The sequence below is a fragment of the Macrobrachium rosenbergii genome, chromosome 30, assembly GCF_040412425.1.
Source record: "Macrobrachium rosenbergii isolate ZJJX-2024 chromosome 30, ASM4041242v1, whole genome shotgun sequence".
Lineage (NCBI taxonomy): Eukaryota > Metazoa > Arthropoda > Malacostraca > Decapoda > Palaemonidae > Macrobrachium > Macrobrachium rosenbergii.
Window position 1 is genome coordinate 22,253,165 of NC_089770.1, and position 62,500 is coordinate 22,315,664.

The 62,500-nt window shown below is 37.5% G+C and overlaps 1 protein-coding gene and 1 long non-coding RNA gene across 2 annotated transcripts; both read right to left on the bottom strand.

Moving 5' to 3' along the window:
- Nucleotides 1–18,019: 18,019 nt before the first annotated feature.
- LOC136854837 (uncharacterized) lies at nt 18,020–21,276 on the bottom strand. Its single transcript, XM_067131372.1, has 3 exons — nt 21,201–21,276; nt 18,738–20,870; nt 18,020–18,252 (listed from the first exon to the last, which is right to left on the bottom strand). The coding sequence occupies exons 1-3, from the start codon at nt 21,274–21,276 to the stop codon at nt 18,020–18,022; spliced, it is 2,442 nt and encodes an 813-aa protein (XP_066987473.1).
- A 3,041-nt stretch (nt 21,277–24,317) lies between these two features.
- Nucleotides 24,318–25,261, bottom strand: LOC136854778 (uncharacterized). The gene is made up of 2 exons (XR_010857794.1): nt 24,660–25,261; nt 24,318–24,438 (listed from the first exon to the last, which is right to left on the bottom strand). It is a non-coding gene; the product is annotated as an uncharacterized lncRNA (long non-coding RNA).
- Between the last annotated feature and the right edge of the window lie 37,239 nt (nt 25,262–62,500).

Genomic DNA, 62,500 nt, shown 5'->3' on the forward strand with positions numbered 1-62,500 from the left:
CAACAATTGTTACCTGTCTGGGGGAAGCGGCGGTAAATCATGATAAAGCCTGAACGCCAACAGTGAAGGAGGAGTAGAATGTGAATATATATATAAAAAAAAATCGATTTCAGTGCCCAAAATTGTATGCAAACAAATTTCCCCAAACGCAATTATGCAACGCAATACAGGAATGTTGTTTTTTCCCTTCGTGCCGAAACATTTTGTTTGTTTTTACATACGAGTTGGTCTGAATCAAAACAACGCTAAATATCAAACGTTTTCGTGTATCGTCAGAAAGGGTGAAAATTGGAATCATATTCTATGACTGGATATGCCTGGAGAATTTTTATTGCAGTCAGAACAGAAATTATATATATAAATATATATATATATATATATATATATATATATATATATATATATATATATATATATGTTTGTATGTATGTATGTATGTATGTATGTATGTATGTATGTATGAGTGGAGTGGCATAGCCGTTGTAGACAACACGTATGCCGATGGACAATTAAGGTTCGCATTTCTTTTACATTTTATTCCCAACGTTTCAAATATAATTACATCTTCAAGTGTTCTAAAACAGATAAAACCAACACATAATTAGCATAAAACTCAAACATAAATTTATGACACTACAAATTGCCGCCAAAGGAAGCAACAATAAACACCTCTGTTATTAATACTCCCGTAAACAAAGAAACTCGTGATAAAGGACACGAAAGATGCATGTTTCATATCAGCTTTGTTCTTAGGAAACTCCTCGTGCATGGACTGTAGGCATTACTTAAGGTTCTATGCAGTGTCCCATCGGCCGCCAGCTGCAACCACTATCTTTCCTTTTCCTATACCTCCGTTGATATTCTCTTCCTTCCATCTTACTTCCCACCCTTTCCTAACCACTGTTTCATAGTACAACTGCGAAGTTTTCCTTCATTTACACCTTTAAACCCTTTTTGTGGCCATTTTCGTTTCAGCGATTAATGACCTCATAGGTCCCAGTGCTTGGCCTGTGGCTTAAATGTTATATTTCATTTGTGCTTTAAGAGAAATAGCGAACACTGACCATAAGTTAATGTAATAAGGAGGATTAACAGCATTCTTTTACAGGAAATGTATTTCAGTCAGAGAGAGAGAGAGAGAGAGAGAGAGAGAGAGAGAGAGAGAGAGAGAGAGAGAGAGAGAGAGAGAGAGAGAGAGAGAGAGAGAGTTTTTAAAGAACCAGTGTTATGGATTTACTCGTTCGCCTTTTTCTATCATAAGAATATTGTCCCCGCCAAAATGAATCTCAGCAAGACTTTAAAATAAATGTAAATTACAGAACCTAAAATCTTTATGGCCAAGTTTCATAAAGCACTGAAAAGTATTTTTTCATAAAGTTTCGTCAATATCGGTCCTTCAAGCTCAATGTTTTCTTACCTTAGCATACAGCAGATGCACTGAATCGTTCTCTCTCTCTCTCTCTCTCCATGACCAGTAAAGCTTCAAACAAATAATCAAACATAAGAAATCTTGCAATTGCAATGGTATGCAACTGGGGAATGGTAATGTCTCATTTAAGCAACATAACGATGCTATGAAGGGCGAAGTTTATGTGGCTAATCCGAGTCCAAATGGCCCAGAAAGAGCTTACGTTGGCAGTCTCTTCATTTCTTGCAATTGCCCTTCTTACTTCGCTTTGCAAACGGTGGGTGTTATTGGACAACGACTCCAGGAGAGGAAGGAGGAATTTTATTTTGCTTCTCCAGACACAGTGGGATCAAAGCGTTATTGCATGATGGGTTTTTAAGTAGGGAGGAGAAATGGATTTCGTAATGTTGAGGCTCATTTTCATTTTGATACCCTCTGTAGATACTGTAATGGACCTGGTTATGTAGAGTGATTCTTCATCATTTTTGGATTGAGGATGAACTTCCAGCAGGCTGGATTTTTCTTATTTTTTCTTATGGCGACAATTATTTTGCAAGTAAACTTCTCACACAGTAATATCCCCTTCCAGTCTCACTGTATAAGTTAAGGCCTCCCCTCTCTCTCTCTCTCTCTCTCTCTCCTTCTTCTTCTTCTTCTTCTTCCTTCTCTCATTTCCTCCCTCCCCGATTCTAATCCTCCTTCCCCATTCCTTCCTATAAAAACAGGAGAAAAATGACATCAGATCAATTCAAGACTTAACTGGAAAGCTCCAAAAGTTTAATCTTTCATCTTGAAAAAGGGCCTAATTTACGAAACCAGATGTTTGGTCCAAATCTAGGAGTTTACGAAAAATATATTCTCTCTCTCTCTCTCTCTCTCTCTCTGACGACAGGTTTGTCTACAGCCAGTTCAGTCTAAGGTTAGCTTGGACCATTAAATGTGTAAAACCAATCAACAGTTTTCCTTCGACAACTTGAAGAATTTCTTATCTGAGCTGGACCTGTGCTGTTAGTGGAAAAATAGTTTCAAATCATTCCCGCTTTGCAAATTCCATTAACGCTGTATGTGTCTCTTACTGTTGAATCCATGGATAACCTTTCTTCCCTGTAACTGACTTTGTAGTTTTCTTTTATTCATTGTTGTAGGATACTAATAGGGTTTCAAAGGAAGTTTAAATTATGCTTTGGTGAACAAGTTGCTACTTTAAAAATCCTTAATATAATTTTTGTCCATTTTACATCTTTCCATTGGTAGTGCCTTATGCAACAGTGTATCGCGATATATCTATCTATCTATCTATCTATTGATTTATATATATATATATATATATATATATATATATATATATATATATATATATATTAGTGAGCGTATGTGCGTGTTTCATACAAGTACGTACAGTCACATTCAAAATCATACCCCATAAATACGCATACAATATTACAACTTCAACCATTCACACATTTCCACTCAAAATACAGCGTACTTTTTAAATGTAATTTGCTCGTTTTACTGTAATTGCTCCTATAAGTCTGGCAGGTAGAAATTCTGCCACTGCTCCCTCGTAGTTATAAAACCCACTAGTAAAAATAATACTGATGCATTGCTATTTGCGTACTGAGAAATAAGACAGAATTGTCATGTTGCCTTTTCATACCTTGACTAATATATACATTTCATTCAATTTTTCTAGGTTTCTTGATATTAATTTTCGAATTTATTTGTTTTGTAGTTATTCCTGCGTAACGTTTATTGTTAAAAGATTTGTTTCATTTTTTTTATTCTAAATTCTTTTGTTGTTATTTAAATGACATATTTCCCTCACGATTGTACAAATTGCTTTCTTATTTATTTGCGCTTATTATTTGTGGTTCCCCTAATTTTAGAGTTGACATTCGTATTCGTTTCATTGATGAATCCGAAGTCTTTACTATTGGAAAGAAGTTTTCTCTTATCGTTTGTAGTGCAATTTCATTCTGTAAGTAGACAAAGCAACACATCGCTTGGAGTTAATCCTTACTCTTTTAATTTGTTTCTTTTTAATGGTCCTTGTAAATTTACTCAGAGTACAATACATAAAGCATAATGGAGCAACAGGAATTCATTCGGAAAAACAAGTAAGTTATACGACTGTCAGCGCATGTTTAATAATTTATGCGAAATAACCTGAATACGAGGACATTGTAATTTCGGGAAAATTTAGCGCCATTTTAATGAAATTCTTTTATAGTATTTAAGAGCAGACCATTTAGGATGCTTCCAAATTTCATTACGAGAATAAATTTCCGTCGCTCTATTTTCTCCAGATCCTTCTGGCACACTTTTTTTTCTCAAATATATAAAGACTTGGTTTGAATTCCGCTACCTAGCGATGTCGTGCATTAGTTCTGAAATGTTTTCCTATTACTCTATCTCTCTGTCATTCAATCTTATTCCATTACTCAGCCGTAACTTGCATATTTATTTCCTTGTTTGCTTTAATGTTTCTCTTTCGCTGTCAGTTTAATAAAATATAAGGTGTAACAAAACACTGTATATATATTTTTTGGTAATCTGACTTTTATTTATTTTTTATGCTCATCTTATTAAGAGTGATCCAAACTCCGTTTGATGCTTTCTGAAATTTTCCACTCCGTGTTCCGTAGGTGTTCCCTTGTTCCTTCTCTTAGGTGTCTGTGTGTGTGCTTCTTTGGGTGTTCACATATTCTTTTATCACAAAACCCACCAAGCCATGTTACTTTTCATTTTTGCAAGGCCTTACTCAAAAATGTTAGGGTACACAACGCGTTCCTCATTAATATCTCATATTTGTGCTAAAAATTAGTGTGAGAGAGAGAGAGAGAGAGAGAGAGAGAGAGAGAGAGAGAGAGAGAGAGAGAGAGAGAGAGAGAGAGAGAGAGAGATCAGGTTTCTTTACCAAATCTTTGTGTATATTAAGTACCAAAACATCCTCAGACCTAACTTGAGAACGCCTTAACTTGTAATTATTGAATGTCTTTTCATCATCCTCTTTTCATTTTGACTTTACAGCGTCCGCAACGTTAGTTCTCGGCTGCATATTATGATATAAATTTGAGAAGAATTAATCAAGTATCGTAAATTTTATTAAATAGTCTCTGCCAAATGCATTTGATATTCCCATGTTTCCTGTAGGTATGTCACCTTTATGGAGTGGAAATTGATTACCTAGTTTCTGGCATCAACCATTTATAATGAAGTTATGTAGGCAAGTTTTCAACCAGGAACCGTTCGGAAAATAAGTCTTTCGTCTTTTTTGTCGGTCGTAACGAATTATGAGACCTATAACAATAGCAGTCATTTTATAATCTATTAATAAATGCTGAAGTATTATCTCACAATGTTATCTTTTCTTTTTTTTCTGAATTTGAAAAGGAATGGAAAATTATATGGTCTTTTTGCTTAAGAAAGAGCGGCGATGGTAATTTACTTCGGTTAGATACTCAGCTCTGCTGCAACGGGTTGCCTTTGCCTTAAGGAAAGCCAAAATGGAAAAGGCAGTTGCGACAATTTTAATGCATTAAATGTCTTTTAAAACTTCTCAGGCACCACTTCTAAAAATAAACCCAATTATTTACTACATTTCAATTAGACAATTTAATCTGTTATTTTTATAAGGTATTTTTATTCTGAAAAAACGGTGAACGTTCCACTTCCTTTACAGCCATGTTCAAAGAACAGAATGTTCATATTGAACAGGGAAAAAATAAGGCTAAAACAAATATAAAAACAAAAAAATAAGTAAAAGCAATATTCAAAACCTAATAAATAAGGACAGAAGAATGAACAAGGAGCAACCGAGTTTAAGCTCTAGACAAGTCTGCTGAAATGAAAGTGATGAATTAACACGAAATAAGGAAATTAATGGCGGTCATAATATGTAAATACATTCTCATTATTTTCCAATCCATCATTATCAACAGCAAGAAAACGGAGCATTATGAAAAATTACTAATGAATTGGAAGAATAAGATACAATCATTTCATTTTCCCTCTGGTAATGAGTGGGATCAATAATCTTTTAAAAGTGCCTTGATTAAGATCTTTCCTAACAAACTTTAGTTTCCTGTAAAAAAAAAAAAAACTTTATTTCATTCAAGAAAAATAATTCCGACTAATGCATATATTGTTTTTTTATTTATCCCTAAACTGGAACTTCATCACTGGTTAATCCTCCCCTCTCGGACAGACTGAACGCGCTGAACTATCGGTTGCTCAAAAGTGTGAATATGGGGTTAATGGCAGTATCGAAGTGATTGACATTTTTGGTCAGTTCACTGGCCTCTGTTGACACCTGTAATGAGGCATTTTGATTTGCATGACGTTTTTATTGATGACCTTTAATTGAATATTCATATGAATCACCTTTTATAAACGTCGCTTTGAACTCGAAACCTTTTTGGCATTGCTCAGTATGGGGTCGAGATTTTTATTAAATAATTGATTGTTTTTATTAAATAACTGATTGTCTTTTCTAGAGCTTAATGTTGGCGTCGAAAGTGCCACTGTTAAAAATATTTCGTTGTTCAAAATAGTCTTACAAAAAAGATAAAATCTTCTATTACTAGCAGTGGTTCAGTACATGAGTGTCGTGCTCAAGAAACAAAAAATTAATCGTGGGGAAACGCCAAAATAAACTAGAGGGGAAAAATGGCTGAAGACACAATATACTTGCATGAAAATCATTTTAGTGGAAGCGATGTGAACACAAATTGCTCTGAAGAATGAATCAAGAGTAAGGAGAACAAAAGTGCTGTGAACACAGGTAATACAAGTAAAAGAAATTTTGCCTGTAGAGGAAGAGAAGAAACACCAGGAGATGATCAGCTTAGGCTGATACAGATTAAGCCGGCCTTATGCCAGCATTTTGGTCCTTGTGAAATGGTGAAGTGTATATATATATGTATATATATATATATATATATATATATATATATATATATATATATATATATATATATATATATATATATATATATATATATATATATATATATATATATATATATATATATATAAAAGATACATATAAAGACTCACATGAAGTTTAAAAGAAGAGAGATATATTTCGGAAACAAATGTTACACACTTCGAGCAGATAATGGATTCAGTTACAAATAGGTATATACAGTATATATATACATATATATATATATATATATATATATATATATATATATATATATATATATATATATATATATATATATATATATATATATATATATATATATATATATATAAAGTTCAACAAACTCTGGGGATTCTTCCAGAAAGTAGGCCAAAGAGTCGAAATTAGGTGATCACTGACCCAGGATTATTTATTTTAATCTATTTTCAATGTTTTTTGTAGAAATTTGTTGTCCATGGCGTCGTATTCCCACAATCCATGGGAAATATTGCTTGCGTTTGTTCGCGCAAGGCAGATTCTGTCCTTTGGCCTTTGAACCGACTGTTGCTCTTGAAAACAATCTGCCATTTCTGGTCGACATGACGGTTCGAATCATTTTTATGACTGAAGGTCCCCGAACTTTGTTGCTCAGAGCTGACTGAGCATTTGAGTTAATCTTTCTGGATCAGATTTACCAGTGAATCTCATATGAGATTTATCACAACCTAGACAGGGGATTTTATACACACCGACGTCTTTGAGATTTTGTTTTTGTTGGACATTAACTACAGCTTTATCGACAGAATTGAGGCAGATAAAAACAAAAGGATTGGCACGTCCTAAGTTTTGCCTTAACTTTTTAATGATGTCCAGGAAAGGGATTTTGATTTTATGACTGTCTCTGCTGGATTACAGAAATTTTTTTGGGATTTGTTGAACGAGGTCCGAGTATTTGAAAGGTGGACATTTTTACGAAACAATTTAAATTCTTGGTCTAACTATCCTGGAGCAAATCCCAAGAGTTTGTAAAAATAAATTACAAGCTAAACTTATTTTAACTGATAATTCATTGTAACTGAAAAAGTGAATGTTGGAAAATGCAAAAGTGCATTGTCCATAGGCACTAAATTTATATTCTGCCTTATTTTTTACGACTAATACATCTAGTAATTTCGTTGCCTGTCTCCCATTTTCATCCAAACCTTTTCTTTGAGTTTTATGAGTTTTATTATATGGCGTCAGTTTTCAACACAGAGACATTTCATTTTGGCAATGGCACTATTCGCTTTAAAGACATAACGCCGACGCACAAATTTACAGATTCACTCAGTTACATGTAAATACACACACACACATATATATATATATATATATATATATATATATATATATATAATATATATATACATATATATATATATATAATTGATGCCCACTATTATTATTATTATTATTATTATTATTATTATTATTATTGTTATTATTCCTGTCTGTTATAGTACAAGCCACATAAATCACGAACGGCCGCGTCACCTGGCACTCTCATGTGCCGCCATTAATGCCACATCTGCCACTAATCCAACCGACGGTCGATGTCTTTAGGATGATCACCATCTCAGTTGATCCCCAACGTGACCTTCTGACTGGTCAGCTGTGTCAACCTCGTAGCTATTGCATAAGTGCCTTTGTCTCTCTCTCCCATGTTCATTCATTCATGATGGCAGAGCTATGGTGATTAGGAACTCTGTAAAAAAGGCCCAAGGAAAAAGTATTCTTTCGATGATTTTACCCCGGCAGCTGTGATGGCATCCTGAAATATCCAAACCTGGTGCTTAGGTTCAATCACTGTCCGGAGCACTTGGTGTGGATTATTCCCAAAGTATATTGAAATCTACATCAGGTAATATCTGTGGCTTAATGTCTAAGTCGACCGTTTCCTATTGTATGTTCCAAAGTCAAGAATGGTTCAGCTGACAGTTTTCAGTATATCTTAAACAAAGGCCCGGGTCCCAACCTGTTCCTTTGGTTTAGATACAGGGAAAAACGGTCAACTTGACCACTAAACCTTTAAAATTTATGTAAGAGTGGGACGGTCGTTCGTCTCTTTAAATTTCGAATTGTTCAGATTAGATATCTATCATTGAAACTTCCTGTCGCAATTAGTGAGTATTGTTATAATCATGGGTTTCCTATAGATAAGATTTATGTACAAAGGATTATTAGAGATAATAAATAATACACACACACACACACACACACACACACATATATATATATATATATATATATATATATATATATATATATATATATATATATATATATATATATATATATATATATATATATAATCACTAAGTCCACGTCGGAAGGTGAGTGAAAACTTTCGTAGTTTATTCTACATTTTCAAGTTCACGCTGAATACAAAAGAAGTTGACAGAGGTTTTATATACAAAAACAGAAGGTGGGGGCGGGGTTACAGTTTGTTAATCTGGGCAGCATGTTCTTTAAACAAAAAAGACAGGGACAAAGGATCAAGAGATAATCCAGGGTGGAGATTAACATTCCTGGTGGAAGTAGCTTCGATGAAGACAGTCTCTAGCAGATTTCTTTTTCGATGGTCGTTGACCTTGTAGATGATCGTTGATTTATCCCAGTTCATCCCATGGCCTACCTTAAGCCAATGATCCACAATGCCATTATTTGATAAGCCTCTTGAAATGGCATATATGTGTTGGGAGCTTCTAACTTTTAGTCCTTTTGATGTTTGACCAATATAAATTTTATTACATTCTTTACAAGGAGTACTGTATACAATATTTGAATTGGGTGGGCTATTCTTAATTAGTTTATTTCTCATAATATTATTATATTTAAATACTAAGTTAATATCAATAGTTTTTAAACTGGGCACTGCAGGAATTAAATTAGGCTGAAATACTAAACAGAGAACATTCTTAAGTTCGTTGTTAACACTGGTTGGATTAAAATATGACTTTTTTGCTTTATTTCTACAAAGTTCTAAAAAATATGGAAGGTAACATACTGAATCTCCTGTTTTATCAATAAGTAATTGTTCCAAGTCCCGGTTTTCACCCACCGTCCGACGTGGACTAGTGATATTCTCAAGCACGCGTTCCTTCGTGCTGTATTGTATGAATATATATATATATATATATATATATATATATATATATATATATATATATATATATATATATATACATACATATATATATATATATATATATATATATATATATATATATATATATATATATATTGTATGTGTGTGTGTGTGTGGTTCGGTTCGGGGAGGGCCTCCGGATAACCACACTCCGTTTAAAGGCCACAGCCTAGCAACCTCATCAGAAAAAAAAAAAAAAGACAGAGAGCCAGAATTTTAAATAACTGATAAACAGACCAGGATGTAATTACCCCTATCAGAACGTTGCTTAAAAAATGTGGTTATGGTCAGATAAACGTTACGGTAATGATATATGAAACCCAAGCTAAAATAAATCCTCTATTTTGAGTCTGATAATTCCATCTCCATGCTAAAGGGGAAAAGCTTAAAGTGATATACATGTATATGTGTGTATATATATATATATTATACATACATACATATATATATGTATATGTGTGTCTGTATAAGTATACAATACATTTTAACAATGATCTTTTTCCCCTGTAGAGTCTATTCTTTTTCCTGCCTCCCCTTTTCTTTCTTTTTCTATTTTTTCTTGGCCCTGTGCCAGATAAGGGTATTTGGTTGCCAGTCCCAGCGGCTTTTGCTTTTGAAAGAAAATTTCAGATCACTTTTAACTAATGCCAGGCGACTGCGCCACAAAGTCTGATAATCAGTATTGCCGAAAGTTCCGTCATCAGAATTCCTGAAAGCCGAGTAATCTGTTGCGTCATTTGTTCACATTGATAGGAAGAGTCTTTTTTTATTCTTGTCCTCACAAACTTTGTAAGTAAGAGAGAGAGAGAGAGAGAGAGAGAGAGAGAGAGAGAGAGAGAGAGAGAGAGAGAGAGAGCGGAGGAGGAGGGGGGAATTGGGAAGGTTTATTTACTTGGTTTGTTTTAAGATTGACAGACGTAGATGTGGGTTCTAGGTTCACGGAGGGTGAACGATGCTCTCTCTCTCTCTCTCTCTCAACCCTTTCACTCAAGTAGGAAACCGAGAAATGAAAGAAATGGGCGGCGTTTTTTCTAGGTGTGAAAACCACCTAAATTGCAGGTGGCATTGGATTTACAGACTCATGCCCCTTACCCTTTTTAAAGAATAATTATAAATATTATTCTCTAGGGGCACTAGCGTTCAGTATAATAGCGGTTTCTGCGGCGTTAATTTGTATAGAATCTTCTCTATAGTACGTCTTACAACCTTCTTTTCATCAGTGTGTAGCTGGTATATTGGGTAGAAACAACAGTTATTGATGTTATTATCATTAATCACCTATTATTGATATTATCAGTAACGGAATAGGAGAGTCAAACAAAAAACACTGATTCACTATTCATGCAGGTCAGAAATTGCGTTGTTGTCAATAATTTCGACAAATTCATCGCAGTTTATAATCCGAGATAAAGGTCATGACGCCATTCGAGCGGAGCAGAGCAATATCAGGAATTATTTTCCCATCACCGGTTCCAATAACAAGGGGATCAGCGTCCGTATGGTTTTGCAAGCCAGAACACTTCTGAAAAATGGGCCTTTATTTTCAACTGAATTTATGTCGTTTATTCGACTCGTTTCCAGTTCATGTGACGGTAAATTTTATTATCTCTCGTTATGCCCGCCAACGAGGCTGAACGGATGCTATCCATTTTCCCACGTCTGTTTCTTTACTAATTATGTTTGTCTGGCCAGACCTCAAAATGTTGTGAAAGGATATCTGTCAAATTCTGTGTTTATTTCAGGTTAGATTCAGATCCTGGTCCGGATCAAGGATGTGGAGGTAATAGCTCTCTGGAAGCCTTGGAGTTTTACAATTACGGGTAATTTTTCCGCCATCGATGGCAGCTGTATTTGATCGCACTTGATATCGTAATGGAAATAAAGTTGAATTCCACAGCTAGTAACAGAAGGCATTCTGGAGCGACTGAAGAAAGGAGAATGCCTGAGGTACACCCAAAACTTTGAAGGAAAAATAACTTTCCGGAAAGTCTAGCCACCTTCTGAATTTTGGATCTTTTTGATGACTTGACTGGGATTGTACAAACAAGAGTAAAGTAGAGGGCTCTGGTGCGAGCGTCAACAGGCCACAGTGAGACCGGTGAGTCAATAATGTCAGTAAGCGTCCTGTGTTTTTTGCTTTTCTCAGTCTAGGATATCTACGAGATTATTCTGTATCTACCGTTGAAGTTGAACAGTACAGTGGCAACGTATTTAGGCGCAGAGGGAACAGGTTCATAGAGTTCCGTGATTCTGATTACAGCTCTAAATGCACGGCTGACGGCATCAGTCATCGCCTTTGACCTTACGCAGACCCAATGTAGCTCACCTCAGACTATCATGACCTGGTGAAAGTTTCCATTTAATTGTTCTTGAGACGATTTTGTTAACCCCATTCCCATAGGGAACAAGTAATTGTTTCTTGAAGCAGGCAAATAAGTACATTTATGCATACCACGACGACATTATCAAATCTCAAAACAATTTACTACTCCACGAGATCAGGCTTCTGTGAAGAGGCTACTTCACAAACTCTCAGTAGGAATTCACGCACTTATGGCGACCTCAAGTCCGCTTAACGAGAAGGTTGAACGCAGCCATTACAAAATGATTTCTCATATATACTTTTTATTGATTTTGCATGACCGATAATATCTATTTAGAGTTCACATCATGTCATCGGCGGCTTCTTCAATTTAATTAAACACACACACATATATATATACATACATATATATATATATATATATATATATATATATATATATATATATATATATATATATATCACTAAACTACGTTTCTCTCTTTAGAGATTGTGGGGTATTAGCCTTCTGGTCTTCTTCTTCTTCTTCTTCTTCTTCTTCTTCTTCTTCTTCTTCTTCTTCTTATTTAAATTTCTTCAGTGACATTTGTCAAGGAAATTGCAGCTAAAAATATTTTATAGAATAACAATAAAGGTTAGAGCTGGCATGATCCTTAAAGCCAGGCGTCTCTTTCAGTTAGTTTAATTCCATCTGTATGAACTATACTATATATAATATATATATATATATATATATATATATATATATATATATATATATATATATATATATATATATATATATATATATATATATATATATATATATATTATATATATATTCATCCTGCAACAGTCTTTTGATCATTCAAGTTACAAAATCGGTTAATGAAGGTTTCAATTGCAAGTATGTATCTATCAATCTATCTGCCAGTTATTTTATTCGGTAAATCCGGATCAACTTCCAATACAGGGAATGGTCCAGCGACAGTTTTTCCACAAGGAATTCCAGGAAGGAAAAGGAAGGATCTTTCTCCCGAGGAGAGGAGGACTCCATTGCGCCTTGAGTCAGCGTCATTAAGCAGACCCCGAAGACTTCGCCGGCTCTATCACGGGAGCGTCCCGGCACTAAATGTCTGTAGAGCTCCCAGAAGCAATAGAGTTATAGACGCTCTGTGTTCCAAAAGCTCCGTCCGTCCCCCACCCTCCCCACCTCTTCCCGACGTACAGGGTCACTGTGGTGCTGCTTTACTGAAATGAATACGCATATGGCCGAGAGCAATATCTGGGCTGAGCAAATACATGTTGCGGAATGTCCCGATACCCCCACCGGTATCTTACTGTATATCTGTCTGTCTGCCAATATTGAGCAAATTCATTTCTCTCTCTCTCTCTCTCTCTCTCTCTCTCTCTCTCTCTCTCTCTCTCTCTCTCTCTCTCTCTCTCAATTATGTTGTTTGCAATATCCATAAGTAAAACAGAATTTTCAAATAAAAGATGAAAGGTATATACGTTCTTGATTATGTGTATTTTTGGAAAATATGGGTATTGTTGTCATGGCAACGCTCATGAAGAGAATGGTGGTACTGATCATACTTCAGTGGTAAATATTAACTATGACTCTATATTTCTCTTTGTCTTTTCACAAATAACAATAGCAACAGTCGATGTCTAATAGTCTGATTTTTATATCAATTTTTTAACATAGAAAATTCTATCTCCACTATTGATATTATGAGGATCATTTCCTTGTTGGTTCCATTTAGAAACAACTACAGAAGAGAAATGATAAACATATTAAATTAGAGATGAAAATTCTATAAGTAAACAAAATGAAATAAAATTTCCCTTTGAACAAGAAGACATATACGAATTTTCTTTCAGAGTAAACCTGGATACCGCGTCACCAACCTCTTTATAATTTACCAAGGATTGTGAGAAACTTTGAAATTTCAAAATCCATCACAATATGTGCGAGAAGTTAAACTTTGAACGAAGCCCTTTAATAGACAACCAACCACTCGTCAAAGTTTGACTCGGTGCGACATGAAGTAAAAGTAATGTTTTCCTTTACTTTCCAATATTGTTCTAAGCATTTATATGATATCTGGATTTGGTGATATTTTTATTCGTTCTTTGTATTCTTTTGGTGCAGAACGTTGCTCTCGGGTTTATTTCCTTCTGAAACCAAAGTGTCTGTGCTGCTTGATGTTGTTCACATCAGCCTTAGATGCAGTGAACATTCAAGACATATATCTGGAGTTCTGCTCTGCCGCTGCCGTTTGTACTATTTCTCCTTAGAACCTCTGTTTTGGACATGTCTCTAAACATGAGCACAGAGTTGAAAAAATCAAGTATTTTATAACTAATTATGCCTAGGAATCAGGCATAACTAGAAATACCAAAAATGGACGAAATTTTTTAATGATAATGAAAATTAAGTCTGTTTTTAAGTTAATTTGGTCGTTTTAAATTCACATAATGACAGCCAAAAATAAACTACGTAAAAAATGAAAAATTAAAAAGCTTATGAAACTTTCCCAAATACGAAGTCGAAGGCCCGGAGATTCAGAGTCGGGTCCCATCGCCTGGGAGGGACAACATTCGCCCATCGGAAGCGATAAGAGAAACCTCGAGGTGAGAAAAGAAAGAAAACGGATCCGTGAAAGAATCTGTCTCCTGAAAAGTGGCTTGAAAGTAAAATTCCCTCAAGATAAATGAGAGAAGAGGAATCTCAAAGTTGACAAAGGTTCGACGGAAGCGTGGCTTTCCGTACAGTCGCTAGTAAGGAAGACATTGTCTAGGCATGTACACACACACACACACACACACATATAATATATGTATATATATATATGTGTGTATATATATGTATACCCTCACAATCCCTTCCTACTTCTAAATTTATCCTTTCAAGTGGACTGTGCCAGGGGAACCTTATGTCCTTATCTAGTATGGGTCATTTGGAAAGTAGGAAATGATAAAAGAAGGAGAGTAATGGTTGACCCCGAAGATTATATGAAGCAGGATTAGTAGTATTCCAAAGCTTAGTAGCAGAAAGAAGGAAAGTCACTCAACAGTCCAATGTGAGGATCACCAAATAGACTCGCTGAATGAGTCCCTATTATCTATGAAGACTCAGCGCATAAATATGGCCTCAGCAATGTGAATTTAGGGCTACAAATGATTTATAACGATAACCGCAACACTAGGTATATACAGCGATGATGTATTTAGAGGCGGAATGAACTCCAGCAACAAATTTCAGCGCTAGAAATAACAATGTATTTAGTTCTGCGTATCAATCATCATATGTAGTAAAACACTAAAACGAATAACGAAATACATCACAACAGTGAATGCAGCACTATAATTCAAACATGAGAATGAGTTTAGCAGCCGGAATGAATTATACGAAGCAAAGTAAAAGATTTTTGTCTCTATACCTTAAAAAAAAAAATATATATATATATATATGTATACATATATATACATATATATATATATATATATATATATATATATATATATATATATATATATATATATATAGTATATACATTTTACGTTTTTCCGTGGTTTTAGTTTGAAATATACTCTGTGAGACAGGTAGCAACAATTTAAGTTAAGTTAGCCTTGTGATTCTGACTTCGTGGGTACGGGAAAACGTAAAAAAGAGGAAAACAAAGGAGAATTTCATATGAGCATAGGGCTCTGGTTACTGAGGAAATATTACGTAAAACACGTGGGCACATTTAAAGTAGTGTATTTACATAAATGACATTAGTACGGGAAAGAGGAACTCAGTAGGTTGAATGAAACTGGGAATTCCAGCCACAGTCCGAGAAGCTTCCACGAAATAGCATCCCTCTGAAATGAGAGATATGCACATTATACGCCAGTAATGAAAATAGACAAAAGAATAATGAATTCGAGGCTGCACTGAGGGTGCCAAAGGAGTAATAAAGAATTAATACTGCCGATGCAAGAGGCGCACGGACATTAGACAAGGGAGATTTCTGGCTTTCTCTTTAAGAAAATATTACGAGACAAAAGCGTGACTGAAATGGGGCTCTTCCAGTGCACTTTACCTTAGCAGATTTTCCGAGGGCGTGTAGAAGGCGGTGCGTGGATGACTTGCAATTTCCGAGGGCGAGTTTCTTCCACGTGGTGAGATGCAAGGGCTTCCGTAAAGGGGCAAGGCGATGGGGACTCCTCGAAACTCCAAGCAATGGCGTGTGGGCTCGAGGAATACGGTCGAAGGACACGAGGAGAAGTATACTTTGAAAGGGCCACGTGGTTAGGATGCAAGGGCATCGATGGGGCCAGGTGTTGAGGACGTCTTCACAAGCTCACTCCATATCTTCCAGCCCGTGTGTGTGTGCTGAGACCTTGGGCTTTTGCCTTTTATCCCCTCCTATGGGACAGGGGTGCGCCCAACACAGATGCTTTGACTCATTGCACCTGCTGCCCGCAGGGGAGGTTTTGGCCTGTAGGAGAAACGCCCAAGCCAGATTACTTTTGCCTCGAAGGAAAGATCTTTATCAAAAATGGGAGCGCCTTTAATCTTTTAAACCCTTGGTTTTAAGTCGATAGACAGATGGTCTATCGATCGGCCGGCTGGCAGTAAATGAAACACAACAACAACAAAGGAGGGGAGGGGAGGCAATTTGCTAGCGAATTCTTGCTAATCATAATACCTCCCCATACAAGATGATGTACATACCTCCTTCGGGTGTGTACATCGATATTCAAGAATGAGCGGCAAATGCTTTACGTTACTCTACATTCTGCCTTGCAATGAACTTTACTCCTAAGGGTTTTATGAAGCTTGGTTACTTTTAATAACACATTGGGACAATTTTCGTTAACAGAACGCAAAGTGGTTTAAACACTTGCAAAAGAATAATTACTTTAGATTTGGTTACCCACTGTAACTTTATAAAGTGACTCGAACAATTGTGAATTAATTAAGATTATAGGACCACGCATATGAGGCTATGGCCAACAAATGAAAAGAAATGGTTATTGTTCAAGAATTAAAATACACGGTTACTTAATTTTAGATAAAATGCATGCGGTTAGTACAATCTGCCTTGAAGAGGCTGTGTAAATAGAAAACAGCGTTTATTTTTGTAAATGACATCCCCTTTTACGCGATACTGTAATGACTATACATATTCGCATTGATAACTTATCTTCGTTTTAATGTGCTTTGCCCAGCTATCGTTCAACGCGAGGTGAGGGACGACCCACACACCGGGAATTTGACAGTCGTGTGCGGGCGAGAGTATTCGCGAGGTTTTAATTCGCTAACCTTAAACTACGCTAATTTTATGCGTCTACTGCCTACTCAATGTTATGACGGGGCGAGCAGACAAAAGATGTGGGGTAGGAAAAACAGTAATCTTGGAAGGGATGGAAGGGGGAGAAGGGATAATAATAACAAAAGGAAAATTACCAAGACGTTACGAAGGAAACTTGACCGCATATGAAAGGCGGGACACGTCCCTCAGAGCTTACAAAAGGGGCATTTAAATCACAAGGGCAAGAGTTTATGACTCGCGATTCATTAAAATAAAGATAACTAAATGACTAAAAGAAAGTAAATGATATTGGCAGAAGAGCTAAGGGAAAAAGAGTGAGGGTTTTATTGTGTTAGGCGGGAATTTATCGTCCTTTGCCTATAAATTACGGCCCGGACTATCACTTCAGTCCCAGGGCGAGGAAAGTGCACCCGAAGGGCGCGACTCCTTCAGGAGGGGCTGACACGCGCGCCCGGTGCCAAGGTATGGGCGCAAGGGCGTGCCACTTCTCACTCTGTTATTCTTAATGATTTATACATTGTGTGGGGAATGGTATCCCGTATTTTAATTGCCTCTTGTGGGGGTAATTTAAGGGAAGATTAAATAGAAGGTGATAAGAGATAGAGGTTCCTTGAATTATAAGAAGGCAGGGAGGCTTGCCACCACCATCTGGCCGGCGGGCCACGCCCCTGGAGTAGAAGTATTGGTTCCGAACCGCTTGAGGTTGTCTTGCCCGCAGATGGAATTTTGGGCGCTAGTACTACCCTGGGTGTTACTCTGAATGCGGTCTAGATAAGACATCGGCTATTTTGTTATCCGTGCCTTTGATGTGCTCGATTTTCCAGTTATAGTCCTGGAGATCGAGGCACCACCTCGATTAAGCGTTTGTTTTGGTTCCTAAAGGTAGTCAAGTACCGTAGGGGTTATGATCCGTATAGACCGTCAGCGGGAAGGTGTGGTCAGCGTGGTATGACTCGAAGTGCTTCATCGCCAGCACCATTCCTAGCAATTCCTTCTCGATCGTACTATACCGCGTTTCAGCTGGCTTCAGTTTCTTTGCGTAATATGCCACTGGATGCCTAACTCCCTCCTTCTCTTGGAACATAACTGCTCCGATACCGATGTCGCTGGCATCTACGGCTGAGCAAAAAGGCCGTTAGGTGATCGGGGTGTGTAGGACCGGCTTGGTCATGAGTATGGCTTTTAAATTATCGTACGCCCTTTTGCAGTCTTCCGAGCACCTGAAGGGCTGCTTTCCCCGAAAGAGGTTTGTGATGGGGGCAGCCGCATCCGCGAAGTTTGGGATAAACCTGCGGAAGTACTGAACCATCCCGAGGAAGCGTTGGGCGTCCCGTTTTGTTCTCGGGTAAGCCATATTCATGATGGCTTCTATATTCGCCTCCTTTGGTGCTAGCCGGCCATTTCCTACCTGATGGCCCAAGTAGGTAATCTCCCGACACCGAATTGGCACTTTTTCAGATTTATTACCAAATTTGCTTCTCCCAGGGCAAAGAAAATTTGGTCTAGGATTGCTAGGTGCTCTTCCCAGGTGCTGGCGTATGTAACGATGTCATCCAGGTATACCACGCAGTTTTTTATGCCCGCCAGTACCTTGTTCATCAAACGTTGGAAGCAGCTGGGAGCATTTTTCAACCCGAATGGCATCACCTTGCACTGGTAAATCCGCTGGGAGTTATGAACGCTGTCCGGTAGCGACTCCTCGGACAGCGGGACCTGCCAATAGCCCTTCTCCAGATCAATTTTGCTTAGGTAGGGGGCACTCCCTAGGCTATCTAAGCAAGCCTCGATCCGGGGAAGGGGGTAAGGTTCCGACTCCGTTGCTTCATTCAACTTTCGGTAATCGACACAAAGTCGGTCTCCACCGCCCTCCTTAGGTACTAGTACTACTGGTGAGGCCCAGGGGCTATGGCTTTGTTCTATAAGGCCGAGGTCGAGCTGGAGTTGGACCTGTTCCTCGATCCTACGGGCCTTATCCGGGTTAACCCTGTAGTACCCCTGGGCTATGGGTTTCACACCCTCCTTGATACTTATGGAGTGCTGTATTGCGCCCGTGCACCCAAGGGTGTCTCGGACGACCCGCGAATTTCTGCTTAATAACCGGCGGATATCCTCCCTGTGGGCGGCGTCGAGACCTGGGGTTATAACTTCCAGACTCTCGAGGATCTCCGAGTTAGCGGTGGGCTGATACGCTAGGGCGGCAGCGCCAACTACTGCCTCGGAGTTAGAGGCACCATCTTCAGGTGTCTCCTCGCCACGGGTCCGATACGGCTTCAGAAGATTTATATGGAGCCACTTGGCCCTTCTTTTCCCACAATCCACTAGGTAGTTCAGGTCCCCGCGCCTTCCCAAGACTTTGTGGGGGCCGGAGAAGTGGGTTTCGAGGGGCCTCGTGGCGCCCGTTCGGAGCACTAGGACCTGGTCTCCCGTCTCGAAAGAGCGGGAACGGGCGGCCTTGTCAAATTTCATCTTCACCCGTTCTTGGGTGGCGGCTTCTGTGGCCTGGGCTACCGCCCAAGCTGCTCGAAGGTTTTTCTGGATGGTCGGCAATTCTGCCGCCAATCCCATTTGCGTGGGGTCCGCCCAGGCGTCATATAATATATCAAGTGGGGCCCGTGTAGAATGAGCGTATAATAGCTCGAAGGGGCTATACCCGGTGGTTTCGGAGGGAGCGTGGCGGGCGGCAAAAAGGGCGTACGGAAGGTTATCCTCCCACGAGCCACCTCCCTCGTGCTCCAACTTCGTTAGTGTCGTGGAGAGTGACTGGTGGAATCGCTCGATGATTCCTTGACTCTCGGGGTGATAGGGCGTGGAGTGGAAATGCCTAATTCCGTGGCTGGCCATGCCGTCACGAAATTCCTTCGACATAAAGTGTCGCCCCTGATCGGTTTGTATCGTGGCAGGGAACCCAAATCTGCAGAAGAATTTTACCAGGGCCTTTACAGCATTTTTTGAACTTTCGCTCCTGACCGGAATTGCCTCCGGGTATCGCGTGAAGCGGTCGATGATGGTGAGGCAGTGGGCGTTCCCCGATTTACTTTTCATCCGCCCCTGCGGAGTGAAATAGTCAATGACGACGTCCCTGAAGGGGACGCCGGCGGAGGGGATATTCCTAATGGGGGCCCGGGGAACCACCTCGTTAGGGTTGCCTGCCACCTGGCAGGTAGGGCAGGAGGCAACGAATTGCTTCACGCTCTTCCGGATACCCGGCCAGTAGAACTTGCTCTCGACGGCGCGTGCGGTGCGAGCGACACCGAAGTGCCCGCTAATGCCGTCATGGGCCAAACTTAGCACATCCCTCTGCAGAGTCTGGGGAACTACCACGAGTTTATGGCGCACCTGGGAAGGCTCGCTCGGCCCCCGAGTTACCTTGCACAAGAGATCGTCTTCCAGCAGGAAGGCGTCCCTCATCAAGTCAGGGAGGGCATCCTCGCTGGTGGCGGCCTCACTGCGGAGGCGGCTGGTTGAGGCATCTGCCTTTTGCTCCTCGATTAGCGTCTCCCTCGCGAGGGAGGGCAGGGCAGCGGCGGCTCCAGTAATGAGTAGAGTTGCGGGGGCCGGATCAGTTTCCGCTTCCTGGGGGGCAGGGAGCGACTCCTGGAGCCACGGGATCGAGCCTAGAGACACTCCAGGGGGAAGCAGATCCTCCTGCTGCCTTCGGGGGGGCAGTGGGGCGACCGGGGGCTCGGAAGGCTTGAGGCAGAGGAGGGGGACGCAGGGATCCCTCCATTGGATGAGATCTTGTCCCAGAAGGAGGGCTTCCCGTGGTGAGCATCTCTGCTACCCCGAAAATGTGGTCCCTCTCTCGAGTCATCGTGGGTGGTGACCCTTAAGCGGACCGTCGGGAGGTCCTTCCTATCCCCATTCACCCAGAGGATGGTCATCCGTTCGTCTTCCCGAATGACGGCTCCAGGGGGGACTTCTCTCCTCACAATTAGGCTGACCTCCGACCCCGTGTCTATTATGTTGTCGAGGTTCCGGGGAGGACTGGACCCGTCCGGAGGCGCGACCCTCACGGACTCAAGCCCAATCCACCCGGCGGGCCGTTTAGGGCAGGTTACGGTGCCTACTGCCTTCGGCTGGTTGTGCCGAGGGCAAAGCTTGTAGGTGGAAGAGAAATGTCCCCTTTTCCCGCAATCGCGGCATGTCTCATGGCGGAAGTCCCGCCGGGGGGCGGCGCCCGCTGCCGGCGGCGATCGGGGCGCAGTAGCAGGAGGCGGCTGTGATACCTTCGGGAACGGGTGAGAGGGAGCCTTGGGCCGACTTCGGCACTGTTCAGTTGAGTGCCCCGTCCTTTTGCAATAGTGGCACGTCAGGGGCTTGCCCGAGTTTCCAGCCTTAGGGGAATTTGTTCCTCCGAGGAGGGGCGGGGGATTTATTTTCCGCCCCATGGATCCTTCTTGAGGGTGGTGAGTTTCCCACATGTCTGCTATTCGGCAACACTCGGTGAGTGTTGGTGGGGCTTTTTCCACTATATGAGTGGCGAGGGCAGGAGGGGCGTAGCGCAGGAAATGCTCGAATTTAAACCGCTCGAGTACCTCGGCGGTGTTAGTGGCTCCTTCGGAATCGAGCCATTTTGTCAACGCCCGCTCCGAATGGTACGCCCAATCGGACCAAGTCTGGCCTGCTTCTCTGGGCTGCTCTCTCAACGTCTCCTCCACCGCTCGGGGGTAATCTCGTGCGCCTTCGTAACTGCTTGGCGTCACGGCTTCCCAGTTTCCCGATCGTCTGCGGGAAGGGCGTGGTAGGCAACGAGGGCCTTTCCGCCCAGGAATTTAGTGAGAACAAGGGAGAGTTCCGCGGGGAGAGATCGCAGCACTCCAGGACTCGTTCGGCCCTTTCAAGCCATACTTCAGGCTCGGACTCCGTCCATTTTGGCATGAACAGTGAGCTTGGCTGAGGGCACTCATTCCCGCGGCAGGGGCGGGGGTGGCGGGCTGTCGTTCTAGCATCTGGAGCTCGTGGGCGCTGTCGCTCTCGATCTTCCCATTCTCGTTCCTCCCTTTTCTCTTGGGCGATTCTGTCTCTCTCCTCTCGTTGTTCTTGGGCAATTCGTTCCCTCTCTTCTCGTTGTTCTTGGGCAATTCGTTCCCTCTCTCTCTCTGCACGTTCTTTATCCTTCTCCTGCTCTTGGGCAATTCTTGCCCTCTCTCTCTCCTCACGTTCTTTATCCTTCTCCTGCTCTTGGGCAATTCTTGCCCTCTCTCTCTCCTCACGTTCTCTCTCCCTCTCTTCACGTTCTCTTGCTCTCTCAGCCTTGGCATCGTCCACTCGCTCTTGAACCCATGCTCTCAGATCTTGCCCCGATAGTCCCATGTCCTTCCCAGCGGACATGTAGAATTTGAAATCCTCGTTTTGTTGGGCTCTGGTATTAGCCATTTTGAAATAATGGTTATATGATATGTCTGAAAAGACTCAGGTTGTCTGAAAAGACTCAATTGCAGGAATCTGAAACACTCAATGGTTCAGACTGCAGGAGAATGGATCTGTCTGAATAAGACAGGTGATTAGTAAGTCTGAGGAGACTTTTTGTTAAAATTTGATATGTCTTGGAAAGACGTGGTTGTTCTTGGCGAACGAATTTTAATATGTGTCTCGGAAGACGTAGTTGGATTTTGTCACGCTCGGACTTGGCCGGCTGTAGCGTGAAGTTAAGGAGTTGTTCTAACGAACTAGAATGATCAGTCCCGTAAGGGCTTAGATGTGTGTGAACTACACTATATAATGTCTCAAAAGGACTTAATTTTGGGTTCCCGCAGGAATGAGAAATTCTCGCCACGTGCGACGTAGAATTTTAGGAGTCTCTGAGGACTGGAATTTGGAGAAATTCTCGCCACGTGCGACGTAGAATTTTAGGAGTCTCTAAGGACTGGAATTTGGAGAAATTCTCGCCACGTGCGACGTAGAATTTTAGGAGTCTCTGAGGACTGGAATTTGGAGAAATTCTCGCCACGTGCGACGTAGAATTTTAGGAGTCTCTGAGGACTGGAATTTGGAGAAATTCTCGCCACGTGCGACGTAGAATTTTAGGAGTCACTTAGGACTTGGAATTTGTGGAATTTGGAGGAATTCTCGCCACGTGCGACGTAGAATTTTAGGAGTCACTTGGGACTTGAATTACGATTCGTCCCTTAGGACTTAGAAATTACTAACGGAAACCCAAAGAGAAATGAATGGGGGAAAAAAAAAAAAAAATGCTACACACGCGGCATGGGCGGGGGTGGGGGGTGCAGGTCGTTTGGCCAACACCGGAGGTATTTTTAGATTCTGGGTGAATGAACCCGTATATTTATATACCGTCTGGGATTCGGAGAATTTCCCAGTCGTCTGAGAGGATAACAGTACAACGGCCTAGTAATTTTCCCTATAAGCGGAGTTTAAATTTCGCTTTCTAACACCTAACTCGAATACTAACTACACTGAGAGAATTTTCAGCAATGCAAGCTGACTTCGTCGTGTCCCACGTGGGAATTTTATTCGCGCCTAAATAACAGTTCGCTAATTCGAAATGCGAAGTAAAATTTATCACAGAGGAATTTCTTTCGCACTATTCCTCAAGCAAGGATATGGCAAGATTTTAACACAGGAATTTTCGCACTATTCCTCGAAGCAAAAGATATGGCAAAGATTTTAACACAGAGGAATTTCGCACTATTCCTCGAAGCAAAGGATGGTTAGCACTGGTTATTTCCTAACTACCTATCCTGAAAGGCATGCATTAACGAATCTAATACGGCGGTTCTTTTCTCTCAGTGATTACATGCGTCCCTATTTCTAATTCCTAGGAACAGTCACGATTGTAAAAAGGTTTTGCTAAGATAAACACATTACTTACGTGGAATTTTCTGGATCTGTGTGCTGGTTTTACACAAAAGGTTCGTAATTGTCTCGTACCCAGCTTAGCTTTGCTAATAGCTGATCTGGCAAGTTGCAAATGCAATAAAGGAACACTAGGAGAACTGCAACTGCAAAACGAGATCTATGGCCAGGTCGCCATTTTTACGTTTTTCCGTGGTTTTAGTTTGAAATATACTCTGTGAGACAGGTAGCAACAATTTAAGTTAATTTAGCCTTGTGATTCTGACTTCGTGGGTACGGGAAAACGTAAAAAAGAGGAAAACAAAGGAGAATTTCATATGAGCATAGGGCTCTGGTTACTGAGGGAAATATTACGTAAAACACGTGGGCACATTTAAAGTAGTGTATTTACATAAATGACATTAGTACGGGAAAGAGGAACTCAGTAGGTTGAATGAAACTGGGGAATTCCAGCCACAGTCCGAGAAGCTTCCACGAAATAGCATCCCTCTGAAATGAGAGATATGCACATTATACGCCAGTAATGAAAATAGACAAAAGAATAATGAATTCGAGGCTGCACTGAGGGTGCCAAAGGAGTAATAAAGAATTAATACTGCCGATGCAAGAGGCGCACGGACATTAGACAAGGGAGATTTCTGGCTTTCTCTTTAAGAAAATATTACGAGACAAAAGCGTGACTGAAATGGGGCTCTTCCAGGGCACTTTACCTTAGCAGATTTTCCGAGGGCGCGTAGAAGGCGGTGCGTGGATGACTTGCAATTTCCGAGGGCGAGTTTCTTCCACGTGGTGAGATGCAAGGGCTTCCGTAAAGGGGCAAGGCGATGGGGACTCCTCGAAACTCCAAGCAATGGCGTGTGGGCTCGAGGAATACGGTCGAAGGGCACGAGGAGAAGTATACTTTGAAAAGGGCCACGTGGTTAGGATGCAAGGGCATCGATGGGGCCAGGTGTTGAGGACGTCTTCACAAGCTCACTCCATATCTTCCAGCCCGCGTGTGTGTGCTGAGACCTTGGGCTTTTGCCTTTATCCCCTCCTATGGGACAGGGGTGCGCCCAACACAGATGCTTTGACTCATTGCACCTGCTGCCCGCAGGGGAGGTTTTGGCCTGTAGGAGAAACGCCCAAGCCAGATTACTTTTGCCTCGAAGGAAAGATCTTTATCAAAAATGGGAGCGCCTTTAATCTTTTAAACCCTTGGTTTTAAGTCGATAGACAGATGGTCTATCGATCGGCCGGCTGGCAGTAAATGAAACACAACAACAACAAAGGAGGGGGGGAGGGGAGGCAATTTGCTAGCGAATTCTTGCTAATCATAATGACATATATATATATATACTGTATATATAAATGTGTGTGTATATATATTCTTTCTTTTCTTTTTCTTTTAACGTGCTTTTTTTTCCCATTTTTGTATGGGGTAAGCACGATGCCTTCTTTTGAAGGACTTTTTTTGATTTGGCTTTGGGGTAGACCTGTGGTCTCGATCGGCTGCCCTGCCTGACATCGCTAAGACCCCGGTAGCGTATGTTTCATGTATCATACCCGACCCAACGCCCTTTCTTCCCAGCAGCGAGAAGTTATTGCGCGGGTAGGACGAGAGTTCGAGACGTGTGAGATGTTTGTTATGTTTTTAGAAGGTGTTGTAGTGGCTTTGTTTTGTGTGTGTATTTAGTCTGTAACACCCATTTGCTTTTAAGCAAACCTATCCGTTGATTACATATATAATCCCGGGATGTCTACACGGATAGCAAAGTGTCTGCCTCTCTGATCAGTCGGCTGCGGATTTGAACCCGCGCCACAGACCTCTACGAAGTTTGAAGCTGCTGCTGTAACCGACTATATATATATATATATATATATATATATATATATATATATATATATATATATATATATATATGAACACACAGAATTATAGAGAAGTCTAAATAGAAATCGTCTGTTTATCAGGCTGTATAATTTTAATTTCCAAAACATGCTTACCTGTAATCAGACGGAAAACGTAAATATAATCCTAATACCGTTTTTTATAATTACGGTGGATTAAAATTACACAGGACTGAACTGCGATTAACTTTCATTACATAAGTGTAAACGACCGTGCAAATCCTTTATAAAAATAACAATGATAATATAGTTTATTATATGAAGGCAGGTGAATAAATTCGTTTTATGTTTAGAAATGTGGTTTTTATGAATACTTACACTTAATTTATCTATCTATCTATCTATATATATATATATATATATATATATATATATATATATATATATATATATATATATATATTCTTCGGCTTATATTTAGTCTGACCCTAAAATCTTGCTGGAGACGCAAGATTTCTGATTGCACCTACCTTTTATTATATTTTCTTTCCTTTTACAATAACTCATTTAGTTTGCATAAGAATCTCGAGGAAAAATGCACATGGCATAATCTGCCATTCCACAAAATGTTATTGAAATCCATCAGTACCTTCTGAGTCCCCTTGCGAACAAAGAGAACAGATATGGAAACATACACAGGTGACAACACAACCTACTGTACGTCCTACTTCGTTGGCGGAAGGAAAAAGTAAACCAATTTGTGCTTTGTATCTTTCCACTGCTTAGTCCTGTGGTGTGTTCATTTTTTAAGCATTGCAGCAGATGAAGCTCAAGAATTAAGCAGTTGTGAGTCGATCAGTCTTAGCCATTATATATCCTAAGTAACATTGATTGCAAAAAAAAAAATTGTTAAAAATAATATGAATAGAGAAAATTATTAATATATTTTTCATTTGCATTTTCTTAATTTAAATATACGGATGCAAAAGTTCTAAATATATAAAATTATGCACCATTCTCCATTCTCAAACAAACACAGTTGACTGTATGTTAATTTCTATTTTTTCCGCCTCGTGTCAGGCACAACATTTCCGTTCGCAAGAGCCCTTGACCTTTACGTTTGTTGTTTTGAATAAATTAGTAAGTTTGTAGACGCTGCCTCTTACTCACGCCTTCGCTGCAGTATAGTGGCAAACCACTCACCGTAGAGGCTGTCATTGCTGGTGGCTCCACTGCTCTCGGGGGACAGCTTTCGTTACATGTAGAGGTCCTGGCTTTTTCTTTCCATTCAGCTCCACGTACCTCTCTCTCTCTCTCTCTCTCTCTCTCTCTCTCTCTCTCTCTCTCTCCTGCACATACATACCCACACACGTGATGGTGGGTGCAGTGTATCATTTTGGTTATCCTGACTGCATGAATTCAGCTGTAAGTCGAAAAATCACTGATCTGAAATTTTCGCCTGGAGGAAGAAGACTGCAAATTATAATGCATCGGGAGAAGGTGATGGACGTACGCATACGCAAATACACACACATACACACACACAAACTTTGTAATCATCATAATAGATTCAAAATAAGTATACATCCTTTTAGGCAAACGGTCGTTTTTGGAATTGGAAAGACTAATGCTAAGAATGCAAGATTAAAACTGAAAATATACACATTTGAATAACTAATGGTGAACAGTTAGTTGCTAAAATAAATAATTTGATGAATCTAATAAATTGTTAGAAAAGGGGAAGTTTTGTCATAGCTCATACGTGATCCGAGAGAGTACACATTTTCAAACATTTTAATTTTTCAATTTTTACTAATAATAATAATAATAATAATAATAATAATAATAATAATAATAATAATAATAATAATAATAATATAGCGGCAACAATTACAAGAGAATACACGTGATAGGATTAATATAATAATTCCATTGAAAACCTTCGCAATAAAACCGAGGCGACTCATGCCATAAAGAGAATTTGGAAAGCAACTATTACTTTTATGCGATCTCTCTCTCTCAACTGTTTTTGCTCACGTCACGTTTTCTGACAACTAAGAAAACTTTTCCACGCTGAGTTTTATCTTGCCACCAAACACGCGCATACGCGCACGGATACGACAGAATGACAGACATTTCCGCTCACTCTATGGTAGTGAAAACACAAAGGGTAAGGAGTTAATTAATAAAACGAGAAGGAAACGACTTTGTAATCTTTGGATTACTCTCTTTGGTGACTAATTTTGTCCCTCTAAAGCCACGCTTTGGAATTCTCTCCTTGTTTATGACCTTCCGTAACCCCCAATTCATACACAGAGAATATGCTCTTGGAATGGGCAAAGGATTTACGTTTCACTTTTACAAAAATCTTAATGCCTTTGCTCAAATTTCTGCTAATATTTTAGTGGTTTCATCTGTATTGAAATATTTATTCGACATAAATATTCAACTTCTCAAAAAACGCAAAATTAGCTCTTTAAAATTTTCAATAAAATTAGAACATACTTTGAACAAAAAGTCTTGGACTGTATTACTCTCTAAAAATACACATTCGAGATGAAGTGGATATCTGAATAATCGCCTTTCGGGGGCGTATTCCAAACTGATAAGTATTCAGGCAAAAATGTCCTTTACCAGCTGACTATCTGGAAAGCAAAATTTCTTAAAGGAATACCTCTGGCCAATTTTTTGGGGAGCATGTCTGTCGTTTGGTTATTCATCACGCTGACATTATTATTTTACATATATTGTAGTTAAAGCAAAAAAAAAAAAAATTTGCAATATCTTTTCATGAAAATAAAGGCATAGCAAAATCAACCTAATGAAATATGTTCCAAGAGATTCCAGACATCGGAGGAGTGGAACCTTCTTCTGCCCTGCAATCTCTCGGGAGTCTTAGTCTGAATTTAATTGCTCTCCTCTCCTAAATGAATCATTAAGGATCCTCTAATCATTAATAAGACTCAGATCGTTAGCGTCAGGGGGTGGAGGGGGTAGGGGATGTCTCTGATAACCTCCGGAGAACTGGGCATCTCAAAGTGGTGGCTTCGAGTGACCTCTCAGGGTTTTCAGATTCCAGGTCATCGAGAATGTTTAGGAATATTCCGGAATCTGCTTCGTCAAGATTTCGCTTTCTTCTGCATTTCAAGGTTTTTTTTTTTTTAACCTTCCTGGTTTTTTTCAGCTTTTTGCTCTTATTATCCACCATGACAAATGCTAAGAGGTTCTAAGAGAAAAAAAACATGAAAATAGAATTTTGTCAATGGATTACCGATTTGCCTTTATATAGTTATGATGCACTTTAATCATTTTCCAATAAGCTTTAATGGTTTGAATCAAGTTTATAATATGCCTGTTTTAGTGCATGCGCTTACTGGACTGGGAATCAGACATCATTGAACATGCTGCTTTTATTTAATTAATTTCATAATCATGGTACTGAAATTTACGCGTATATAAATGTGTGTGTGTGTATATATTTATATATATATATATATATATATATATATATATATATATATATATATATATATATATATATATACTGCATATAAATACATTTATATATATATATATATATATATATATATATATATATATAATACTATATATATAATATATATATGTATATATATATATATATATATATATATATATATATATATATATATATATATATATATACATACAGTATATGGGTGTGTTACTTTAAATTCTAAAAATTGCGGTTCGAATCCATGGTGCCTTGTCCATCCAATTAATATTGTGAGGATAACATCACTTTGGCTCTATGAACAAGTGACGAGGCTCTACTGACGCTATTAAAGAAGATTTGATGTGTTCAGGTCTTGGCCTCTTCTGCCTCGCTCTCGCCCATGCGTCACCCTGACAGGCTTTCCGTAATATCGTTCCTTGGCGTCGTTAATAAATTGTATCCTTGTAATCCCATGCGTTTATTCTGAGTAGTGATGATTAAATTTTTTGATACACTGTAATTGTTGGTGGCATATGGTTATGATAATTATAAAGGTGAAAGTAGCAGACTGAAAACTTGCTTTGAAAATAATAAATGGTTAGAAGATAGAATGGGTGTTAGAAAGGGCAGTGTTCTGATAACATTACTTGTTTCATTTTCAGATTCATATCTTGGGGAGAAAAAATCTGCTGGTGAAAGATTTGTTGAATTAACATATGCAAATGACCTGTACAAGATAAGAAGTTCGACAAAAGACAAAGACATTGATAATATATGTATTTCAACACCTTCCGAACTTATAACCACGAGTCGTGGGAACTTGCATCTTTGATCAGGGGCCAGCTACAAGCAGCTCATTTGAATGTAGTGTAATAAAAGTTGCAACGGGGTTACGTAGACTGAGAAATGAGGACAATAAAAGAGCAATGAAAGTGTGAAATTTGAAATTTTTAGATAAAAAAGTGTGAAATTTGAATTTTTAGAATTTTTCCCAGAGGGGGACAACTGCCATTGTTATGATATGTAAACTGAAGTACTGAAATCTCAAAGAGATTTTTGTACTGGAACCCAGAGATGAGAAAAACGATGGAAGACCAAAGATATGGAAGGAAAAATTGAATACACTGGAGTGAGTTAGATATCGACAACTGACAATCTCTCAAGTCCTCATGGCGTGAGGGGGGAGAAGAGTGCCAGTGACTCCAGGAAATGGGAAGGGTGGCATTTATTCAGGAGTAAAGAAAAAGGAGAAAGCTCAAGTGTAGTGGACGAGAAATGAGTGGGGCATAACCTTTTGCTACTTTGTAGCCACAAGTGAGCTCAGGTTTGGGACTTTATACATAAATAGTCCAAAACTTATTTTTGGCAGTTGAATAAAAATTATTAAATGCAGTTTCATAAGTTATAGATTTTTGGTTTTTCCCGGTACTAAGTCTGTCTTAGATTATCTACACTTTTTATTTAAGGAAAATTTAAAGTATTTAAGGAAAAACTGAAGTTTTAAGCGCTTGATAGAATGTTTTTTTTTTTTTATAAGGTCTTAGGCCGAGTTATGTAAGCTCAGAAGAGCCTTTAGGCTATGCCAGGGGATTGTAATGAGAAACACTGGCCTCTCAGAATATCAGTGAACAGGAAGAGAAGCTGAATAAAACGAAAATTACAAAAGGATATGTTGAAGATACAGAACTAACACACAAATGGAGGATAAATGGGCTGAAGAATTGAATGGGCAGATGGCACTAACTCAAGATAGAGTCAATCGGTTTGGTAAATCCTTCCTACAATTTATTCCCGGAATTTTGAATTTTGTACACTTGTATATACTCCCTGAATCATTTAACCCCCTTCCCCCAGTCTTTCCCTTCCTGTTTATAAGTGGATTTTTGCCACCACTATAAAGAGCAATTATTATTATTGTTAAAATGGTTTAACCAGACCACTGAGCTGACTCTCAGCTTTCATAGGGTTGACCCGAAGGATTAGGATGAAATACCAGGTCTAGGCCAGAGGCCAAGCACTGGGACCAAATAGGTCATTCACGTGTTGATGAATGAATAAAAATGAAATTAAAAAAAAAAAAAAACTGCAGAAGGCATATGCCTTTACACTGGAATACACGCACACATTAAATACATTTACTTGTGTTCCCAAACATACAAAAGAAAAAAGGAAAGGAATATTAAAATTCAGAATAAGTAACGTTTTTAAATTTCGTTTTTTTTAAATCCATTAAACGTCCTCTGGGGTTTGCATTTTCATTATTTGCTTATCTATTTTATATTTTATCAATTAAATAAGTTTTTCATGAATATTAAAATTGGAATGACTGAAAATGTAGAGAATTCTGACAAAATTTCCCTCTTCAATTTATATCCAAAAGTTGATAATCACTGCTGGTTATATGTTGGACATTCACACAATTCATTCTGACCATTCGGGAAGAAGGCCATATGGACTGTTCATTAAGTGTTCATAAGTCAAACGAGTATGACCTATTCGAAGACGCGTCAGAATTATTTGTGTGTGTCTCTCTCTCTGTGATATGATGAACTCCATTTTACAACACAGGATTTTATCTGTTTCAATTTATTATTTATGGATTCCTCAAAACGCAAAGATAGAATGGAAAGAAAACAAAGGCAAAAAGGGGGAAATCTTCCTTTCTATCTCCATCACGATATTTAGTCGTTTGATAAAAATCTTCTCCTAAAGAAATTCACTTTTGTTCGATTATAGAGATTTGTACTTCTTGAGACGAGGGTTCCCTTCTTTTCTTCTACATCTTTCTTTCATATTTCTAGTACAAGACTCTCTCTCTCTCTCTCTCTCTCTCTCTCTCTCTCTCTCTCTCTCTCTCTCTCTCTCTCTCTCTCTTAATTCTTGAACAAAATCTTGTATCCTTTATTAATGCCCACCCATCAATTTACAACCATGAATCAAGACGACTAAAATGCCATAAATTTCTTTTAATTCTGACAAGCAATTGAACTTGTAATCTAAGAAACATTTCATTTGCAATCAGCAATTACAGCATCTCCTTCGAACCCAGAGATCGTCCCTTCTCTCACACTCCCTTCAACAAATTTTGTAACAGACTATAGTCGAATAAAAGGAGTGTCTAATGCCTGTAGCACACGATATGAATAGTACAAGACATATTAATCCACGTCAATTTACCTATGACGTCATCATTGACTTTCATTACACAGTAACTAATCTTTGTTTCCACCGTCCCTGCAGATGCTTCACTTTGGAAAATAATCGTAGGGGTTTATATCCCCCGTAAATAAGCGAATGCTTTCACATCACATCACAGAGGTATTTGCATCCATCAGCAAATACAGTTTTCATTAATGCAGAAAAGCCGCGGCGCGTTGCCTTTTACTTCATTCACGAGAGTATTTGCCGGGATTATACATAAAAGTGGATTTCATTGCAAATGTGAAATGGGGTTTATTTGTTTCCCAATTGATGTCATTCAATTTCAGCTGTACACAAAACACGGTGGTCCTAGTAATAAACATCGAATGAGGACAACTGTTTCCATTGGCTCTTGTTCAAATGTGGTTAATAATCCGAATCCATCATTTCGCGCTTTGGAAAAAACAATTTTTAGGATTTATTGGTAGAAGTGACATACGCGGAACTCTACTGCATAAAGCAATAAAGATCAGTAGAGAGTTTTCGTATCAGCCAGATGCCCCTAGAAGATAGCTTACGGAAAATTTACGACATCAGCATATTTGAAGGTTGATATACGCAAAAACTTTTTCTGAGGGGTATTAATGGCATTATTTTAATAGATGCTTCCATTTAGAAGACATTCACATTAAACATAGTATGTAAACTGAGAGATTCATAAACACATACATACATATATATATACAAATCTATCTATCTGTGTATATATACACACATATATATATATATATATATATATATATATATATATATATATATATATATATATATATATATATATATATATATATATATATATATATATATATATATATATATATATATACATATATACACACACACACGGAAGGCATAAAGCAATGCTATTAAAGAATAAATCTCTTTGGGTGAATATTAGATCCTTAATCGAAAATTGTGTCCGTGCTCAGGACAAGCACTAGAAGTCATTGGCGGTGGGATGACGGATAGAGTCCAGGTGTTGAGTGCTTTCTTTTTCTCTTCGGCTTCAACTCTAGACGCCTGGCGGGAGAACCCCATTTAAATAGGAACTATGCAGCAAATATTGGGATGCTACAATGGAACGTTATTTCACCTTTCCTGTTTGCCCATCTCATAGATTTCATGATGAGAAAAGAAGTCGCAGTTGGAGTAACAATAGAAACTTGACAGACGTGCGACATGCAGTCTTGATCAGCAAAACACCACAAGATTCACAAAGCTTGCTTTCTACCGAGATGGGACTCAGCATTTGTCTGAGAGCAACCCAAGTAATGAGGACAGAAGGGTGAACTTACGCAATGGGGAGAGAGGATTAAGTAGGGTGTGTCCTTTGCACAACCTGTGGGAGAATATTATGTGATAGTGTCAGCTGGGCTAATGTGGCACCAGAAAAGGTGGACGACACAGACCTACTTGGAGAGAAGTATGAGATGGAGATTTGCGGAATATAAACCACAGGAAACAAATCAGCGGCGGAAATTCACTGAGGCCCTTTCGTGTCACGCAGCGTTGGAGGCAATGATGATGATGATGATAATTAGTGAATATATAGCGATGAGTTATCGTCTTAAGTTCTTTCCTTCCTTTCTTTCCTTCTTACTTTTTTATTCATTTTGAAGGTAAAGAAAATAGTGACAAATAGTAAGTGCAATAAAAGAATAATTGTTTACATAAAACAGATAAAAGACACTACTGAAAAACAATTCCCTCAATCGTGTTGTCTACTTTCACTACCTTAAATAAGTATCGACCCTTACGCTGTAAAAGAGAATTTAAATAATTACTAAGCAGCATTTCTTTGCTGCAACCTCATTTCCGACACTGGAAAACATTTACTGAGGAATCGAGATCGTTTTCAACGTAATTCATTGTGGTTTTTTTTTTTGTAACTCTTATCAAGATTCTCCTCTTTCCGTCCTTTGGGGAAATTCTGGGAAGCGCTTTGTGTCTGGGATTGTTGTTGTATTCAATGCAGTCTTGAGAATTCAAAATATTTGTGGCAATGTAAAGTGTTCGACAAAGAGGGTTTGGAGAACCAAGGAAAAGGAGCGGCTGATAAAAAGAAGTTATAAAGCAAGATAAAAAAATAATTGTACTTTGTATTCGGAATGCATTGCATACAATATCTATTTATTCTTAGACGCATTACCATCTCTATACTGAAAATGCAATGTGTATTACGTATTTTTCCTTTATAAGAACGAGTCAATTCATATCAGAAGATGATTGATTTAGATGATATTCCTTTTTAATCTTTTTTTGCTACTCAAATAACCATAAAACTAGCCAAAAATGTAAGGAACTCTCCCGAGTTAAAAAAAAAAAAGAATGGGAGAAAGGCAAATTTATGGTGTTAATTGAACAACAATAAAGTGTTTGGCAAGACTATGCTAGGAAAGTCAGGATGCAGGTACAGTATATAGATGCAGGCGAGAGAAATAATTTTTCTTTTTGTAGGGTAAAGGTGATAGAGAGAGTTAAGAATTACTGAGGCATGACATTGGTTGGCATACCAGGGAAAATTGTATGGTAGGATTTTGAGAAAATAAGATGGATGACAAAAGGATCGACAGGGGAAGAGCAGCATAGATTTAGACAGAGACACTATTTTGAAATACTTCTGTAACATTAAGAGACTGTAGTATACATGGATCCACAAAGAGCCATGTTGGGATTGAAAGAGCTGCAGCAGGGGGAATACTGAAGATGACGGTGAACAAGGAAATTTACTGCGAGAAGTTTAAATGTTATGATGAAAGGGAATTTGTTACAGTGTAGAGGCAGGGGAGTGACACGTTTGGTGTAAAATGGATCTTAAGTGATGTCTTTGTGATAGGACAAGAGGGGTATTTCCGAAGAGGAGAGAAATTGCAGAAACTAGTGAAAGAGTTTGAAAGAGAATGAGAGAGAAGCTTTGAGTGTGTGCAGCAGTAAAGTTATCATGGGGATTGGAAACCAGGAGAATGATACAGAGAATATTAATAATTATGGATGATGGAAAACTGTCGGTGCATAAGCATTTAGGAGTAAGTGTAATACATAATGGTAGAAAGAAAGAAGATTAGTAAAATAGGTGAAGCAATATTAAAGTAGATCTGCTTTATGGAATGGAAGTTTAGAAGTTCAAAATGAATGAAAAAAAGTTCATGTCGTTAATTTGAAATGCTTTTGTAGTATAAGGGGTGAAGATGGATTGAAAGGAGAGAAATTTTCGAATAATGTGTAGAGGTAAAATCGACCAAAATTGCCTCTTTTGTGCTGCTTTCAAAATAGAGGTGAACTGTGCAGTTTGTGTAGAGGGCCTCGACATGCCATTCATGAGCGTTCTGTGTAAGTGTAAAAAGCGGTAAATATTTAGCAAGTCCCTCACATTTTGTTTGGGACAGAGTAAACCGAGTCGCGGGTTTAGGTTGCTTCCACACTACAGACGTGTGTGCGATAAGTTACGGACTGTAGTGTGACGCAAGAGATTGTAAGCGAGAAACCAAAGTGGCACAGACAACGTGAGAAAGGGCAGACGAAACCGTATGCTTTAAATGTCAAAACCTTCAGCAATCTTTGATCATTTGATGTTTATAGATGATTATCTATAAGTGGCAAATTAGATGGAGTGCAGAAGAGTAATATAGCGAAAAATTTCAATTGAAAAGTTGATAAATATTGGCAAATATTGCATGTAAACCTTTTGAGCACAGCTCGTAGAGCAGAGAAAACCAAAGCTAACGAAATATATTTTTCATGTTTTTGCTCATTTTTGCAGTTGCTGTTTTTGTAGGTGAAGATGTCAACGAAAAGAATATTTTACAAATAACGGCCAAAAAGTGTTTTACATCTAATTTGTTTCCTCTATTTATGTTATTTTAACCTACCTATGTTTTCTTAGGGAGATTAATTTTCGTTAGATTCGCAATGGTGACATGATTAAAACTATTTTAGAAAAATAAACATGAAAATGAATTTTCTTTTTAACTGAACTCTGAAAAAGAAAATAATTGTTTCTAACACATCACATTGAAAACTTCTCAGGTGAGGAGAGCAGTCAAATACATTCAGATATTTGGGAAACACAACAAACTCATCCTTTGTGCTAACATAAATAAAATCCAAACATCAATGGTAAGCATTAATATAAAGTATTAATGATGAAAATGTAAACTTCTGATATGAGTTGCAACATATATGAATGTTTGAATATTCCATCGCTTTTGCCTTCATGTATTAATTAATGAGCACCAAAAAGACTAGTATCAGCCACCAAGAGATGGAGTGAGAGAGAGAGCATCCTGTGCAGATGTCTGCATTAGCGAAGAAACAAAAACCAACGCTAATGTAATCATCCCAGCAAAAGGCGGACATGAGTAACTCTTCAAGGTTCCATTCGCACTCTTCCGGAGTGCAAAATCTGACCCTGGTTTATTTTGCTGAAACCACCAGAGCGAAATTCTGAAATTTGTGTGAAAGGAATTTATGACTGTGTAGTGCGGTACGAATTTCATACATCCGCATTCAAATATATCTTTATCTACATATATCTGATTTGATTTCAATCAGCATTAAAATTAAGGTCAGCTCTCAGCAGAACACTTTCCGTTTTTCTGTAGGGCATGTCCGACTCTCAGAGATTCTTGATTCTAAGAAGATAGGAAGAATGTTCATATCCTTCTCCAAGTATAGAACCACTGACGATATAAGTTGATATCGCTTCACCTATATGTTATAAATAGTATATATGTAAAAATGCATGTATACATACATGTATAATATGTGTGTGTGAATGCAGGTTAAGCATTTCCCGTATAAGGGGTGGTCCATAAAAAAGACAAACAATCACTGCAACATTCATTACCTATTATCTTTTGACTCAAGGATAAATACCAGCTTAAAAGTCTCCAGTAACACAGAAACCTCATCAAAAGGGCATCCGACCATTTTCATGCATTCCCTCTATTCCTGGATAATAAAAACTTCTACTCAATCTATCTAGCACTTTTTAGGTGTTCCGCCTGTTTCTCGCAACGCTATCAAAATACACACACTTTTGTCACCATCTCATTGTCCTTCATTGTCTCTGCACGACCAGACAACTTAAAAGCACTCATATATATGTGTTCTATTACACTGATCACTTTAGCACTTGTTTATATCCATGTTTCCAAACGTTTCAATGTTGTGGCTTTGCATATCCGACAAACATTTCTTGTAGGCACGCACTTCAACATCTTTTCTTTGATTAATAATCAACACTAATATATTTCAACATATTCTCCTTTGGTCACAGACACTTCAGATTGCTCACAGCTAATTACCCTCTACAGTATATATCCTGAGACCCTCCACATTACATCCTTATCAGTCCTGTAATATGCTTTTTAGAGGATCTCACTTTTCTCAGGTATACATTTTTTATATAGCCACTTCAGTTACCTTGACTCCTATAAAAGGAATTATTTTCTTCTCACCCTTTCCTTTGGTACCTTTCCGTCATCCAGACATATACAAACCCGACCACACTGTTGCGACCATGCCAAAACATTTCACTTGTAATGCCTTCAACTCTTGTTACCTTTTTATCAACCTCTTAATTGCCGTCCTTACATCTTCAAACTTTACTTCTGCTTACAAGGTGAGATTTACATTGACCTTTTCCCTGCTTGAATCAAATACTTTTATAATCAAAATCCCTCCATAACCTTCCGTTGTATACTACATATTGTTAAGCCACTACAATTTATAGTTCCCGCTATCACGTTTACCTTTAGACAAACGGACAGTTATTCCCCTCATCCGCTGCCCTGAATCTTTATCTCACCCAGTCATACCTGACACACCCTGAGCCGCCACTCAGCCACACTTTCACTACAGCACTGTAGCTTCTGACTTGCAACTCCATCACTTTGAGGTGTCAATCCCTTCTTCTACCTCTTAATTGCCCTCCGTGTGTCTCAGCAGCCACTTTCACAACCATTCTCAAATGAACAACAACCCTCTCCTCTCCATCATGCAGCGCTACCTTTGTGCTGTAATCAACTTCTGACAGGTCATCAAAATTCTCACTCCATTCACCCAGTGCAGGTCAGAGGTCGAGAATAATTACTGAGACTGAAAGTTAAAAAAAGAGCAGAATTGATTTAATGAGGTCATAATTGGATACAATAATTTATAGAAAGTGAAATCAAATCACAGAAACAGGTTTAAATAACATTTAACATCAATCAATCCTCTTTTTTACACGAGTAAGCGTTTGTATGAGGAGCTGTTTGTTGATTTTTGAATAAATGGCTTGATACTACAAAACCACTCCGATCCTCAAATGTTTTTGAAGTAATATTGACTTTCTCAGTGCCTCCATTCCATTCTCTCTCTCTCTCTCTCTCTCTCTCGCACTTGCATTGTGCCTTGCACATTGTCTGTAATTTTACAGAATATTTTTTTTATTCACTCACACTGTTTAATTCTCTCTCTCTCTCTCTCTCTCTCTCTCTCTCTCTCTCTCTCTCTCTCTCTCTCTCTCCTACGAAGTCTACCAGCATAACTGGCCATTCGTAGCTCTTTCTCTCAATATCACAACAAAACCTTCTGTCATTTCGAAATCTGTGCAAAGAGGAATCGATTCCAGAGACTACTGGGTTGTCCTTGACAGAACCAACACTCGACCGAAGACGTCCAACACCTCGAGTGCGAGAGGACGGAATTCTGCTGGGAAGGGGCGCCTTTCTCCCTGTGATACTGGGGCAAATCTGGGTTCGACCGGATTGACAGATAAACAGCAGGGAGACGTAGTTGAGGGTTTGCTGCGTAGATTGATCAATTTCACGTTTTGAGTATTAATAGTATAAATATATTGTTATCTTATCAGGTAATAGAATAATAGGTTTTATCATAATTTTGAAAATATAAATGTATATGAAATTTTAATGGGATAAATCTTCAATTTAATTTTTGAATGACAAGAACGCAAATATGACTGATCACTTTATTTTGGTTATTATACAGAAAATCCTAGAGAAACTGTTTTTAACAATTTTCCACCTCCCTTATTCAGAGAAATTACACTTTCGTCTGAATCAAAGAAAAACAAACAAAAAACTTTAAGGACACCATGGAGAGAGAGAGAGAGAGAGAGAGAGAGAGAGAGAGATAGGATTGCGATCTTTGAAGAATTTCAGACCTCTTACACACCACGAAATGTGTATGTGCACGCAATTTTATACGGCTGTTTACGGAACAGTGTCAAAGGAAAACTCCATTTCAAAAAAGCTGAAAAAGGGAACAAAATAAGGAATAAGGAACAGAGTAAAGAAAATTAACACATAAACTGGAGGGAACCACATCTCTTATTCATATCATTCTAAAAATCGGGAAAATCTCCAAAATGAAGGTGACTGAAAGCGTATTAACATATTCTTCCCAGACATTGTAACTCAGTTAAGTAGGCTTTTATGCGTCGGTTAAGTAGCTTCATGACTACTGGAATACAAATTCTAAGAGTGCTTTAAAATTGAGCATCACAACAATGATCGCTAAGATGAACATTTTATGCCTTATATTTTAGGAAATAAGGAACGAAATACAATATTTAGATTATTTTGTAAAAAGTATTTTTTGCAATACATGAACATTCCAATACAAGAGCTCACGCTACTCTGTAAAACATAAAATGAAAGTAAAGATTTAAAAATCATCGGGGAACACCCAGGAATTACCCATTTTAGAGTCCTTATTGATCAAACAACTGGGTCCCCCATTAGACACGCAGTCAACAGCCACTCCCCTTTTCCTGTCTTGAGGTGTATTTTCTTTTTTTTATTTTTTGGTTTCCTTCCGCTTATGCTTATTTTACGCTGCTGGAAGGTGGTCCAATACTTTGTGAATTTTAATATAGCTTGACTATTTTAAGTGTATAATTTAATCAATTTGTGTTTGATTTTTATACTAATTATGTGTTGTTTTTATCTGTTTTGGAGCCCTTCAAGATGTAATTATATATAAAAATTACGAAACGTCGGGAATAAATATGTACAAGAAATGCGATTCATACGCGTATATATATATATATATATATATATATATATATATATATATATATATATATATATATATATATATGTATGTATGTACATATATGTGCGTGTATTTGTGTGTAGCCATGCCTTCTGATGATAACTCCACAGCTTGTTAACCTTCTGTTTCACACAAAGCAATTCCAGAATGAGTTTGTTAGCCCCACGCATTTCTGTACCCTGCCCATGACCCACCGTCTGTCAACTACCAGGGAAGTAATTCACTGCTTAGGTAACTGGTATATACTTAACAGAACTCAAGTCTCTGTTCAACAATTTAAGATGGGAGTCAGCTGCTGAAGACCAGACCTTGGGGCAATATCCAGAAGAGTGAAGAATACAGGAATCAAACATTTCCTTAAGACAGAAAGGTTTTCAAAATTCTTGAAATAATTCCAAAAATAATATATAATTTTTGTTCCGTTGTCGAAGAGACAGAGAGGATATGTTTCTCGACAGCTGATTTGCAATCAAGAATAGCACCTATAATTTTAACCGAATTGCAAGTAGGTAAAGAAACGCTATCAATGGAAAGATCTGGGTGGGAGGAACCAGTGTTTCAGATCTGCTAACATCATACTTTTAGTTTGTTGGGGATTAACTACGGCATGGTATTTTGCACTATGCACTAATTTTAGCCAAATTTCTGCTAAGAGATTCAGCAACCATACGTCTATAATCAGGAGACAGGATTGATGGAAAAAAGTAGTATCATCTGCATGTGCAGTAAACTTGTTTTCAAGGCCAAACCTTATACAGTAGTTACAGAAAAGTACTGGGTCAAGAACACTACCTTAAAAAGAACCAAGACTACATTTCTTTAGTAACTTTTAATCATCCATTACTCTTCCCAATATGGTATTTAAAAATTCAGTAATAATTCTGTAAATCTGTTCACCAACTCCCATCTTTCTAGGTTTTGAAAACAAGGGTCTCATAATTAACACAGTCAAATGCTGGAATAAAGTGAAGACCGATCATAGGAACTCCATGCCCAGACTCTGGAGATTTCTGTACGACCCTGGTCATTGAAGAAGTGGTACACAAGCACCCAGGCACTTGTGAAAGTTAAAGAAGACGGAAATTGAGGGAAAACACGATTACTTTCAGCGTAGGCATTCAGACATTAAGGCAACAGACAATCAAATACTTTGGATAATACTGGAGTTATAAAAATTCGGCTGTAATCAGCAGGGATAGGGCTCCCCAAATGCTTTTACTTACTAAGTGGAGTAACATTTCCAGTTTCCCAATAAGAACCCTCGCTGACTAACGTACCAAAAGTATCAGCCAACTTTGAAGCTAAGTATAAACATAAACGTTGAATGAAAGCTTCTAAATTTCAGGTCCTTTAATGTCAGTCTTTTATGCTATTTCAACATCGCCCAGTGGATGTACACTTTCCTCTCATTATATATCCTTTTCCAGTCGTGTCAGCAAATTAGAATTCATGCTTTAGTTATGTTATAAATTGCCGCTGAAGGAAGTAACAACAAACACCTCTGTTATTACTACTTCTGTAAACAACGACACTCGCGATAAAGGACACAAAATTTGTGTGTTTCATATCAGCTTTGTTTTTAGCAGGATCCGTAGGGCGGTAGTGCCGCCAGTGTACCTCAAGCACGGACTGTAGGCATTAAGGTCCTATCCAGTGCCCCGTCGGCCCATAGCTGCAACCACTTTCTTTCCTTTTCCTATACCTCCGTTGATATCTCTTTCTTCCATCTTAACCTCCCTCCCTTTCCTAATAACTGTTTCATAGTACAACTGCGAGGTTTTCCTTCAATTACACCTTTAAACCCTCTTTGCAGTCATTTTCGTTTTAGCTATGAATGATCTCATAGGTCCCAGTGCTTGGCCTGTGGCCTAAATTTTATATTTCACTTGCGCTTTAAGAGAAATAGCGAACATTGGCCATTAGGTAATGTAATAAGGAGGCTTAATAGCATTCTTTTACAGGAAATGTGTTTCAGTCAGAGAGAGAGAGAGAGAGAGAGAGAGAGAGAGAGAGAGAGAGAGAGAGAGAGAGAGAGAGAGTCTTTAAAGAACCAGTGTTATTCATTTACTCGTTCGTCTTTTTCTATCACAAGAATATTGTCCCCGCACAAATGAAACTCAGCAAGACTTTAAATAAATGTAAATTACAGAACCTAAAATCTTCACGGCTAAATTTCATAAAACACTGAAAAGTATTTTTTATAAAGCTTTGTCAATATCGGTCCTTCAAGCTTAATGTTTTCTTACCTTAAACTGAATCGTTCTCTCTCTCTCTCTCTCTCTCTCTCTCTCTCTCTCTCTCTCTCCCCATGACCAGTACAGCTTCAAACAAATAATCAAACATAAGAAATCTTGCAATTGCAATGTTATGCAACTGGGGAATGGTAATGTCTCATTTAAGCAACATAACGATGCTATGAGGGCCGAAGTTTATGTGGCTAATCCGAGTCCAAATGGCCCAGAAAGAGCTTACGTTGGCAGTCTCTTCATTTCTTGCAATTGCCCTTCTTACTTCGCTTTGCAAACGGTGGGTGTTATTGGACAACGACTCCAGGAGAGGAAGGAGGAGTTTTATTTTGCTTCGCCAGACACAGTAGGATCAAAGTGTTATTGCATGATGGGTTTTTAAGTAGGGAGGAGAAATGGATTCCGTAATGTTGAGGCTCATTTTCATTTTGTTACCCTCCGTAGATACTGTAATGTAGAGTAATTCTTCGTCATTTTTGGTATGAAGCTGGACTTCCAGCAGGCTGGTTTTTTATTATTTTTTCTTATGGAGACAATTATTTTGCAAGTAAACTTCTCAAACTGTAATATCCCTTTCCAGTCTCACTGTATAAGTTAAGGCCTCTCTCTCTCTCTCTCTCTCTCTCTCTCTCTCTCTCTCTCTCTCTCTCTCTTTCTTCTTCTTCTTCTTCTTCTTCTTCTTCTTCTTCTTCCTCCCTTCCCTCCATTCTAATCCTCTTCCCCCATTCCTTCCTATAAAAAAAGACAAAAATGACATGAGATCAATTCAAGACTTAAATGGAAAGCTCCAAAAGTTTAATCTTTCATCTTGAAAAAGGGCCTAATTTACGAAACCAGATGTTTAGTCCAAGTCTAGGAGTTTACGAAAAATATATCCTCTCTCTCTCTCTCTCTCTCTCTCTCTCTCTCTCTCTCTCTCTCTCTCTCTCTCTCTCTGACGACAGGCTTGCCTACAGCCAGTTCAGTCTAAGGTTAGCTTGGACCATTAAATGTGTAAAACCAATCAACAGTTTTCCTTCGGCATTTGAAGAATTTCTTATCTGAGCTGGACCTGTGCTGGTAGTGGAAAAATAGTTTCAGATCATTACCCGCATTGGAAATTCCATTAATGCTGTCTGTTTCTTACTGTCAAATCCATGGATAATCTTTCTTCCCTGTAGCTGACTTTGTAATTTCCTTTTATTAATTGTTGTATGATACTAATAGGGTTTCAAAGGAAGTTTAAATTATGCTTTGGTGAAAAAGTTGCTACTTTAAAAATCCTTAATATATTTTTGTCCATTTTACATCTTTCCATTGGCAGTGCCTTATGCAACAGTGTATTGCTATCTATCTATCTATCTATCTATCTATCTATCTATATATATATATATATATATATATATATATATATATATATATATATATATATATATATATATATATATATATATATATATATATATATATATATTAGTGAGCGTATGTGCGTGTTTCATACAAGCATGTGCAGTCACATTCAAAATCATAACCCATAAATACGCATACAATATTACAACTTAAACCATTCACACATTTCCACTCAAAACACAGGGTACTTTTTAAATGTAATTTGCTCGTTTTACCGTAATTGCTCCTATAAGTCTGGCAGGTAGAAATTCTGCCACTGCTCCCTCGTAGTTATAAAACCCACTAGTAAAAATAATACTGATGTATTGCTATTTGCGTATTGAGAAATAAGGCAGAATTGTCATGTTGCCTGTTCATACCTTGACTAATATATACATTTCATTCAATTTTTCTAGGTTTCTTGATAATAATTTTCGAATTTATTTGTTTTGTGGTTATTCCTGCGTAACGTTTATTGTTAAAAGATTTGTTTCATTTTTTTTATTCTAAAATTCTTTTGTTGTTTTTTAAATGACATATTTCCCTCACGATTGTACAAATTGCTTTCTTATTTATTAGTGTTTATTATCTGTGGTTGCCCCTAATTTTACAGTTGATATTCGTATTCGTCTCACTGATGAATCCGAAGTCTTTATTATTGGAAAGAAGTTTTCTTTATCGTTTGTAGTGCAATCTAATTCTGTAAGTAGATAAAGCAACACATCGCTTGGAGTTAATCCTTATTCTTTTAATTTGTTTCTCTTTAATGGTCCTTGTAAATTTACTAAGAGTACAATAAATAAAGCACAATGAGCAACAGGAATCCATTCGGAAAAACAAGTAAGTTATACGACTGTCAGCGCATGTTTAACAATTTATGTAAAACAACCTGAATACGAGGACATTATAATTTCTGGAAAATTTAGCGCCATTTTAATGAAATTCTTTTATAGTATTTAAGAGCAGACCATTTAGGATACTTCCAAATTTCATTACGAGACTAAATTTCCGTCGCTCTATTTTCGCCAGAACCTTCTGGCATGCTTTTTTTTTTTGAATTCCGCTACGTAGCGATGTCGTGCATTAGTTCTGAAATGTTTTCCTATTACTCTATCTCTCTGTCATTCAATCTTATTCCATTATTCAGCCGTAACTAGCATATTTATTTACTTGCTTGCTTTAATCTTTCTCTTTCGCTGTCAGTTAAATAAAATATAAGGTTAACAAAATATATATTTTTAGGTAATCTGTTTTTTAATGTTTATCTTATTAAGAGTGATCCAAATTCCGTTTGATGCTTTCTGAAATTTTCCATTCAGTGTTCCGTAGGTGTTCCCTTGTTTGTTCTCTTAGGTGTCTGTTAGTGTGCTTCTTTAGGTGTTCCTCATGTATTTCCCCAGATGGTTCTTTTTGTGTTCCCTTACATGTTCCCATGTCTGTGCCTTTGGAGATTCTTCTCAGATGCTCCTTCGTGTTCCCTCAGGTTCCCTCTCTATTGTTCTTCAGATGTTCCCAGTGGATATTCACTTTGCGTTCCCTCTGCTGCACTGGTGACGAACAGTTGTTCACATGGATCGTCTCCCAGTTGTTCCCTCCCAGTTTTTATTCTTCATTTTGGTTTACCATTTCTGTGTTCATCATTTAATTTCCCCCATTCATTTCCAAAAATAGTTAATAATTTTGTCTTTGTCTCTGACCATACAGCTTACTGGCCTCATTCTTCTGTAATACGAGCTGTTTAGACTTGATATTTATTTGCTTGGCAAGCCTCACAAAGATAAAGTAAAAAGAAATTCATAAAGAAAAACTTCACAGGCAGTATTTTCACATATTCTCTTACCACAACACCCACCAGGCCATGTTACTTTTTCATTTTCGCAAGGCCTTACTCAAAAATTTTAGGGTCGATGACGCGTTCCTCATTGACATCTTATATTTGTGCTAAAAATGAAAGAGAGAGAGAGAGAGAGAGAGAGAGAGAGAGAGAGAGAGAGAGAGAGAGAGAGAGAGAGATCAGGTTTCTTTACCAAATCTTTGTGTATCTTAAGTACCAAAAGATCCTCAGACCTAACTTGAGAGCGCCTTATCTTATAATTATTGAATATCTTTTCACCATCCTCTTTTCATTTTGACTTTACGGCGTCCGCAATGTTAGTTCCCGGCAGCATTTTATGATAAATTTCAGAAGAATCGTACCGTAAATTTTATTAAATAGTCTGCCACAGAACTGCGTCAAATGCATGTGATGTTCCCATGATTCCTGTAGGAATATCACCTTTACGGAGTTGAAATTGATTAACTCTTTTCTGTCATTAACCATTTATTATGAAGTTATGTAGGCAAGTTTTCAACCAGGAACCGTTCGGAAAATTACTATTTCGTGTTTCTTATCGCTCGTAACGAATTATGAGATCTACAACAAGAGCAGTCATTTTCCAATCTAGTAACAGACGCTGAAGTATTATCTCACGATGTTTTCTTTTTGTTATCTTTTTTCTTTCTTTTTTATTTTTTCTGAACTAGAAAAGGAAGGGAAAATTATAATGGCTTTTTATTTAATAAAGATCGGCGATGATAATTTACTTCAGTTAGATACTCAGCTCTGTTGCAACGGGTTGCCGTTGCCTTAATGCAGTAAATGTCTTTTAAAACTTCTAACGCATCACTTCTAAAAAAAATTACTTACTATATTTCAACTAGCAATTTAATTTGTTATTTTTATAAGGTACATTTATTATGAAAAAAACGGTAAAAGTTCCACTTACTTGACAACCATGTTCAAAGAACAGAATGTTCATATTGGATAGTGAATTCACACGTAATAAGGAAGTTAATGGCGGTCATAATATGTAAATATATTCTCATTATTTTTCAACCCATCATTATCAACAACAATAAAACGGAGCATTATGAAAAAATACCAATGATTTGGAAGAATAAGATACAATCATTTCATTTTCCCTCAGGTAATGAGTGGGATCAACAGTCTTTTAAAAGTTCCTTGACCTGTCGAACTTTCGTTTCTTGTTAAAAAAAAAAAAAAAAACTTTACCTCATTCAAGGAAAATCATTCCGATTAAAGCATATTATTTGTTTTGTAGAGAAAAATAAATAGTTTTTCGTCCATTTTCTTTTTATTTATCCCTAAACTGGAGCTAGATTGTTGGTTAATCCTCCCCTCGGTCGAATTGAAAGCGTTGACCTATCCGTTGCGCAAAAGTGTGAATATGGAGTTAATGGCAGTATCGAAGTGATTTACATTTTTGGTCAGTTCACTGACCTCTGTTGACACCTATAATTAGGAATTTCGATTTGCATGACATTTTTATTAATGACCTTTAATTAACTGAGTATTCAAAATGAATCTCCTTTTATAAACGTTGCTTTGAACTCGAATCTTTTTGGCTTTTCGCAGTATCAGGTCAAGGTTTCTGTTAAATAATTGATTGTCTTTTCTGGCGTTTAATGATTCCGTCGAAAGTAGCGCTGCTGAAAAACATTTCGTTGTTCAAAACTGTCTTCAAAGGAAAACAAAAAGGTAAAGTCTTTTATTACACGTAATGGTTCAGCGTAAGAGTAATTTACTTAAGAAAAAATAAATTAATTGTGGGAAAATGCCACAATAAATAAAGGGGGAAAATGGCTGAAGACAATAATATACTTGCATGAAAATCATTTTAGTGGAAGCGATGTGAACAAAAATTGCTCTGGAGAGTGAAATAAGAGTAAAAAGAGCAAAAGTGTTGTGAACACAGATTCTTCGTTTTAACGTGCTTTTTCCCATGTTTATAAGGGGTAAGCACGATGTCCTCTTTTGAAGGGCTTTGATTTGGTGTTGGGGTAGGCCGTAGCCTCGATCGGCTGCCCTGCCTGACATCGCTTAGACCCCGGTAGCGAATGTGTACATGTAACGTACCAAATCATGAGTATAAGTTAGGTTTTCCGTAGAGGACGATAAGAAACACCAGGAGATGAACAGTTTAGGCTGATAGAGATTAAGCCGTCCTTATGCCAGCATTGGCCCTTGCGCAGTGGTGGTGTACATACATACATACATACATACATACATATATATATATATATATATATATATATATATATATATATATATATATATATATATATATATATATGTAATTCTGATAGCCACAATGCCCTCTTAACTTCTCGAATTCTTCGCGCTTTTTTGGATATGCTTGTAACTACGAAGCCGAAGGTATCCAAACGGAAGAAATTGAAGAGCCTGTGAACGCCGGTCGCGGGAAGTGAACCCGAATTCCATATTCACAGGGAGGTCACGTTGCCGAGAAGTTAAGAGGGCATTGTGGCTATTAGACTTACACACACACACACACACACATATATATATTATATATATATATATATATATATATATATATATATATATATATATATATATATATATATATATATATATGTATGTATGTATGTATGTATGTACACCACCACTGCGCAAGGGCCAATGCTGGCATAAGGACGGCTTAATCTCTATCAGCCTAAACTGGTCATCTCCTGGTGTTTCTTATTGTCCTCTACGGAAAACCTAACTTATACTCATGATTTGGTACGTTACATGTACACATTCGCTACTGGGGTCTAAGGATGTATATATATATATATATATATATATATATATATATATATATATATATATATATATATATATATATATATATATATATATATATATATATTAAAGATATACATAAAAACTCACGCGAAGTTTAAAAGAAGAGCGATATATTTCGTAACCAAAATAATGTTACACACTTCGAGCAGATAATGGATTCAAAGTTACAAATAAGTATATATTTTCAGTTCAACAAGTTTTGGGGATTTTTCGAGAAGGGCAGGTCAAAGAGTCGAAATTAGTTGATCATTAATACAGGATTATTTATTTTGATGATCTTTTTTTGATGTTTTTTGTAGAAATTTGTTGTCCATGGCGTCGTATTCCAACAATCCATGGGAAATATTCCTTGCGTTTGTTCGCGCAAGGCAGATTCTGTCCTTTGGCCTTTGAACCGACAGTTGCTCTTGAAAACAATCTGCCATTTCTGGTCGACATGACGATTCGAATCATTTTCATGACTGAAGGTTCCCGAACTTTGTTGCTCAGAGATGACTGAGCATTTGCGTTAATCTTTCGGGATCAGATTTACCAATGAATCTCATTTGAGATTTATCACAACCTAGACAGGGGATTTTATGCACACCGGCGTCTTTGAGATTTTGTTTTTGTTGAACATTAACTACAGCTTTATCGACAGAATTGAGGTAGATAAAAACAAAAGGATTGGCACCTCCTAAGTTTTGCCTTAACTTTTTAATGATGTTCAGGTAAGGGATTTTGATTTTATGACTCTGCAGGTTTACAGAAAATTTTGTTGGATTTGTAGAATGAGGTCCGGGTATTTGAAAGATGGAAATTTTTACGTATCCATTTAAACTCTTAGTCTAACTATTCTGGAGCAAATCCCAAGTGTTTGTAAATATTCTGCCTTATTTTAACAAATAATTCATTGTAAATGAATAATACGTCTGAAAGAAAAGTCATTTCCGTTGCCTGTCTCTGTCTATTTTCATCCAAACCTTTTTTCTTACCCGCTCTTTTCATCCAAACCTTTTTCTTATGCTCCATGAGGTTGATTATATAGCGTCAGTTTTCACCACAGGGACATTTAATTTTGGCAATGGAACTGTTCGCTTTAAAGACGTAACGTCAACATACAAATTTACAGATTCATTCTGTTACATGTAAATACACACACACACACACATACCCACTATTATTATTTTTATTATTATAATCCTGAACGGCTGCATCACCTGGCACTCTCATTTGCCGCCATTAATGCCACATCTGCCACTAATCCACCCGACGGTTGATGTCTTCAGGATGATCATCTCAGTTGATCCCAAACATGACCCTCTGACTGGTCAGTTATGGCAACCTCAGCTATTGTCTAAGTGCCTTTGTCTCTCTCTCCCATGTTCATTCACTCATGACGACAAAACTATGGTGATTAGGAACACTGTAAAAAAGACCCCAAGAATAAGTATCCTTTCGATGGTTTTACCCCGGCAGCTGTGACGGCATCCTGAAGTCGCGATATTTGTAAGTCGACCTTTGGAGAATGGTCAACCTTTGACTGTATCCAAGCCTGGTACTTGGGTTCAATCACTGCCCGGAGCACTTGGTGTGGGTACACTCAAAGGCTGACCATTCTCCTAAGGTCGACTTACAAATATGGCGACTTCAGGATGCCGTCACAGCTGCCGGGGTAAAATCATCGAAAGGATACTGATTCTTGGGGTCTTTTTTTACAGAGTTTCTAATCACCATAGTTTTGTCGTCATGAATGAATGAACATGGGAGAGAGAGACAAAGGCACTTATACGATAGCTATGAGGTTGACATAACTCACCAGTATATGGAAATCTATATCAGGTAATATTTGTGGCTTAATATCTAAGTCGACCGTTTCCTATTGTATGTTCCAAAGTCAAGAATGGTTCAGCTGACAGTTTTCAGCATATCTAAAACAAAGGCCCAGGTCCCAACCTGTCCCTTTAGTTTAGATACAGGGAAAAACGGTTAACTTGACCATAAACCTTTAAAATTTATATGTGAGAGTGGGGCAGTCGTTCGTCTCTTTAAGTTTCGAATTATTCAGAAGACATATCTATAACTGAAACTTTATATCGCAATTAGTGGATATTATTATAATCATGGGTTTCCTATAGATGAGATTTATGGACAAAGGGTGATTAGAGATAATAAATAGCACACAAAATACATACATATATACATATATATATACATATATATATATATATATATATATATATATATATATATATATATATATATATATATATATATATATATATATATAATGTATGTGTGTGTGTGATTACGAAAAAACCCTGGTTCGGTTCTTGGGGAGGGCCTCCGGATAACCACACTCCGTTTAAAGGGCACAAGGCTAGCAACCTCATAAAAAAAATATGCAGAGAGCCAGAATTTTAAATGTCTGATAACAGACCAGGATGTAATTACCCCTGATCAGGACGTTGCCTAAAAAAAATGTGGTTATGGTCAGATAAACGTTACGGTAGTCATATATGAAATCCAAGCTAAAAAAAAAAAAAAATCCTCCATTTTTGAGTCTGATAATTTCATCTCCGTGCTAAAGGGAAAAAGCTTAAAGTGATATACATGTATACATATGCGTGTGTATATATATATATATATATATATATATATATATATATATATATATATATATATATATATATATATATTTATATATATATATATATATATATATATATGTACATCTGTGTCTGTATAAGTATGCTATACATTTTACCAATGGTCTTTTTCCCCTATAGAGTCCATTCTTTTTCCTACCTCCCTTTTTCTTCATTTTTTTTTTTTCTGTGCCAGATACGGGTATTTGGTTGCCAGCCTCAGCGGCTTCTCCTTTTGAAAGAAATTTCAGGTCACTTTAAATTAATCCCAGGCGACTGCTCCACCAAGTCTGATAATCAGTATTGCCGAAGTTTCCGTCATCAGAATTCCTGAAAGCCTAGTAATCTGTTGCGTCAATTGTTCATATTGATAGGAAGAGTCTTTTTCAATTCTTGCCCTCACAAACTTTCTAACTGGGAGAGAGAGAGAGAGAGAGAGAGAGAGAGAGAGAGAGAGAGAGAGAGGAGGAGGGGAGGGGGAGGGGGAATTGGGAAGGTTTATTTCCTTGGTTTGTTGTAAGACTGACAGACGTAGATGAGGGTTCTGGGTTCACGAGGGAGAAAACGCCCCCTAAATGGTAGACGATGCTCTCTCTCTCTCTCTCTCTCTCTCAACCCTTTCACTCAAGTAGGAAAACGAGAAATGAAAGAAATGGGTGGCGTTCTTTCCCCTCTTCGTGGTGTGAAAACCACCCAAACTGCAGGTGGCATTGGACTTACAGCCTCATGCCCCTTAACCTTTTTAAAGAAATATTATAAATATTATTCTCTAGGTGCACTAGCGTTCAATATAATAGCGGTTTCTACGACATTTAATTTATATAGAATCTTCTCTATAGTACGTCTTACAACCTTCTTTTCACCAGTGTGTACCTGGTATATTGGGTAGAAACAACAGTTATTGATATTATCATCATTAATCACCTATTATTGATATTATCTGTAACAGAATAGGAGAGTCAAACTATAAACACTAATCCACTATTCATGCAGGTCAGAAATTGCTGTTGTTTTCAATAATTTCGACGACAAATTCATGGCAGTTTATAATCCGGGATAAAGGTCATGACGCCATTCGAGCGGAACAGAGCAATATCAGGAATTATTTTCCCATCACCGGTTCCAATAACAAGGGGATCAGCGACCGTATGGTTTTGCAAGCCAGAACACTTCTGAAAAATGGGCCTTTATTTTCATCTGAATTTATGTCATTTATTCGACTCGTTTCCAGTTCATGTGACCGTAAATTTTATTCTCTCTCGTTACGCCCGCCAACGAGGCTGAACGGATGCTATCCATTTTCCCACGTCTGTTTCTTTACTAATTATGTTTGTCTGGCCAGACCTCAAAATGTTGTGAAAGGATATCTGTCAAATTCTGTGTTTATTTCAGGTCAGATTCAGATCCTGGTCCGGATGAAGGACGTGGAGGTAATAGCTCTCTGGAAGCCTTAGAGTTTTACAATTACTGGTAATTTTTTTGCCATCGATGGCAGCTATATCTAATCGCACTTGGTATAGTAACTGAAATAAAACTGAATTCCACAGCTGGTAACAGAGGGCATTCTGGAGCGAGTGACGAAAGGAAAATGCCTGTGGTAGACCCAAAACTTTGAAGGGAAAATAACTTTCCGGAAAGTCTAGCCACTTTCTGAATTTAGGATCTTTTTGATGACTTGACTGGAATGGCACAAACAAGAGTAAAGTAGAGGGCTCTGGTGTGAGCGTCAACAGGCCACAGTGAGACCGTCGAGTCAAGAATGTCAGTAAGCGTCCCGTGTTTTTTGTTTTTCTCAGTCTGGGACATGTACGACATTATTCTGTATCTACTGTTGAATAGTACAGTGGCAATGTATTTTGGCGCAGAGGGAACAGGTCCATAGAGTTCCGTGATTCTGATTACAGCTCTAAATGTACGGCTGACGGCATCATTCATCGCCTCTGACCTTACTTTGACCCAATGTCTCTCACCTCAGACTATCATGACCTGGTGAAAGTTTCCATTTAATTGTTCTTGAGACGATTTTGTTAACCCCATTCCCATAGGGAACAAGTAATTATTTCTTGAAGCAGGCAAATAAGTATATTTATGCACACCACGACGACATTATCAAATCTCAAAACAATTTACTACTCCACGAGATCAGGCTTCTGTGAAGAGGCTACTTCACAAACTCTCAGCAGGAATTCACACACTTACGGCGGCCTCAAGTCCGCTTAACGAGAAGGTTGAACGCAGCAATTGCAAACTGGTTTTTCGTATATACTTTTTATTGATTTTGCATGACAGATAATATCTATTTAGAGTTCACATCATGTCATCGGCGGCTTCTTCAGTTTAATTAAACACACACACACACACACACACATATATATATATATATATATATATATATATATGTATATATATATATATATATATATATATATATATATATATATATATATATATATAATATATATACTATATATACTACTATATTATATATTTATATATTATATATATATATACAGTATATCACTAAACTACTTTCTCTCTTTTAGTTTTATAATTATTATTATTATGGTTTATTATTATTATTATTATTATTATTATTATTATTATTATTATTATTATTATTTATTGAGTAATTTTACTTATTTATTTAGTAAATCTTTTACTATTCTAACTTTATTATTTGCACCTCCATTTCGCTGACGTTCACCTCTGAAGTCAATGATGTTAGATTTTCACTTATTGGTCTTCCATTTATCGAAATCGTACCTGCTAATTTATTAAATATCTTTTGCTGTTGTTATTTGGTAGGGCATTAAATTTCCTCAGTGACAATTTTCATGGAAACCGCAGCTAAAAAGATTTTATATTATAACAATAAAAGCTAGAGCTGGCGAGATCCTTTAAGCCAGGCGTCTCTTTCAATTAGTTTAATTCTCATCCGTATGAAATATATATATATACAGTACATGTATATATATATATATATATATATATATATATATATATATATATATATATATATATATATATATATACTGTATATAGTGTATATATTCATTCGCATCAGTCTTTTGATCATTCAAGATACAAACAGGTTAATGAAGGTCTCCAATGCATGTATGTATCTATCGATCTATCTGCCAGTTATTTTGTTCGGTAAATCCGGATCAACTTCCAATACAGAGAAAGGTCCAGCGACAGTTTTTCCAGAAGGAATTCCAGGAAGGAAAAGGAAGGATCTTTCTCCCGAGGAGAGGAGGACGCCATTGCGCCTTGAGTCAGCGTCATTAAGCAGACCCCGAAGACTTCGCCGGCTCTATCACGGGAGCGTCCTGGCACTGTCTATAGAGCTCCCAATAGAGTTATAGACGCTCTTTGTTCCAAAAGCTCCGTCCGCCACCTCCCTCCCCACCTCTTCCTAACTTCCACGGTCAATGTAGCGCTGCTTTACTGAAATGAATATGCATATGGCCAAGAGCAATATCTGGGCTGAGCAAATACCTGCTGGGGAATGCCCCGATACCCCCACCGCGACCTTACTGTATATCTGTCTGTCTGTCAATAGTGAGCAAATTCATTTCTCTCTCTCTCAATTATATTGTTTGCAAAAACCATAAGTAAAACAGAATTTTCATATAAAAGATAAAAGGTATATAATGTACTTGATTATGTGTATTTTTGGAAAATAAGGGTATTATTGTCATGGCAACGCTCATGAAGAGAATGGTGGTACTGATCATACTTCAGTGGTAAACATTAACTATGACTCTGTATTTCTCTCTGTCTTTTCACAAATGACAATTTTTATATCAATTTTTTTAAGATAGAAAGTTCTATCTCCACTACTGGTATTATGAGAATTATTTCCTTGTTGATTCCAATTAGAAACAAGTACAGAAGAGAAATAATAAACATTAAATTAGAGGTGAAAATTCTATAAGTAAACAAAATGAAATAAAATTTCCCTTTGAACAAGACGACATATACGAATTTTCTTTCAGAGTAAACCTGAATGTCGCGTCACCAACCTCTTTATAATTTACTAAGGATTGTGAGAAACTTTGAAATTTCAAAATCCATCACAATATGTGCCAGTAGTTAAACTCTGAACGAAGCCCTTTAATAGAAAACCAACCACTGTCAAAGTTTGACTCGGTGTGACATGAAGTAAAAGTAGTGTTTTCCTTTACTTTCCAATATTGTTCTAAGCATTTATATGGTATCTGGGCGCCTCTCGTAAGAGATATCCTCTCAAGAAAAAGGGAGCGGGGTGGGGGGGAAGGGGGAGGCGAGTGTCATGGGTCGCCACTTCCGTGTCAGTCGTCAGGCTAAAATCTGCAAATGCAAAATCATCCACTGGAATTGGTGACATTTTTATGCGTTCTTTGTATTTTTTTTTTTTTTTTGTGGAACGTTGCTCTTAATTTTATTTTCTTCTCAAACCAAGTGTCTGCGCTGCTTGCTGTTAATCATATCATTCTTGGATGCAGTAAACATTCAAGACATATATCTGATGTTCTGCTCTGCGGCTGCCGTTTGTATTGTTTCTCCTTAGAATCTTCTGTTTTGTCATGTCTCTAAACATGAGCACTGAGTTGAAAAAAATAAGTATTTTATAACTAATTATGCCTAAGAATCAGCCATAATTAGAATGACCAAAACGTACGAAATTTTTTAATGATAATGAAAAATAGTCTGTTTTTAAGTTAATTTGGTCGTTTCAAATTTATGACAACCAAAAATAAACTACATCAAAAATGAAAAATCAAAACGCTTACGAAACTTCAATGGAGTGTTGATGCCAACTCCTCTCGATCACCGAGACTCTAGCTCTTTCCCAAACGCGAAGTCGAAGGCGCGGGGATTCAGAGTCGGGTCCCATCGCCTGGGAGGTACAACATTCGCCCATTGGAAGCGATAAGAGAAACCTCGAGGTGAGAAAAGAAAGAAAACAGATCCGTGAAAGAATTTGTCTCCTGAAAAGTGGCTTGAAATTAAAATTCCCTCAAGATAAATGAGAGGAGAGGAATCTCAAAGTTGACAAAGGTTCCAAGGAAGCTTGGCTTTCCGTACAGTCGCTAGTAAGGAAAACATTGTTTGTCTAGGCATATATATATATATATATATATATATATATATATATATATATATATATATATATATATATATATATATATATATATATATATATATATATATATATATATATATATATATATAGCCTACTCATAATTCCTTCCTACTCTTAAATTCACCCTTTCAAGTAGACTGTGCCAGGGGCAACCTATGCCCTTATCTAGTATAGGTCATCTGGATAGAAGGAAAGGATAAACGGAGGAGAGTTTTGGTTGACTCCCAAGATTATAAGAAGCAGGATTAGTAGTATTCCAAAGCTTAGTAGTAGAAGGAAGGAAAGTCATTCAACAGTCCAATGTGAGGATCACAGAATAGATTCGTTGAATGAGTCAGCAAAAGACTCAGCACATAAACATGTCCTTAGCAGTGTGAATTAGCGCTACAAAAGATTTTGAATGATAAGCGCAACGCTAGGTATATACAGCGATGATGTATTTAGAGGCAGAATGAATTCCAGCAACAAATTTCAGCGCTAGAAATGACAATGTATTTAGTTCTGTGTATAAATTATCATATGTAGTAAAGCACTAAAACGAATAATGAAATACATCACTACAGTGAATTCAGCCCTTTAATTCAAACATGAGATTGAGTTTAGCAGCCGGAATGAATTATACAAAGCAAAGTAAATGACTTTGTGTATCTATATATATTATATATATATATATATATATATATATATATATATATATATATATATATATATATATATATATATATATATATATATATATAAATATATATATATAATATATATATATATATAATATATAAATATATATATATATATATATATATATATATATATATATATATATGATGAGTACCATAATTTAAAGATAAATCTAAATAGAAATCATCTGTTAATCTGGCTGTATAATTTTAATTTCCAAACATGCTCACCTGTAATCAGACGGAAAACGTAAATAAAATCCTAATACCGTTTTTTTTAATTACGGTGGGTTAAAATTACACAGGACTGAACTGCGATTAACTTTCATTATATAAGTTTAAACGACCGTGCAAATCCTTTTTAAAAATAACAATGATAATATAGTTCATTTGAAGGCAGGTGAATAAATTCGTTTTATGTTTTGAAATGTGGTTTTTACGAATACGCACTTATGCTTAAATTTTTATATATATTTTCTTCGGCTTATACTTAGTTTGACCCTAAAATCTTGCTGAAGGCGCAAGATTTCTGATTACACCTACCTTTTATTATATTTTCTGTCCTTTTACAGTTACACATTAAGTTTTGATAGGAATTTCGAGGAAAAATGCACATGGCATAATCTGTCATTCCACAGAATGTCACTGAAATCCATCAGCACCTTCTGAGTCCCCTTGTGAACAAATAGAACAGACAAGGAAACACACACAGGTGACAACATAACCTACGTCCTACCTCGTTGGCGGAAGGAAAAAGTAAACCAATTTGTGCTTTGTATCTTTCCACTGCTTAGTCCTGTGGTGTGTTCATTTTTTAAGCATGGCAGCAGATGAAGCTCAAGAATTAAGCAGTTGTGAGTCGATCAGTCTTAGCCATTATATATCCTAAGTAACATTGATTGCAAAGAAAAAACTTGTTAAAAATAATATGAATAGAGAAAATTATTAATATATTTTTCATTTGCATTTTCTTAATTTAAATATGCGGATGCAAAAGTTCTAAATATATAAAATTATGCACCATTCTCCATTCTCAAACAAACACAGTTGACTGTATGTTAATTTCTATTTTTTCCGCCTCGTGTCAGGCACAACATTTCCGCTCGCAAGAGCCCTTGACCTTTACGTTTGTTGTTTTGAATAAATTAGTAAGTTTGTAGACGCTGCCTCTTACTCACGCCTTCGCTGCAGTATAGTGGCAAACCACTCACCGTAGAGGCTGCCATTGCTGGTGGCTCCACTGCTCTGGGGTGACAGCTATCGTTACATGTAGAGGTCCTGGCTTTTTCTTTCCATTCAGCTCCACGTCTCTCTCTCTCTCTCTCTCTCTCTCTCTCTCTCTGCATATACGTACGCACACACGAGATGGCGGGTGCAGGGTATCATTTTGGTTATCCTGATTGCATGAATTCAGCTGTAAATCGAAAAATCATTAATCTGAAATTTTCGCCTGGAGGAAGAAGACTGCATACTATAATGCATCGGAAGAAGGTGATGGACGTACACATATACAAACACACACACACACACACACACACACACACACGCCACACGCACAAACTTTGTAATCATAATAGATTCAAAATAAGTATACATCCTTTTAGGCAAACGGTCGTTTTTGGAAAAGGAAAGACTAGTGCTAAGAACGCAAGATTAAAACTGAAAATATACACATTTGAATAACTAGTGGTGAACAGTTAATTGCTAAAATAAATAATTTGATGAATCTAATAAGTTGTTAGAAAAGGGGAAGTTTTGTCATAGCTCATACGTGATCCGAGAGAGTACACATTTTCAAACATTTTAATTTTTCAGTTTTTTACTCATAATAATAATAATAATAATAATAATAATAATAATAATAATAATAATAATAATAATAATAATAATAATAATATAGCGGCAACAATTACAAGAGAATACAGGTGATAGGATTAATATAATAATTCCATTGAAAACCTTCGCAATAAAACCGAGGCGACTCATGCCATAAAGAGAATTTGGAAAGCAACTGTTACTTTTATGCGATCTCTCTCTCTCTCTCTCTCTCTCTCTCTCTCTCTCTCTCTCTCTCTCTCTCTCTCTCAACTGTTTTTGCTCACGTCACGTTTTCTGACAGCTAAGAAAACTTTTCCACGCTGAGTTTTATCTTGCCACCAAACACGCGCATGCGCGCACGGATACGACAGAAAGACAGACATTTCCGCTCACTCTATGGTAGTGAAACACAAAAGGTAAGGAGTTAATTCATAAAACGAGAAGGAGACGACTTTGTAATCTTTGGATTACTCTCTTTGGTGACTAATTCTGTCCCTCTAAAGCCACGCTTTGGAATTCTCTCCTTGTTTATGTCCTTCCGTAACCCCCAATTCATACACAGAGAATATGCTTTTGGAATGGGCAAAGGATTCACGTTTCACTTTTACAAAAATTTTAATTCCTTATCTCAAATTTCTGCTAATTTTCTGGTGGTTTCATCCGTAATGAAATATTTATTCGACATAAATATTCAACTTCTCAAAAAACGCAAAATTAGCTCTTTGAAATTTTCAATAAAATTAGAACATATTTGAACAAATAGTTCTGGACTGTATTACTCTCTAAAAATACGCATTCGAGATGAAGTGGATATCTGAATATCCGCCTTTCGGGAGCGTTTTCGAAACTGATAAGTATTCAAGCAAAAAAATCCTTTATCAGCTGTCTATCCAGAAAGGAAAATTTCCTAAAGGAATGCCCCTGGCCCATTTTTTTGGGGAGCATGTCTGTCGTTTGGTTATTCATCACGCTGACATTATTATTTTACATATATTGTAGTTAAAAAAAAATTGTAATATCTTTTCCTGAATATACAGGTATAACAAAATCAACCTAATGAAATATGTTCCAAGAGATTCCAGACATCGGAAGAGTGGAACCTCCTCCTTCCGCCCCGCCATCTCTCGGGAGTCTTAGTCTGAATTTAATTGCTCTCCTCTCCTAAATGAGTCATTAAGGATCCTCTAATCATTAATAAGGCTTAGATCGTTAGCGCCAGGGGGTAGGGGATATCTCTGATAATCTCCGGAGAACTGGGCATCTCAAAGTGGTGGCTTCGAGTGACCTCTCACGGTTTTCACATTCCAGGTCATCGCTAATGTTTAGGTGTATTCCGGAATCTGCTTCGGCAAGATTTCTCTTCTCCATTTCAAGGTTTTTCTTTTTTTTACCCTTGCTGGTTTTTTCAGCATTTTGTTCTGTTTGACCATTATGACAAAGTTATTTTGTTCTAAGAGAAAAAAAACGTGAAAACAGAATTTTCTTAAGTGATTACCAATTCGCCTTCTTTATATACTTATGATGCAATTTATTAATTTTCCAAAAGGCTTTAATGGTTTGAATCAAGTTTGTAATATGTCTCTTTTAGTGCATGCGCTTACTGGATTGGGAATCAGGCATCATTGAACATGCTGCTTATAATTACTTAATTTCATAATCATTATACTGAAACCTTCGTGTATACATGTGTATATATATATATATATATATATATATATATATATATATATATATATATATATATATATATATATATATATATATATATATATATATATATATATATATATATATATATATATATATATATATATATATATATATATATATAATGAGTGTGTGTCACTCTAAATTCTAAAAATTGCGGTTCGAATCCATGGTGCCTTGTCCATCCAATTAATATTGTGAGAATAACACCGCTTCGGCTCTATGAACAAGTAACGAGGTTCTACTGACGCCATTAAAGAAGATTTGAAGTGTTTAGGCTTTCCGTAATATCGTTCCTTGGCGTCGTTAATAAATTGTATCCTCGTAATCCCATGCGTTTATTCTGAGTAGTGATGATCAAATTTTTTATACACTGCAATTGTTGGTGGCATATGATTATGATAATGATAAAGGTGAAAGTAGCAGACTGAAAACTTGCTTTAAAAATGATAAATGGTTAGAAGATAGAATGGGTGTTAGAAAGGACAGTGTTCTGATAACATTACTTGTTTCATTTTCAAATACATATGTTGGGGAGAAAAAATCTGCAGATGAAAGAATTGTTGAATTAACATATGCAAATGACCTGTACAAGATAAGAAGTGCGACAAAAGACAAAGACATTGATAATATATGTATTTTAACACCTTCCGAATTATAACCACGGGTCGTGGGAACTTGCATCTTTGATTAGGGCCAGCTACATGCAGCTGATTTGAATGTACTGCAATAAAGTTGCAACGGGGTTACGTAGACTGAGAAGTAAGGACAATAAAAGAGCAATGAAAGTGTGAAATTTGAAATCTTTAGAATTTTCCCCAGAAGGGACAACTGCCATTGTTATGATGTGTAAGCTGGAGCACTGAAATACTCAAAGGGATTTTTGTACTGGAACGCAGAGATGAGAAAAACGATGGAAGACCAAAGAAGATGTGGAAGGAAAAATTTAATGCACAGCAGTGAGTTAGACCTCGACTACTGACAATCTCTCAAGCTCTCGTGGAGTTAATCGAGAGAGGAGTCCCAGTGGCTCCAGGAGATGGGAAGGGTGGCATTTATTCAGGAGCAAAGAGAAAGGAGAAAACTCAAGTGCAGTGGACGAGAAATGAGTGGGGCATAACCTTTTGCTACTTTGTAGCCACGAGAGAGCTCGGTTTGGGACTTCAAACAATATGTAATTTGTTCAAAGTTATGTATAAATAGTCCAAAACTTATTTTTGGGATTTGAATAAAAATTATCACTGAAATTTCATAAGTTTTAGAATATTTGTTTTTTTTCCGATGCTAAATTTGTCTTAATTATCTACACTTCTTATTTTATGGAAAATTGCAGTATTCAAGGAAAGACTGAAGTCTTAAGCGCATAACAGAATGTTTTTTTCGATATAAGGTCTTAGGCCGAGTTATGTAAGCTCAGAAGAGCATTTAGGCTACGCAAGGGGATTGTAATGAGAAAATTTGTCCTTTCAGAATATCAATGAGTAGGAAGAGAAGCTGAATAAAACGAAAATTACAGAAGGATGGAGTCAACCGGCTTGGTCAATCCTTCATACAATTTATGCCAGGAATTTTGAATTTTGTACACTCGTATATACTCCATGAATCATTTAACCCCCTTCCCCCCGTCTTGTTTATAAGTGGATTTTTGTCACCACTATAAAGAGCAATTAATATTATTATTAAAACAGTTTAACCAGACCACTGAGCTGACTCTCAGCTTTCATAGGGCTGACCCGAAGGATTAGGATGAAATACCAAGTCT

Coding starts and splice junctions, on each gene's coding strand:
- LOC136854837 (XM_067131372.1), bottom strand. CDS start 21,276: ATGCCGCGATTGCGGGAAAAGGGGACATTTCTCTTCCACCTACAAGCT. Junction 20,871..21,200: donor GGCACAACCAGCCGAAGGCA/GTAGGCACCGTA, acceptor TTCTGGGACAAG/ATCTCATCCAATGGAGGGAT. Junction 18,253..18,737: donor TGCTCCCAGCTGCTTCCAAC/GTTTGATGAACA, acceptor CTTTTTGCTCAG/CCGTAGATGCCAGCGACATC.